Source organism: Equus przewalskii, chromosome 27, assembly GCF_037783145.1.
Source record: "Equus przewalskii isolate Varuska chromosome 27, EquPr2, whole genome shotgun sequence".
Classification (NCBI taxonomy): Eukaryota; Metazoa; Chordata; class Mammalia; order Perissodactyla; family Equidae; genus Equus; species Equus przewalskii.
The window spans coordinates 1,025,084-1,096,755 of record NC_091857.1 but is presented as its reverse complement, the minus strand read 5'-3'; the positions used below and the strand labels follow the sequence as shown (position 1 = coordinate 1,096,755).

General features: G+C 37.2%; 2 long non-coding RNA genes across 4 annotated transcripts; one reads left to right on the top strand and one right to left on the bottom strand.

Moving 5' to 3' along the window:
- Positions 1-15,142: 15,142 nt before the first annotated feature.
- Positions 15,143-23,843, bottom strand: LOC139079856 (uncharacterized). Of its 2 annotated transcripts, none has more exons than XR_011533830.1 (3): positions 23,735-23,843; positions 17,353-17,515; positions 15,143-16,399 (listed from the first exon to the last, which is right to left on the bottom strand). It is a non-coding gene; the product is annotated as an uncharacterized lncRNA (long non-coding RNA). The 2 variants fall into 2 exon arrangements; XR_011533829.1 differs by lacking the exon at positions 23,735-23,843 and adding an exon at positions 21,949-22,202.
- Positions 22,461-36,398, top strand: LOC139079855 (uncharacterized). 2 transcript variants are annotated; one of them, XR_011533828.1, is made up of 5 exons: positions 22,461-22,680; positions 27,288-27,374; positions 27,489-27,545; positions 30,560-30,638; positions 31,400-36,398. It is a non-coding gene; the product is annotated as an uncharacterized lncRNA (long non-coding RNA). The 2 variants fall into 2 exon arrangements; XR_011533827.1 differs by having other exon boundaries at positions 30,560-36,398.
- The last annotated feature ends 35,274 nt before the right edge of the window (positions 36,399-71,672 follow it).

Genomic DNA, 71,672 nt, shown 5'->3' with positions numbered 1-71,672 from the left:
AACAAGTTTGCTCACACGCTGCACATGAGTTATGTTAGGGCATTTTAAGAGAGAAGTTTTGAAGTCTATTTTCCTAGTCAACTAGGTTTGTTACGCAGTCATTCGCTTTAAAAAGTCAGTAGTTAATAAAGCTGTGTAACATTCACCTGTCTTCATGGGGTGTCAGAGCACTTCTCCGCACACTCTTCCACTGGGCAGACGCGCTGCTACAATTAAGTTAGAAGTCTACTTTTGTTTCTCTCCTGGAAGTGTTTGCAAATTTTTTTTTAATATGAGAGTTTTATCCTTCTACTGTAGGTATGAACAAGATTCAAAAGAACCTCCCTTTCGGCTGTAACCGTCCAATGTTACAGACTGAGTTGATTTGACGTGGCGGAAATGCATTCCTATCACATTACTGTTCGCTTTACATAAGACAAGCATCTGCATTTTAACTTCACTAAGCAGTTTGGAGAAAATGTCAGATTTTAATGCTATTTTGAAACCAAAAATATTCACTAAGAACAGAAAATTCTTCAGTGACATTTGATTGGAGTTGATGAAAAGAAAACTTGATCTTATGAGCAGAAATGTTGCAATGCGACGTTGTTATCAGGCTGGCACTGTTATCGGTCTCTTAATTTTGTCCCATGAAAATAGCAAGGTTATTATTTAAACTTTCCTTTGTTGAAAAACAGTTAAATTTGAGAAACAGTTATTTTACAGCGGGTTTTGACATCATCAGTGTTCTGCCCCCATTCTTCCTCTCTTGTTCATATTTGGTAAGAAAGCATCACATCCATTGATAACTGCAAACAGATTCTAACATCACTCTGTGTCTTCTGACTCGAGGGGACCACACTCCACCTGGATGCACCATTTACTTCCCAGCAACTTGAGGGGTCAGGATCTTTATACTCTCTGTTTTTACCCCTATCAAAACCTACTTTCAGAATAAATCTAAAAATTTTATAATGACTTATAGTGCTTCTTCCACTATGGGATTATTTAACCTAAATTAAGAATTGTCAATATAAGTTATAGGGAATGAAGGTCAGTTTTTGCTTGTGGGACCATCCTAACATCCATAAAACCGCTCCATGTTGACCGTTGCTTACTTTACATAGACCACCCAGCAACAGATTCAGAATGAATTTAGCTTTTTATTGAACAAAATGTAACTATATTATATAATACAGCTCCTGATTAAACACTAATAGAAAACTAAGGCAAAGTGGATAGACACAAAAATTCATCCAACAGGTACATATGGATGTACTTTTACTTATTAAAGTAACAACCAAATATTAACCGTAGGTATACTTGAGAAATAAAATATTTTATTGAAAGCCTCTACAGTGTAATTTTTTTTTTTAATTTCATTTTTCTTTTTTCTCCCCAAAGCCCCCCAGTACGTAGTTGTATATTCTTCGTTGTGGGTCCTTCTAGTTTTGGCATGTGGGACGCTGCCTCAGCGTGGTCTGATGAGCAGTACCATGTCCACGCCCAGGATTTGAACCAAGGAAACACTGGGCCGCCTGCAGCGGAGCACGCAAACTTAACCACTCGGCCACGGGGCCAGCCCCTCTACAGTGTAATTTTAAGATGCAATTCTAAATAATAACTAGTATCAATGAAGACATGTTTGCTTAGGCATAAAATATATTTCAACAGTGTCCTAAATATTAATTTTCTTGGATAACACAAAAAGCTCACAACAAGGACACAATTCTGACTATATATTTGAGCAAGGGAGGGAAAAAAGGTTAAAATGATGAAGAATCAGTAAACCTAGTAGTGAAATATCCAATAAGATAGACTGGAGACTACCTATAGCTGCATAATAATATTCTATGTACACGTATAGAATTCATTAACTATTTTCCATACTTATCATTTCTTGCAAAAATCTTTATTCGAGTTAAAAGGCTGTCCTTCTGATTTTACTATAAATTTAAAGCTATTCAGGGCATCAAGAGGATGTGAGAGAAACAGCAAGTTGAATGAGATTTAGTCTTAATCATCCAAATTTAGCATATTTTTCAACTTGGAAAAAAAAATAAAAGTGGCCTAATCCAAAACCTTGCATGCTATCTGCTCTGTACTGCACACAGTGGACTGTTGTTTCTCACAATAGTCTTTCTGTAAAACTTGTGTGGTCCTTCTTAGGAAGCCAAACAGTGAGATAATGACAATAGCGCTTATGGTAAAAAGCACATTTTTGATCACTATGTTTTCTGCCTCCAGTTTGTGGTTTAAGTTTCTCTTTATGGAGAAAAACTGGCTGATGGAAAAATCACATAGTAGCACAGACTCAGCTCCCCTCTCCTCCGGTTTTCCATGGAGCTGTGGGCCACCACACACATTGCTGTCAAGTTGCTCTGCTTCTTGTCAGCTGCACACTGAGCAGAGGACAGGGGACTGTCCGTGCACTAATTAAGAGGGCGGATGATTTTATTTTTAAAGTCCCTTCTGAGAAACATGGGTGCCAAATATTAGCTTATGTAAAGGTATTTAAGGAGAAATGGCAAAAATGGAAGAGTTACCAAATAGAACTCAATGTCTTTGGACTAGGATAATGAGAGAAATTTGCTTTCAAGATGACACCAACATTAAAGAATTCATCCCTGAAACAGGAAAGGGCTGAAATACACATCTATTTAGAATTGACAGCTTTACAAAAAAATACTGAATTAATAAAATTCCTCATGTGGATTTGACTAAATAGCTCTGTTTTTCTGAAATAATTATAGGCTAATAAAGGTGCCAAATTTATAGAAAGACATTAATCTAGTTTGACAGAAATAATAAACACCGTGAACCTGTAGTACCTTGAAAGTTCCCATAGCAAATCGATCTTTCAATATTGTTGGTTACGTATGAAAAGCATAATGAATAGAAGATTTTTCCTATTTGAACAAATTGGCTTGTGCTAAATATTGTTTAACAGGAAGTTAATACATTATGCAAAATGATTGTTCTAACATATTTTATTTATAACTATAGAAGAGTATGAAAGTGAAATAGGATTGAGCATGCAAATGATTAAAAAAGCATATAAACGTTCATTTAGTATATCTATATCACAAGTATATATGAATATATACATGATGAAGAAAGATTATTTGCAAACCCCTTAGAAGCAGTCATCTCTTGAGGATGAAATTGGCAAATTTTATTTCATCTCTATTTTATATGAATCTCTACAGGGAATGATTTATTTATCAATAATTATGATATAATTTTTTAATTTTTAATTTTTGAAATGTTGGAAAACATTTAAAACACTGAGTGAACTAAACTGAGTACTAAAGAATTTATAAATTAACATCAACAGTAAGAAGAAAAGAGGCTTATGAATTCATATTTGAGTTTAAAGTTCTTCAAACTAAATAAGGTTATGACAGAAAAGGAGAAGAGTACTTCTTCCCTCCCTGATGGCAGACCAGGAGCACTGAGAGCATTTAGAGTGGCAAGGAATTTCTAATGTTTGGAACAATATTTCATAACAAAGACGCTAATGTCCAATTAACTTCAGCAAAAAAGCTTAATTTTCTAAGATATTTATCAAAATGGGTCATTTACTAAAACACTGGATGACAACCTTTAGAAATAATTTAACTGATCACTTTTACTGAAGATACAAATTATTCTTCATACAGTTAGTTGTTCCTTGTATTAATCTTAGTTAAAAACTGAGGATGTACAATAATTTAGTGAAGTGAGTATTTGCATTCTTTGTTATTCAACTTGTTACTCAGACAGAATTCTGAATATATGAGTAATTGAGTTATATGTGCTTTAGTCTATCTAAGATTTGAAAATCATGATAGATCAAATAAACTATGAAAAGTAGCAATCCTATTCTTTTTTTTGTCTGTCTGACTGGCAAATACAGGAGGGTTGGTTCACAGGAGCAGAGACTTATAAGTGGAAACCACTTCAAGAACCAGTGCTGGGGTAGGAAAACCTGAACTATAATCGATGAATTGCTGAAGGGTTGGTGTGGACAACTCTGAGAGTTAAAAACTCCACGGGGACCCAGGCTTAGGAGGACCCCATAATATTGTTTTTGTTCTTTTTCTTTCTGCTTTATCTCCCCAAATCCCCCTGGTACATAGTTGTATATCTTAGTTGCAGGTCCTTCTAGTTGTGGCATGTGGGACGCTGCCTCAACATGGCCTGACAAGCGCTGCCATGTCCACGCCCAGGATCCGAACCAGCGAAACCCTGGGCCACTGCAGCAGAGCCCGCCAACTTAACCACTCAGCCATGGGGCTGGACCCTGGAGCTAGAATTTGTAGTTTGTTTTCTTTTGTTGGGAAAATCCATTAAGACAGATAGAATAACAATAAAAGTGCAGATGTTTTCCAAAATAATTGCTGAAATTCAGAATATTTTAAGATGATTGCATTTTTGTGTGTGTGTTTGGGAGTGGAGTCATCACTTCTACTTGTTGTTTGTAGAATGATCAACTTATTAAGTTTAAATAACTATAAGGATGTGTTCTCTGAACATTTTAACAGTATTTACATAATTAGCAAACTAAAAAATCCCAAATAAAATAAACCAAATTTCTTAGACCTTGAAAATTGAGTACAAACAGCCAAATCCTCCTAAATATATTTATAAAATAGTGACTTTACGTCACCTTCCCTATAGTACTTTAAATAATATTAAAAAAGAAACAAAGCACTTGCAATTATCAGATAATTCAAAGCTTTTTGTTATACCTACATAACCTATAAAACAGTACCCAAAGCTCTGGACCCTGGACCCAGTGATTTGTTCCACATGCCCCGTGGTGATTCTGGTAATGCGCATTATTTGACAATCGCTGGTCTCTTCTTTAACCAGTAGCACATCTGTTTTCTCCTCCTTTTGTCCACACCCAAGCTCTACCATATATTTTTGGTTTACAGGAAAATTGAACAGAAAGCACAGAGAGTTCCCATATATCCCTCAACCTTCCATGATTAGTCTTTTGAAGTTGCCAAAATATTTGATAAAGTAGCTTTTTGTTCTGGAACAAATGTATAATAAATGGCATCTATATTATCATGAGAATTAGAGATTTCTAGCATTTTTTTCTTTTGTTATTTTGACTCATTGGTTTTATCAAAGGCTGTGTGGAGTTCAACAGACAGTTTTTCCCCTTTCTGTCATCTAGAAGGGGAAATTGGCCAAATCTATGTTTGTCAAGCATTTGCCCACAATCCCCCTGTTTATGTTTACTTGAGAATATAACTATATTGTTCATTGAAAAGAAAGGTTTCATAGGACATATTTTTACCTACAGCACCTAATACTTGCATTGGCTAATGTAAAAAAGCTAGCACCATTGACTAAATTTAATTGAAACACAACATAATGTTTGTTAGGCTGTATTTCTGTTTTCTTCATTGGGGCTGTTTTTAGAAGTGCCTAATAAGAGTTAATCATGTGCTAATATAAAATGTGGTGGGAACTGAGTAAAATGACATCGCAAAAATTGTCTTCAGATCAAGTGTATCCTTGCGCATCAAATAGATTCCAAGTAAGTAATTCAAACTTATTGCTAAATTATAAATCTGAGTTGCATAATAAATGCAGATGGAAATTGCTTAAGTAAATGTAACTGGAGATTAAGAAGTGTATACTATAGTGAACGGAGATTTTTCATTTCAAATTGAGACTGCAAAATGTTTCCTTCATGTTCACATGTTTGATTTTAAGCACTTGAAATTTTATACACTGTGCAAGTCAACTTATGAAATGAATACCCAGAATTCTATATCTCTATATCTTGAAAATACGTCTGCCTCTTGGCCAATATAAGTAAAAGTATTCAGCTCAAACTGAAGTCGCAAATTGTTAGTAAGTTTAAATCTCTTTCAGGATACATATCCAGATATATACCCAGATATGTATCCAGAAAGATCTTTGAATTTAGTCATATAAGGTATATGTATGGGTGTGTGTACGGACACATACATACAATAATATATATACATATATGGTATATATATATATATATATATTCTTTGTAAAACTTTCATTTAAATAAAGATAATTAAGGGATTTTTTAAATTAGCATTGATTTTTTTAAAATTTTTAGGTCAAAATTGCTTTAATTGTGTTCATGGAATTTTTTGACCATATTTTAATGGAGAATTTAATAATGTAGAGAATTTAGCTATTCTGTACAAGAACTGAAAATTTAAATTTATAATTTTTTAACTATATAAATTTCTATTTCCTACAAATGCTGTATATAATTTTGTATCTCCATTCTTTTCAGCAAATGATGTGTAAGTTTATTTAAACTTTTTGATGGACCAGGTTTGCTATCAATTTTCTGTTAGGACCAAAGTCTACATCTGCTATTTTGTGCTCTTCTCTCTATCACAAAAGACTAGAAGCTAAAAAATTTATTTCCTAGACTTCTTTTTCAACTGGTTTCCATTTAGGTTCTACCAAAAGGATAAACTGGATAGAGATTAGAAGGCAAGATGAAGACAGAAGGTAATTTGTTTCTCATTTTTGCATTGGCTACAAGGAAACTACTATAGGCTACGATGGGCTCCAGGAACATTCGTGGTCCCCACAGTGGTAGCCAGGTCCCTCCTGAGCTGAGGTTGCCAAAGCGCACTCAGCAGTGTGAGTAAGTGATAATGACCCCACAGCACTGGCAGTAGCAGTAGCAGGTGTAAACTCCCACATGTTGGCAGCTACAGACCTTAGAAGTTCTGAAGTTTTATTTTCTTCAGTTAAAACTAATTTCTCTCAGTATCAGAGTAATGCAATGTGGGAAAGTTTTGGCTGGATATTGCTGGCTTTGAAGATGGAAGGGAGCCACAAACTAAGGAATGCAAGTTGCTTCTAGAACCTAGAAAAGGCAACATAATGGCTTCTCCCCTGAAGCCTCCAGAAAGGATGGACATTGATGACAACTTGAGACCCATTTTGAACTTCTCACCACCAGAACTCACTGATGCCACAACTTAGAGGATTGAATTCATCATTGGACACTCTTGGGCCTCTCACCCACGACCCTTACTTACAACTTTAAAGACTTAGTCTTTGCTCAGGACTGATCGGGGAGCCATCGATGACTTCTGATCCAGTGCTCCAACCATTAAGGCATGCAGCCATGTTTAGCAGTTCAAGAAACATGTTGACCTAAACGATTTAAAGGAAGACTTTGGTAGATGGTGGTGTAGGAGGATCCTGAATTTGCCTTCTCTCACACATGCAACAAACCTACAAGCACATGTGGAGCAGTTTTCTCTGAGAGAGATCTGGAAACTGGATGAAGAGAACCTCCACAAGAAGGGACCACACAGACAGGGGTGGAAGAGGAAGAGATACAACCCTGCTGAGGAAAAACTACACCCCAGCTGTGACAGTCCATGACCAGGAATGATCTCAAACATACAAAGCTTTTCCTGGAGAAGTGGAGGATTTGAGCTCCACATTAGGCATGCCAACCCTTAGACCCAGCACAAGGGAGATAAGATCCCATAGTACCTGGCATTGCTGCTTTGAAGTCCAACGGGGAATATGCCCAGGAAAAGAATAGAACTATAGAGAAAGAAAAATCTGCTCTTAAAGGGCCCATATAGACTCTCTCAACTCGAAAATCAGCACAGAAACACCAGACAGAAAAACGCACAGTCCTTTGGCAAAAGAGACCCACTTTCTAAGCTCAGAGTGCATCCTGGAGCAGCAAGAGATGGCTGGGCCTAGCCCACAGGTACTGAGACACTAGCAGCCGCCATTGTGACATACTTCAGACCTGCTAACACAGATGCTGGTAGACACCATTGAATTCCTTCCTTTAGCCTGTTAGCTCAGGGGTGTGCCCCGCTCACTAGGACACTGGAGACAATCAAGCACAACCAGGCAGCAGGCAACACACCCCAGGGCCTGGCCCCATTCTCCAATGAGCTTGTAGCAGACTTATAAGCCCAAAGTTTATTTGCACTGCTGGGCATTGCAAATAGTAACACAGGGAATCTACTCCACCTTCTAGCCCCAGAATTGGGTGTGCTCTGCCATGCCATCAGCACTCCTGAGGCAGTTGTGCACCACAGGGCAGCATAGCCAGGTCTTGCTAGAGGCCTGCCTGGCCTAATAATGAGCTGACAAGAGCCATGCAGCACACAGCTAGCCTCACCTGAAGACTGCCCCACTCACCAATGCAGAGGGAACTGAATGACACAGAAAGCCACGCTCGGGGCCTGCAGCAGTTGTGAGCCCCTAGGCCTACTAACCTTCCACACTGGGAGCCCAACTCACTCACCAGCAAACAGACGTAGTTCTGTGCTACCAGACCTCACAGCCAGCTGTGCTGGGGGCTCGCCACACCCAATAAAGTGCCTGTAGCAGCCACATGCAGCCAAGCCTCACAACCAGATGACAGAGGGCCACCTTAGCCTACCTGTGTGCCTGCAGGAATAGCAACCCTGCCACAACAGAAGGGCATATGCAGCCCATACAGGGGACACCCCTGGAGCATTTTGCACAGGTGATGAGAGAGGAGCATGTTGCTGGGCCCCATAAGCCATCTATTACATAAGGTCACATTTACAAGATTGGGAGAAATAGCTGATCTACATAGAAATAAGTACAGAGAAGTAGGCAAAATGAGGAGACAAAGGAATATGTTCAAGATAGAGGAACAGGAGAAGTCCTCAGAAAAAGAACTAAATGAAGCAAAGATAAACAATCTACTTGATAAAGAGTATAAACTAATGGTCATAAAGATGCTCTTGGAACCATGGAGATCAAGAGATGAACATAGTGAGGACTTCAACAAAGAATTAGAAAACATGAAAAAGAACCAGTCAGAACTGAAGAATACAATAATGGAAATGAAAAATTTACCAGAGGGAATCAACAGCAGAGTAGATGACACAGAAGAATGGGTCAGCAATCTGGATGAAAAAGTAGGGGAATCACTGAACCTGAAGAGAAAAGAGAAAAAGCATTACAAAGAATGAGGACAGTCTAAAGAGACCTCTAGGACAACATAAAGCATACTAATATCTGCATTATACATGTTCCAGAAGGACAAGAGAGAGAAAGAGTGAGAGAACTTATTTTAAGAAATAATACCTGAAAACTTCCCTAACCTGGGGAAGGAAACAGATATCCAGGTACAGGAAGCAGAGAGAGCACCAAACAAGACAAGCCCAATGTGGCCAACATCAAAACGCATTATAATTAAAATGTCGAGAATTAAGGACAAAGAGAGAATCCTAAAGGCTGCAAGAGAAAAGCAACAAGTTATAGGCAAAAGAAACCCTATAGGGCTATCATCTGATTTTTGAGCAGAAGCAGTACAGGCTAGAAGGTAGTGGCACAATATACTCAAAGTGCTGAAAGGAAAAAAACTACAACCAAGAATACTCTACCTGGCAAAGTTATCATTCAGAATGGAGGAAGAGAGAAAGAGTTTTCCAGACAAGCAAAAAGTAAAGGAGTTTATCATCACTAAACTGGCCTGATAAGAAATGTTAAAGGGACTTATTTAAGTGGAAAAGAAAAGCCCACAAATAAGAATAAGAAAAATATCAAAGAAAAAGTATCATTGGTAAAGAAAGGTAGAAGATCAACCAACTATAAAGCCAGTAGAGATGTCAAAAGACAAAAGGACTAAAAGCATCTATAGCTATGATGAGAGTTTAAAGAATACATGAAAATAAAAGAGGTAAAATATGATGTCAAAAACATAAAATGTGTGTGAGGAGAGTAAAAATGTAGCGTTTTTAGTAAGAGGTCAAATTTGAGACCACCAACTTAACTGCTATTTACATATATTTTTATACATGAACCTAATGGTAACCACGAAGCAAAAACCTATAATAAATACACAAAAAAATAGAGAGAAAGGAACCCAAACATAACACTAAAGAAAGCCATCAAATCACAAGGGAAGAGAGAAATAGAAGAAGAAAGGAACAGAGAAGAACTAAAGAAATATACAGAAAAAAGCAACAAAATCACATTATGTACATATTTTCAATGTCAATGGACTAAATGCTCGAATCAATACACACAGGATGGCTGAATGGATTGAAAAAACAAGGCCCATATATATGCTGCATAGAAGGGACATGCTTCAGACCTAAAGACACTCACAAACTGAAAGTGAAGGCATTGAACAAGATACTCCATGCAAATGGCAAAGAAAAGAAAGTTGGGGTAGCAATGCTTATATCAGAAAAAACAGACTTTAAAACAAAAACTGTAACAAGAGGCAAAGAAGGTTACTACATAATGATAAAGGGAACAATACAACAAGAGGATATAACACTTGTAAATATCTATGCACCCAACATAGGAGCAGCTAAATAAATAAAGCAATTACTAACAGACTAAAAAGAGAAATAGTAACACAATAGTAGTAAGGGACTTTAACACTCCAGTTACACCAATGGATAGGATAGATCATCTAAACAGAAGATCAATAAGCAAACACTGGCCTTAAACGAAACATTAGACCAGATGGACTTAGTCAATATATACAAAAAGAGGAGAAATTACAACAGATACCTCAGAAATACGAAAGATTATAAGATAATAGTACGAAAAGCTATTTGCCAACAAATTGGATAATCTAGACAAAATGGATAAATTCTTAGAATCATACAACCTTCCAAAGCTGAATTAAGAAGTAGAGAATTTGAATAGACCAATCACAAAGAGGAAGATTGAAACAGTAATCAAAAACCTCCTCTAAAATAAAAGTCTAGGACCAGATGGCTTTCCTGGTAAATTCTACCAAGCATTCAAAGAAGACTTAATTCCTATCCTTCTCAAACTCGTCCAAAAAATTGAAGAGGAGGGGAAGCTTCCTAACTCATTGTATGAAGCCAACATTACCGTGATACCAAAACCAGACAAGGACAACACAAAAAAAGAAAATTGCATGCCAATATCACTGAAATATCAATGTAAAAATCTTCGTCAACCTATTAGCAAATTGAATACAAGACTACATTAAAACGATCATCCACCATGATCAAGTGAGATTTATTCCGGGGATGTGGGGATGGTTCAACATCTGTAAATCAATCGACATGACACACCACGTTAAGAAAATGAAGAATAAAAATCGCATGATCATCTCAATAGATGCAGAGAAAGCATTTGAGAAGATAAAGCATACATTTATGACAAAAACTCTCAATAAAATGAGTATAGAAGGAAAATAACTCAACATAATACAGGCCATATGTGACAAACCTGCAGCTAATATTATTCTGAATGGAGAAAAACTGAAGGGTATCCCTCTAAGGACAGGAACCAGACAAGGATCCCACTTCCATTACTCTTGTTTAGCATAGTATTGGAAGTCTTAGCCAGGGCAATCAGGCAAGAAAAAGGAATAAAAGGGATCCAAATAACTGAAGAAGTGAAACTGTCACTATTCGCAGATGACATGATTTTATATATAGAAACCCCTAAAGAATCCATTTAAAATCTATTAGAAATAATAAATGAATACAGTAAAGTTGCAAGATACAAAATCAGCATACAAAAATCAGTTGCATTTCTATACACTAACAATGAAGTAGCAGAAAGAGAAATTAAGAGTACAATCCTATATACAATTGCAACAAAAATAATAAAATGTCTAGGAATAAACTTAACCAAAGAGGTGAAAGATCTGTACACTGAAAACTATAAAACATGGTTGAAAGAAATCAAAGAAGACACAAAGAAATGGAAAGACATTCCATGCTCTTGGATTGGAAGAATTAACATGGTTAAAATGTCCATACTTCCTAAAGCAATCTACAGATTGGATGCAATCCCTGTCAAAGTTCCACAACTTTTTTCACAGAAATATAACAAAGATTCCTAAAATTTCGTGGAACAACAAAAGACCCCGAATAGCCAAAGGAATCCTGAGAAAAAAGGATAAAGCTGAAAGCATCACACTCCCTGATTTCAAAATATCCTACAAAGCCATAGTAACCAAAACAGCATGGTACTGGTACAAAAACAGACACACAGATCAATGGAACAGAATCGAGGAAACAGAAAGAAACCTACACATTTATGGGCAGCTAATATTTGACAAGGGAGTCAAGAACATGCAATGTAGAAAGGAGTCCCTTCAATAAATTATGTTGGGCAAACTGGACAGCCACATGTAAAAGAATGAAACTAGATCATTATCTTATCCCATACACAAAAATAAACTCAAAATGGATTAGACTTGAATGTAAGACCTGGAATCATTACACTGCTAGAAGAAAACATAAGTACTGCACTCTTGACATCACTCTTAGCAGCATATTTTCAAGTACCACGTCTGACTGGGCAAGGGAAACAATAGAAAAAATGAACAAATGGGATTACATCAAACTAAAAACTTCTGCACAGCCAAGGAAATCATCAACAAAATGAAAAGACAACCTAACAATTAGGAGAACATATTTGCAAACCATATATCTGATAAGGGGTTGATATCCAAAATATATAAAGAACTCATATATTTCAACAACAGGAAAACTGGACAAAAGATCTGAACAGACATTTCTGTTAACTCAGTTAAAAAAAATGGGCAAAAGATCTGAACAGAGTTTTCTCCAAAGAAGATAGACAGGTGGCCAACAGGCACACAAAAAGATGTTCAACATCACTATCAGGGAAATGCAAATCAAAACTACGATGAGATATCACCTCACTCCTGCCAGAATGGCTATAATTAACAATACAGGAAACAATAAGTGTTGAAGTGAACTTTCATACACTGCTGGTGGGAGTGCAAACTGGTGCAGCCATTATGGAAAACAGTATTGAGTTTCCTCAAAAACTTAAAAATAGACCTACCATATGATCCAGCTATTCCACTGCTGAGTATTTATCCAAAGAACATGAAAACATGAATGTGTAAAGATACATGCACCACTATGTTATTGCAGCATTATTCACAACAGCCAAGATGTGTAAGCAACCTAGGTGCCCATCAAGGAATGAATACATAAAGATGTGGCATATACACAATGGAACACTACCGAGCCATAAGAAATGATGAAATCCGGCCATTTGTGACAACATAGATGGACCTTGAGAGTGTTATGCTAAGTGAAATAAGTCAGAGGGAGAAAGTCAAATACCATATGATCTCACTCGTAAATAGAAGATAAAAACAATGGCAAACAAACACAGAAACAGAAATTGGATTGATGGTTACCATAGGGGAAGGGGGGATGAAGGAGTGCAAAAAGGGGTGATTAGGCACATGTGTGGTGATGGATTGTAATTAGTCTTTGGGTTGTGAACATGTTGTAATCTACACAGAAATCAAAATATATAACGAGGTACACCTGAAATTTATATAATGTTATAAACCATTGTTACCACAATAAAAAAATAACCAAAAAGGAGAATTTTATTGCAAAATAGCCATCTTATAATGTGTGTGTGGGTGTGTAGTGTGTGTCTTACATCTACTCTAAGGAGGGTCTTAATGGATTATCCGTTTAGTCTGTTAAACATGAATAAACAGTTAAGCTGTAGACCTGGGGCCAGAATATTTTTATTTAAGCCCGGGCTTCTCTTCAACCAACTATAACCATATCAGAGTTTCCCATTCTTCATCTGGAAAATAACATAATCTACACCTACTTTGCAGAGCATTTCTCAGGATCAAATGGGATAATATATATGAGGGTGTTTTTTAAGAATCTAAGTTCTACATACATGTCAGGTGTTATTAGAAAAGATTTGTTAACAGCTGGGAATGGAATGGCTCTGACGCCAGAAATTACAGCAGAGGAAGCAGTTCCTGAATCAAACGGTGCTGTGTTCACAGCCTCTATAAACGCGTTGACTATTTTTCTCTTGATGTGGAGCTGTGAAGTCAGCAAGGGCTCAGGAAATGCATGAGAGATTCCGTGAAACTTACAATGGGAAAGTGTAGAAAACAGAGTTGAGAGACGTGTGTTGGCAGTTGCTGCATGTTCACAACATCATTGTCCCACTCACAATCATGCTGGCTCAGAGACACTGCTCCTTGCTTCTCTGCCCTGTGCATTGAGTATCATGAATGTTTATGAATTCATGCAACAGAAACCAGAAATATGTTTTTCTGAAATTTTATTGCACACCAGAATCGACTGGAAATCTTATTAAAATACAGATTCAAGTACATCATCTTCAGATTTGTTTTCATTAGATTAGGATGTCACCCAAGATTCTGCATTTCTCAACTGTCCCAGGGGTTCTGATGTATGGGTCTGCACTAAGCAGCTTTTCACAGAATAGCTTCTGGATCAATTTAATTGGAAGTAACTTTTTCACTTGTTTAAAATTCCTATTTCTGACCCCAAGCCCAGATCATTAAATCAGTGTCTCTAAATGGTGGAACCTGGAGTCTGCCCTTCAGCAAGTAATCCAAGTGCTTGTTAGTCATACTTAATTTTGGCATCCAGGACTAGTGGGCAAGGTTGGTTCAAGGGCAAGTTCTCTACCTGCTGTCTTAACCCTGACACTCTTACCCAATTTGTATCCAATTTCATTGCATTCCTAAAATAATTTGTAACTCTATTTGAAGCTAAAATTAAAGACAATTAAATTTAATGTGCAAATACCTAGTAAAGTTCACTGATAAGTAAGTTATAACTTTGATTTTTCAAAGCTTTATTGAGCTCAATCTTGCTCCTTCTGGCTTCCTCTGTAGCCACTTCTAAGGTTGGTGTTAATCTTCTGTACTCCAGGGGGCACTTTTCAGTGTTCATTTTACTGGATAGCATTTGTCACTTTTGAGTTGTAGGCGTGTACAGTTTCCTCAACTTAGAAAGCTCTCACTGACTCATTTATCTGGTTAAGACCCACTCATTCTTCTAAGCTTATCTTAAACATCACCATCTCTGGGAAATGTTTTCTGATCTCTCAAGTCCAGGTTATTTACTGCCCTCTATAAAGTATCCCGGACCCTTTCTATTATACATACCACACGCTATTCTAAGTGTCCACTTATTTGCCTTCATCTCCTGCTAGATCAGCGTTGTCAACTTTTTTCTGTAAAGTGTCAGGTGCTAACTATTTTAGGCTGTGCAGTCATGAGGCCCTGTCACAATTACTCAACTCTGTCACTGTAGCATGAAAGTAGCAACAGACAATAAGAATGACTGTGTTCCAATAAAATTTTATTTACCAAAACAGTCAGTGGGGAGATTTGGCCATGGGTAGTAATTTGTTGACCCCTACACTAGACTGTTAGCTAAACATGTCCATTCTTAATCACCACTGTAGCTTCAAACAGCAGAACAGCCTCTGACCAATGGCAAGAATGACGTACAGACTAGTTTAGTTTAGTCTGTATTCTGTATAGAATTCGGTTCAACGGCCAATAAATAAACAAACAAACAATCAGTGATTTAAATAAGAGAGAAGCTTATTTCTCTATAGCATAAGAGAATTCTGGAGGTAGGCAATTCAAAGTTGGGATGGCAGCTTCACTGTTCTCAGTGTTTTAAGTCACTGGCTCCCATCTATATACTCTACCATCAACATGTGGCTTCCATTCTCAAAGGTACTTGACTTATGCATGAATGAAGAAAGGAGGAAGTTCATGGAAGGAGACTTGCTGGAACTCTGATATATGTTCACTTATATAAAATGGTCCAGAACTTAGTCACATTTAGCTAGAAGAAATGATGAGAAATGTGGTTCTTTAGCAAGGAGTGCTATGATCAGCTAAAAATTGGAGTCCAGTTACAAAAGTAAAAATGGAAAATGGATATTGGCATTTAACATGCACATTAACACCTGTTATTGGGGGTTGCCTGGTATTTTGTTCCAATGCTCTATCTATATGTCAGGAAAGGAAGCCCAAATATCATCTACCTGGAATGGCTGAAATGTGGCGGCAGGAAGGAGAAAATGCCCTCCATAATGTTCCTTCCCATCTTATGATTATATTAGTTCATAAACACAGGAATTGATTCACGCAGTTTCAAAACTTTCAGTTATGAGTGATACTAGAAGTTCACAAATAAGTGACCTCCTAAAAAATTTTATTTCATGATTAATGTGCTTGCATATATGCTAATCTCCCATTCTACACTTCAGAAAGACAAATAATGTTTGTGTCAGGTCAGCCCCACCCACAATTTCTAAAGCAACTGTTTTTCTGTCTGAAAGGCAGCCTGAAACATGTGTAATTACAGACGTTTACATCTGTTTCCAATCTCCAGGCCGGAGCACAGAATTACTCTTGTGCTGGGGCTTACACAGTGGTCCCATTTGTTTATTTAGGTTTTGGTTCTTGAGTTGAATGTAAACATTCACAATATCAGCAATGTTCTGCTATCTGACATCTGTCAGATGCTGAGGTCAGCACACAGGAAGACACTTCGGTCTTCTTCATGTGGAATGGATATTTGATCTTCACCAGAAGAGTCCTGGGGTTGAAGACCTAAAAAATGGAAACTTGTTATATATAGCTGATTTTCATTAATGAGACCCTTTTCTTTTCCTATAACATTTTTGTGTTTTCCCCCATTTTTATTGTATTTGTAAAAATGGACGATCTCTTTTCTTCTCTCTCTCTCTTAAGATGTCTACCTATCTACCTCCCTGTGTGTGTCGATGTAGACCTTGCTCAATAATAATGAACCTGCTTTTCTTTTGAGGTTATTTCAATACTCAAAATTTATATCATTCCTTTATTTGAAAATAGAAACATTTAAACCTTCCATTTCTTAGCTCACCAGTTTTACCACTGTGACTTTGCCTAATTTTAGGAAGTTAAGACCTTAAGTGTTGATTTTATCCTCAGTTCAGTAATGCTTTTCTGATAGTATGTTGGAAGCAAAATACCTCTTCTATAATCCATATCATTGGAATTACTTTTATTCCTCTTCCACTCTCCAACATTTTACATTTATAAGTAAACCACTGACCTTTGTTTTGGGAAGATATTACAGAAATAGAGTGGTCCTCTAACTTTAATGTACAGAATAATTACACATGTAGCATATAAAAATACAGATTCTTAGTCTTTGTTTCTAGCGATTCTGATGCAGCAGATCTGGGGTTTGGATAAGAACTCCTCATTGCTACATGGGCAGTCGTCTGCGGCTCACGCTTTCAGAACACTGAGTCAAATAGGATTTAGTATGCTTACCTACCGTGTCCATATCATGTTCTTCATGTGAAGTGTGGTTTGGGGATGTGTGTGTTTCTGTTGTAGTGGTTTTTGGGTGTTTTTTGGTCTTCTTTCTAGATTAGAATCTTTGATTTCTTGGGCTACTGTTCTAAAACATCTCCTCCCCACTCTCTGCCTCCCCCTAACCTGAGTCTATTCAATTAATGCTGGGCACATTTGGAACTAAAGTTCCGTAAGCAAGGCTGTGCTACATTTACCACCTGGAAGTATACAGTCCACTTGGGAGAACGGCAGAACTTAGTGAGGCTGACTTCTTTTCATTAGGTTCCAGCTTTGTACTGTTATCTTCCATTTATCCCGTTGTATATTTTTCCTTCCTGTTTAGCATGTATATATGTTCTTGTCCAATCTGACAATTAAAGCCTGTGAAAGAACAAATATTTATTTGGGATTTAGTAGATTTTGAGGCACTTTGTTATAAAAATGAGCTTAAAAATATTTCTTCAGCCATGAAATGTTTCCCTTTTTCTTTTTTAAAATTACATGGTTTTTTTTAAGTATTAAAATTTCAAGAGCAGGCCTATTGGGGGTATTAGATTGTTAGCCACTACAAAATTATTGGCAGTTGGGGAGTGTTTGGAATTTCTTCTGTGCATGCAATTAAAGCTGGATAAATGTTCAGAGATAGGTCTACCTGGTAGTATATTTTTATCAGGATAGGTAATTTCAGAGAATTTTAGGGAACGGCACTTGTCAACTTTAAAAATCTATTCACGGAAATGGCACAATAAACAGTGATGAGCTTTCTCAGTGGATGGGCAAATAATGGTAAAGCAAGTTGCCATTGTCTTCTCATGTAAGTGTCAGGGTACAAGAGTAAGCTGTGCTCCAATTCTTGTAGGAGATGAAACATGTAGTACAAAGCCCATACTGCAGGTATTCAACCAACAACTTGGAATGAAGACAAAGCAGTAATCCTCCCTATTGGCATCAAAGGAGAGAGTCTGAGACTTCTTAAGTCAATTGCCGGAATATTATTTTTAGGACTGGACTATCAAATGAGGTTTCCAGATATTGTCAACAAAAATAGCAGGCATATTAAATAAAAATTTCCCTATGCCTGTGTGAATGTGTGTGGGGGTGTGTGTGTTTGTGTGTGTGTATAATCAATATGAGATGTTTATTGATGACTGGTCATTAGTTAGCATGATATTTAATATTACACTCTATATATCTATTTTAAGAAATCATCTGAAAAAGGAATAGAAACAAGATAATTGTACTTTTAATAAATTTGAGAAAAAATTCCGTTTATCAAGGGATGCTGTTTGCTCAAGGGAAATGACATGCTGCCTGCATTAATGTCTTCAGCATAAGGTAAATACAAAAGGAACTAATATTCCAGAAGACCAAATTCCAGAATTGAATTAACTCTTAAAGAAAATTGTGCTACAGTCAGCCAAATAAACGTGCTCAGAATGATTTTGTAGTATTCTAAAGTAAATTACTTCTGTAGATATAGGAAAAACATGCTCTATGCTTTAAAGGTAAGCATAAATGCTACAAAAACGATGAAACTAGATGCCAGTGACATGAAAGGAAATCATTCAATAGAAGATAAACTTTCAGGTAAGATATGTCCTATCAGGTATCGTCCCCTCCTGTGGAAAAAAATAAATTAAAAAAGAAGCTTATGTTATCCTCTTCAAAGGAAACCAGTCCATTTTTTACACTTACTCACTCCTTCATGCCCATTCTTCACAATTAATTGTTCTTTGCCTTGGTTCTTTTCTTTCCTTCTTCATTAAACCAACCTTATTTAGGGACAAAACTTAGCCTTTACACACTTAAACATATTTTCTGTATATCTTGTTTATTATCTTCAAGTTAATAAAGAATAATTTATGCTTAGTTTCCATTGTTACATATTCTTTATTCTACTTATCACTTGTGTGTTGTCTCCAACAGTTTGCTGAAACTTCTTAAAAAAATCAGTCACTCAATTTCTAAATTCAATAACTTTCTCTGAGTCCTCACTCTCCTTGATTTTTGCGTCGTCCCAATAGCGATGCCACTCCATTCTCCTGAAATATTTATTTTGTTTGGCTTCACAGTGTACAGTCCTCCCCTAGTTCTCTCTATGTATCTCTGTAACTCTCACTTCTCAGGTTTATATTACTGTCTTCATTCTGCAAATATAGCTGATCTCTTACTACCTTACATGGCTCTTACATCTTCTCCTTTCCAAATTCATGGTGGCAACTAACACCTCTTTGTGGTTGAACCACAAATCTGTACAGGCGGTTCCAATCTAAGTGAGCCATATTCTCATATTTTCATCTGTGTGCTAGGCATCTTCTCTCAGAGTCTATGTAAGATAGCAAATTCAAGATGTCCAGAATTGAACCATGCATACTTCTTGTAAATTCACCACATACATTACCATATTAAAGGCTCAGAAAAGTCCTATAGAAAAAAACCCAGCAGATCTGGGGTTTGGCTTCCCTGTATTTACATATATGTTTTATTTCCATTATCAAATTGAAAGCTCATGAGGAAAGTCAATTTTTGTTTCTTCTAGTTCTCCTACTCCAAAAGCTCACACGTTTTGATATTTGCCACTATTTGGGTAGTAAATAAATTCTTATTTTAACAGAAAAGAGATACTTATAATTTATATTTGGAATCAAAAAAAGCCACTTCCTTCTTCTCTCTGCAGCTTAAAACTAAGAAAAAGCTTCATAAAGATTCTAACTTCTTGTTACAATGGTTACAGTCATCTCAAATTTCCTCTTTATGTAACAAGAATATTGGCCTTGAAGAAACCTATGGCTATCTTTTTATTGCTGACTGACAGTGGAGCAGCATGAAAGAGTTTGGAGGCACCACAAGGTGTATCAAAATGATCAGTTAGAAATGCATATTTCATTTTTATTATGGGTTTAGATTATTCTGTTTCAGAAAAACTATGTTCCCAACACATTGGAAAGAAAGTAAATAGACATGTTTTAAAACTCACCCTGTTGGGTATATAGCAGTAGAGACATGATTTGGAAAGCCCAGGCTCTCCCTTAAGTTGCTCTCCCTGGACTACTCTGAAAGAAGTGAATCAGCAACCAGTACTAATTACCCTGCTGAAGACTTTCTGGGTGTTACTTGAGACCAAATGACTTAGACTTGGGGAAATGTTCTTAACGGTATATGCAAGCAAAAAAGAGTCATGTTAGAAATTAGGAGTCTGTCCATGAGGAGATTCCTATCTGAAAATTTAACTTCCTATGTGCTTTCCTCCCCTTGGAGGAAGAAATTCAAGCAACTGGCATGAGTATTTTCCTTTAAACTACTTTATTTTCCTTTATACTAAAATCTCACTTATTTCTTATAACAATTCCAACCAAAGGAGTAAGAACTACATTTATGTCTCTCAAAAACATGCTTTATTCACATTTCTGGAGTCTAAATTCTCATCTGCTAAGTATCCCCCAGAGCAAAGTCTCTAGTTATAGCAATTGACAACTAGGCTAGTCATAACAGCAGACAAGTGTTATTAGCCTTCTCTTGATGTTTGGATACTGTGCTGAACTGCTTTTCACTTTGAGAACATGAATAAGCTTTAATGGATTTGGTCAGCCATGGGCACATCTTGACATCTGATGTCTGTCATTGTGATAAAACTTGAGAAATTTTCGTTAATCAACATGCAAACTGTTTTTCAGTAATATAGACATTTCTTCCCTAGAAACACTCTCAATTTCTTATGTCACCCTCTTGATCATAGGTAGACTACCTTCCATGGTTTTTCCCAACTTTGTAGCCCGTTTCCCAGACCTGGTGCCCTAGGGACGTTCTGGTGATCTGAGAAATTGGAGAGCCATACCGTTATGTGTTCCCTCTTCTGGAAGAGTTTCAATATTTTTAAACAATGAGATTTGAGATATAGTTCTTAAAAGCCATTCATATCTTTCGCTTTAGTCATCTAAATACTGCAGAAAAATTAATATCTTCAGCTACTTGCTGACCATGCTATATGTTCCAGGGTTTTATAGAATTCTAATAACTTACTTGATTCCATCTTTAAACGTTGTAATTTGTTTGGTATTCGTGTGTGCTATGTGAGTTCTTAGCCATCACCTCATGAGAATTCTCATTAGTTTTGAATGTCTCCAAATATAACCAGTATAAATTTACCCAAAACACTAGGATGTAAAAAACTTAACTCAAGATAAGGAGAGAGTTTTTAAATCAGAGTAAATATTCCCTAATCTTCCACTTTGACTAAGGGAACATAAAATGCTGGCTACTTAGGGGAATCTTCTCTGCTTACTATGTCCAAGAACATCCTGGCGACTCAAAGGTGCTTCCAGGACTGTAACGCCCACACTGCTGTTTCTCCTTGTCTTGGACTAAAGGAGAAGCTGCTAGCTTATTGAGAAGTTGTGCTCGAATTTCAAGCTGGTACCTCCCTGCTGGCGTAGGTGGCCACAACACAAGGCAGAGTTAGAAGGAAGGAGAAGGGTACATGATGTTGGGAATATATACTGCAACCTAGGAAAGCTGGGTACGATAAGAATATAGAGAATGTCTATGCCTATAAGTGTAGAAAAGGAATTGAGCCCTGGGGTCTTACTACAGGCATTTCTGTAATAGAAACAGCAACATGTACTCTAAAACTGTTAAAACTAATAGCATAAAAAAATATTACCTTGAAGGATATCACCCTTCACCAGAACTACCACCTAGAGACCTGGAAAAATCTCTCCTAGAAATCAGCTAAGAGGTTGACCTCAATATGTGTATTGTCAGGACTTTATGATGCTCCAAACAAAGAGTTAAAATAAAAACCAATAAATATTTACCGTCAGGTAAGCAAACATTTGAAAACCGTAGAGGCATTGCTCAAGGACACAATCTCCATTGAGAAATGAATGTTTTATATTCCCTTTCAGGTTGGTATGAACTCTTTAGCTAAGACTTCTATCTGCTTCTTAGGATCCTGTCTGGTGGAGGTGCCTGGAGATGTCTACAGTAACACTCTCAGCAACAACATCATGTGAGTCCCACACACTGAGTCTTGCAAAGGTAGCCCAGAACTCTCTGTCTCGAGTCTGTATCTGCATCAGATGTCTCCTGTATCTGAAGAGTCCAGCTCTAGGCTAGAATCCTCCCTGTGATCTTTCATGCCAGGCCATATGCAATTACAAGGCTTTGCCAGCAGCCCTCAGGGTGCAGGGAAGCTGCCTTTCCCACACAAGACTTGGTGCTTGGCCAACGCATTGTGGTTTTCTGGAGGGAGTGGCAGTCAAGGACTCATGCTCACAGGCAGAGCCTGCATTCCTCAGCCAGTACCTCCATTCAGAGGCCTCTTTATTGAGAGAACTTGACTAAGACTTTTCTCCACTCATCACTCTACTCCTAGCACTTTCCCTTCCTTCTTCCCCTCCCCCAGCCCTATGGGTTCATAAAACAACAGGAGACTTTTCTTCAGGGATGTCAGTGATCCACCTGACCCGTGCCTGGGGCCATTCTGTGGGAAAAAATGGAGCATTAGAAAGCTGTGCCTATTTTTGCCTGTTCCTTACACAATCACAGTAAGTGAACAGAGTCTTGCTTGTTACTTTCAGTTTGGCTTGTTGTCGTAACTGACCACCAGAAACCTGGCAGCTTGACAGTAGTGTGAAGCACATGGGTCTCTTCCCCAGGCACTGTGGGGGTCAGCAGGCCCGCTGGGGAGAGGGCTCAGGAGGGATGCTTCCCCTCTTTCTCCAGTTAGTGATTAACATATCCAATCAAGTTCTTATCTATTCTGAGGCTGGCTAACTGCCCACAATATAATTACTTCAGAATGTGAGATTTATACTTAAAAGCGAAAAAATATGAGTAGCATGTGTCTATACAAACACAAACTAAATATTCCTCTGATCCATATTCTGCTTGCTTGAGAATTATCAGACTACTCTCACTGAATGCCTTGATGAAACTAAGCCAGTGCTTCAGATGATGGCTTGCACGGTACAAGCAAGAGTGAGAGAATGCACACAATGTCCTCTATCTAGCATAAGAAACTGCAGCAATTGTTCCTCCAAGGCTGTGACTGAAACCTTGAAGGTCAGACCAGCAGATGGAACCCAGAGAAGAGTATATTGGGGAAAAGAGAGGGGAAACAAACAAGAGAGAAAAATGGATTCTTTGGGGTTTCTGTCTATTAGCTACCCAGACACCTCAACCTAGTTCTGCATCTTGCTCATCTACAGAAGACCCTTTAACAAGCTGGATTTTCACAGACAGATGCATACTACTAGGCAGTTTGGGCACTTTCCAACCCCAGGACATTATTCACATAGACATGTCTCAGATGTAACAGGTATAAAAATCACCTGGGATCTGGTTAAAATGCAGATTTTGAGTCAGGAGGTCTAGGATGGGATCTGAAACTCTGTATTTCTTAGAAGCTCCCAGAAGCGATGTCACTGCTGTCAAAGTCTATAGACTATCATGGAAAGGCACCCCTGGACTTGTACCCTATACAACCTGCATAGATATTCACATTGGCCCAGTCTTCAGTACTCAGGATACTGCAAACCCTGTTACGTACTATACTTTTCATAAACTACTTTTAACCACCAAAGGGAAAAAATGTCTTACCTTTCACCTACCACATTCTTCTTACCGCTCTTCCATATCTCTGTTCTTTGCTAGCCTAATTTACTACTATTAAGGGAGAAATCAAAAGAGTTTTGTTTCTGTTTCTCTTTTTTAATTGTATGCAATGGCTAAATGATTTTATCTTTGCACTAGAGTCCACATCTACCATTTACTTAACTAATGTCTGTCCTCAAAAGACCTAGATAGTTACTCACCATCCCTGAAATAGTATTAGATGTCTTTACTCTGAATAGTCTATTATTTTGGATCTTATTCAGTGTTTTCCACTCTACTCTCTATGGGCAAAGGAACCAGACATATTTCCTGGAACTAACAAGATCCCAAAGTTCAACTCTGACTCTCCTACATAAGGTGAAATTTCAAAGTCTTTGTCAAGTAGACGTGTGCTGAGGAATGCTCTCACTTCTCACAGAGACGAAGTGACTTACACTTGAAGACATGAGGTTATATATCTATTATTAAGACCTGCTTCAGGTCCTCTGGTGGCTACCAGCTTAGCTCTTCATTCTTGCCTGGCATAAAGTGTAGTTTTGTAGTGTCCCAACCCTCATATTCTACAACTGATAATCAGGGAAAGTTCAAGACACAAAGAATACTTCCAAAGCCAGGGAAGACTCAGTTTAACTGAGCTACAGAGCAGACTTTTCCTTCTAGCCATGATAGAGTAAGAAGAATCACATTTGTTATCCAGCCTTATACAATTAAAAACATGGACAATACATAGTAAACAATGATTTTCAGATATTAGCCAACAAGTAGCACAGGGCAGTCATCCTGGAAGCAAGGAAAATAAGCCATGTGAGCCCTATGATTGCCCAAGTAGCAGAGACAGAGTTAAGCATTTGAGGAGGCAAAACATTAATAATTCAAAATATAGAGTCCAGAAGAGGAGATAGTTGCACAGACAGAAAACTCTGGAGATGTGGAGCAGATTCTCCTTGAATCATCAGCTGAGGACTGATCAACAAATGGACGTGAGAAAACTACTTGAGGTAGAGAAAGGATGAGGCAGGACAACTACCAAGGCTCACAGAAGATTGTAATAGATCATGTTTTCAAGAGGGAAAGAGAAGACAAGGGGCATCAGGCCCCTCAGAAAGTCATTGTCTCTGTAATGGGGCCTAAGCAACTTAGATTAAATGTTACTCTGATCCTGCCTAAAACAGTTTAAACAACCAACCTCAGAAGAATAAAACTGTTTTCAAGTAACTTAATTGTGTCTTAGAACAAAGACAAAAAATATTTAAAGAAATACCAAAGAAAACATCTAGCATGTACAAACAAAATTTCACAATTCCTGGCCTCCTATAGAAACAATTACCAATAATACGAAGAATCAGAAGTTACCTATATGACAAAAAAACCTTCAATCTATAGAAATGAACTCAGAGTGTTATCAGATGATAGAACTACTGGTCAAGGACGTTAAAATAGCTACTATAAATATACAGTGTATGTTCAAGAGTGAAAGGGTAGCATGATTTTGTTAATGAGATATGGGAGAGATTTAAAAACAGCCAAATCAAACTTCTAGAGATAAAAACTATAATGTCTCAGATGAAAAATAGACTGAATGATATCAAAAACAGATTAGATGCTATAGAACAAAATATTAGAGAACTTGAAAATGTAGCAATGAAAGCTACCTAACAGAACATAGAAAAAGACTGAAAAATAATATAAAGAATATCAGTGAACTATGCGGACACATTCAAGAAGCCTAATCTATTGGATTTCCCCTCCCCTATAAGGAGGGGTGGGGGAAAAATATTTGAAAAAAAAATCGCTGAAAATTTCCAAATTTGGTAAAACTTTAAACCTACAATTCCAAGAATTTCATGAAACTCAAGCAGAAGACATTAAAAATTATACAAAGGCATAGCTAATCAAATTCCTTACACCAGTAGAAAAGGTGACTTAAGCTGTAATTGTTTGTAAAATGGAACAGTATAAGATGACCTCCTCACTCACATTTACTTTCCACAGGTTGTGTGAAAAGGAAATGTGATGTAATTCTATTGCAGGAGATTAATTATGAAGAACTTTTTATTTTGTCAAATAAATTCTTATATTAGAACAAAAGCCCAAGCTTAATATTGAGAAGGGCTTCACAATCATCACTTCCAGTTCTACTACAGACCCCTGGATTATGTTTGGATTACATTTTCAGATTAACCAGTTTATTGTGGTGGTTCCTCAAAAATTTAAAGAAAGAAAACAAAAACAAATAGAAAAATCTCTGTTGTGTTGTTAGATCATCAAAAACTTCTATTCTCATCCTTTCTGGGGTACCTTCTAATAAGGAATTTGACATTACTTATAATGTACTTTTATGTGGGGAGGGGGAATAAGATTTCTGTGTTTCCTTTGATATTTGTGTATTGTTCTTGTTAGATTTGATTATACTGTTTCCATTTTTTATATTCTGCTCCATATGGAGCAAGAAATACTGAATACATGCAATGCAATACTGTTATAGATTCTTGAGAAATTCTAATAAATGGAACAAAAACATTCCTCCCCAACATGTATTCTATAATTTTACACATTTTTTCTTGAATATTTTAAACAAGTAGATCTAACATTAACTATTGTGATATCATTATTATAAGGAAAAACTAAAGTAAGCTAGCTTTATTTTAATTAAAAGTGCTCTTTTTTCTGCCTCATGTCTGTTAAAGTATAATTTTCAGACTTATAACTTTGTGACTCTCATACTAATATGAAACAAACACTTGTCAGAGATTTTATTTAACCCACTAGAAAACAGAAAACTAGAAAAGCAGTCAACTGTTAAAATCAATTCAGATGAGAATTCTAGAGATTTACATTCTGTACAAAATTTGCATGCATTGCCGTGCGTAGTACTTATTTACATTGCTGTGGAATCCAATTCCAGGAAATAGTTGGATTACTTCAGTTTTCTCCAAGTTAACTGCTGTCTATCGCCGGTGGACACCCCTATAGAATCAGACCATCCCAGACAGTCGGTTACATAACGCCTGGCATTCCAGTCAAAGGACGTCCAGTGATCTCTTTGCACATTCCAAAGTCTTGCACAAATCTCTAACTTAGCACATTTGCTATTATACTAATGCTGTTAAGATTTTACTAAAACTCATTAAAGCATCACATTTAATTAATTATAAAAAATTTATATTTCATTATGATTTTTAAATTAATTTATCATGAAATTACATCTAAGTGAAAAGTAAAAGAAGTGAATCCTAGACAGAAAGGCTTTAACATTTTCTTTAAACTATAATTAACTTGTAAAAATTACAGCATACAGTTTTTCAAACAATATGTGGAATGTGACTCCATTTGAAATAAATATTGATGTCTGAGAGGTAAAGATATTAACTATTCTTCCCAGATTGGAATAGTATCAGCTAATCTGAAAGAAGGCAAGGAAAAAATTTCTTCGCTAAAGTTTAATCATTTTATAAGTTTCAAGGTGATATATTAAAAAGTAACCATAACCACTTATCTCTTATTTTGCCTCAACGGTTTTTCCATTTTTTTTTTACAGGTCAATAACTAAAGCATTAAATGTGATCCTTCAACTTCCTGAGGGTTTTTAAAAAAATCAAAACCAAGTGATTTAAGTAGCATAAAGGTAGCTGTATTTTGAAATTTATATTTACTCTTTAAATGTATAGATGTAAATACTTAAGATGAAAAACACCTGCTTTCTTTTTTTTCTAACAATTTCCTTTGTTTTTCTTGGTAGCTCTTGGATACATATTGCCAATCTTATGTCAACATCTAAATGAAAGAAAACTCCTAGGTTTGATTTTTTATTACTCTTATTTCTGAGTATTTTAAACCTAACAGCAGTCTGTAGTTTGCATGATTTCATGATTATTTATGTTCACTTTGTTTCTGTGCCCTTCAGTGAATGCGTCCGAGTAGAGAAATGAATGTTCATGCTGTAATGTGTTGTTCTAATGTACACACAAAGAATCTGGTGCTATCGCTTATCCACATCACCCCCAGATAAAGCGTCTGTAGACCTGGCCATTTCTTTTCCCCACTACAAGACAGAGTCCATCCATCTTGTCCACTAACACAAAGTACATGGAAACTTTTCCAGGCAATTAAGTGACAAATATTTAACTTTTGCCTCACGCTCTGTGGGTTGTACCTTGAGAGCTGCTTCCTCTGGCATCTCTGCCAACTTTCTTTCTCTGCTCAGCAACTGCGAGGTAGTTTCATTTCAAGTCACGGATTCTGGATACCGACCAAGCTGGCAAATGAAAAACAACTCAGCCGGGGCCATTTCACCCACCAGTGATCTCTGTCTGTGAGATAATTCCTCCCTGAGGTTTCTTTCTCTCCACTACTGTGTTATTAAAGGCCTAACAGAGGCAGCGGGCTGGTGCTACTGTCTTAGGTTTCAATTAAGACATGTGGAGATATCAAAGCAGTAATAATCAGGCCCCCACAACGATGCCTCATGTCTTGCTCTCAGTTCTTTTTCAGAGATGGCAAGATGCTTGAAAAAGTAGTTCATTAATCCCCACAGCAGACCCAGGAGATTGAGGACAGAGAGGGAGCCAGCAACAGGGTCAGGCTTGAATCGTTTCTCTGTTGCTTGTGTGCATTTGGAGCTGACTGTGAAATCTTTGTGGACATACTGAACTCTCTGGTTAACCTCATGGTGCAAATGCGTTGATCAAAGGCACTCTGTCAGTATCTGATTAAGAGCCATGTAAGAGCACTGAAGACATTTCCGTCTGGTTAACAACTCTGATTACAGGAGCTCCTGGAGTGAGTTTTCCTGTAAGCAGTCAAGCAGGTCCCCTGGCTCCAGCTGGAGCCCCAGGGTTTCCCAATGGCAGAGCTTCCTGAAGCTGAAGGCTTCAATTCATTCACAGCTCGTAAATCAGTAGCCTGTAAATCAACAGATTGAGCTACTACTGTTTAAAACACAGTTTCCTCAACAAGCTTCCTTCTGGTTTTATTTTCATATATCAAGGGCATGTAAAAAAAGTGTCCAATTTTTAACACCTGGACCGATGGGGACTCAGCAGGAGAGGTATGTTACACCAAAGTCTGCAGTTTTGTTTCTGTTTCAGTGGAGCAAGGATTTAGTGGCCAAAGTCAAGATAGCATTTACTTAGAGAAATGATAGAGGCCTATTTTGGGGAAATGGAAAATTACAATTGCTGCTCAGTGATTTTTAATATCTGATTAGAAATACAAAGCTAAAACTGGAATGAAAATCAAGGCAAGTTCTTACTTGTTTATTCTCCTGTATTAAACATACAGATAATATTTTGAAATTGATATGAGGTGCTTGATCCAACTATTTGGAACATTCAGTATGACAATGCCTGTTGAAACAGGATCAACAGCAGGAGGACGAGGCAATCACAGAAAATCTTCTGTTGTTAATGATAAGTTACATCAAGGAAGGTATCAAGATGGCAATAACAAGAAATGTGTCATTTTGGTAAGGAAGGGTAAGACAGCTGCACAGATGGTCACACAGAACTGGTACACAGCATTGCCCTTGGGGGACTTGATCCAACTTCCTAGGCAGAGAAGTATAATTCCCTGGGAGGAGACCACAGAGAGAAAGTCAAAATAGATAAAGTCACTTAGAGACCATATCTTCCTTGCAAGTAAAAGCATTTTCTTTTAACGTGAAGAAGAAGAGACCTTCAAGAGTTGGATGAGCTCAGTGGCAATGGTGGAGGAGAGTGTCAAATAAACCACTCCAGACCTTCAGGGCAAGAAAAGTACAGATTATGGGAACTATCCCTCCCTAATGAGAAAGAAGTGAGAGCTACAATTAGCACCCAGGGATTACTCCCCTAGAGAAGGGGAGGAGAATTCAAAATTCCAGGAATAAATTTAGATGGGACTTTTGTTCAGTGCATCCATGATGGAAGCTGAACCATCTCTTTTGAGACTGTGTCTTTTGGCTGATGATGCCTGGTGATCGTATACCCATATGATTAAGTTTGTAAATTATAATGCTTATAAATTTTTCACCCATTGGTTTGTCCATGCTAATCTTTATCTGATTGTTCCGTCCCTCCTCAAACATTTTTTACATGTCTACTCGTCACTTCAGCCACTTAACAGTATTTTTCAGAACTCTCACTCTTTCAAGAACAATTTGCTTTTCTTCTTTTTTTTTTTTTTAAGGAAGATTAGCCCTGAGCTAACTGCTGCCAATCCTCCTTTTTGCTGAGGAAGACTGGCCCTGAGCTAACATCCATGCCCATCTTCCTCTACTTTATATGTGGGATGCCTACCACAGAATGGCTTGCCAAGTGGTGCCATGTCTGCACCTGGGATCCAAACCGGCAAACCCCAGGGTGCCAAAACAGAATGTGCACACTTAACCGCTGCGCCACCAGGCCGGCCCCGAAGAACAATTTGTCTTAAAGGCTCAAGTTTTTATTCATTATTCAGTCCCCATGTAAACCTTAAAAGAAAAATAGATTTCCTCTTCATTAATCTCACCCATGAAAACAAGTTATTGCTGCTTTTCACGCTCAGTCTCCAAATACCTAAGATATAGGGTTGCTCCCTGTTTATTTTTGTTCACTATAGATGGTTCAAAGCTATTGTCATGTTAATGTCACTTAGTAATCTCTCTTTTATGACATCCTTTGCATCCATCTATAGCAATGACATCTCTGACTCATAATAGTCAGCAGCAAGAATACTCTTCATAATTGATTAGAGATCTTCCAGTCTTCCTTGTCATAATTTATGTTTTTGACTACCCATATTCATCAATCTTAAACCCCAAAATCAACCATTAAAAATATTCCTATCTCCTAGACACTCAATATCTCCTGGAATGTCACATTTCTCTCATCATAATTGATCTGGTTAACCGATCTGTCGATGTATGTCCTGGGTAAGTCCCACTTCCACTCTTTTCATTGGAGACTTTCTGGAATAAAAAAAGGCAGGAAGAAATCAGTAACTAGAATTAAAAATTCATTCTATCTATTATAAAAATTATACCATCAGTAACCAATTTATCTCCATTTTTGGTGAGACACATTACAATAATTTAACCAAAACAGTAGCATAGGAGCTAGTCGAATGTCTTTGGGTAGCAAAGAAAACAGCTAAGGGAAAACACTGACAACCTATCTCGATTTTTCTGTAACCTAGCCAGGTTCAAGAAATAATACTTCATACCAGACTAATATTTGGGACAATATTTCCAAATGATGCAAGGCTACATTAAAAAAATATAAAAGTATGTATCCTTTCTGTCCAAACCCACCACTGGAAACCTGTAAAAACAGAACAAAAGAAAATATGTATGAGTATCAAGCTAGAGCTTGAGACACTGCTTGAGTTCGAAGAAGCACAATGGGTTATAGGGAATGTTACTTTTCCTTTTGAGAGAGAAAAATTTTTTTCCAAATGCAAAGTTGAAAAGGGGGCTGTCTGTGAGCGAGAGGGGGCTCTAAGTGAGATAAAGTTAGTACGGGGAGAAAGAGCAGCCGTGGGCACACCTGCTGTGTGAGTGATTAGGTGTCCTTTCTAACTGACGTAAGGGAATGACTGACTTTACTACCATCTCAACCTTTACTTAAGCCACAAGAAAATGTCTGTCTTTAAATTGCATAAGTTTTTTAAAAAACGCAATGTGTATATTTACAGGATAACCTGGCATGACTGTATTGGTAGAAGCTGATGAAGTAAACTTGGTTCATGGAGGATGACAATCTGATTTACCCAGCAATTTCCTGAACAGCTCAGCTAAAACAGATGGGAGAATCAATCAAGCACATCTTGTGTAGACTCCTCTATTGAGTCATCCTGGTTTATAGGTAGTAGCAAAATGATCCAAAAATTCTAGGAAGTGCCTAAGAAGATTCAAGATCTTGGAGAAATAAGATCAAACTTTCTGATTGCCACTTTATAGGATAGGAAGTTTGACTCATGGAAGTAAAAAATGTGGATAAGATCATGGCCACACCTCGATTAACTCATCTGTCTCTGTATTTATCTTTTTTTGCCTCTTTATTGAATTTCCTGCTGTTGCTGTTACAACTTCCTTTAGTCTCTTCAAGACTCTTGAAAACTTGCCTCCAGTTGACACTTTCCTCATCCTGTACTCTCAGGGGATTACCCATCAGGCTATACTGCAAATATTAGGGCAATTTAACAGACCTCGTTCAAATTTCCTTCTTTCTACCACAAAAAAAAATTTGATATCACCACTTGTACTACTTTATATGCAGAAAAGGAGTCTTTATGATCAAGGACAAATCCTCAAACTGCATTTTGATTTCACTATATCCCCCTCTTTCCAGGACCCTACTGTAACCACTATCAACTTTTCAATCGATTTCCAACACTATAAGTTTTGCTGACTCCTACCTACCTGCCTGAGAATACAGTTACATCTTCCCTTTGGGAAAGAGAAAACATAACCAAGTTTTAATTGAAGCATTAAGATTTCTCTTTGTTACTTGTTACTATTATACAATTGATCCCATGTTTTTCTCACTCTTCTTATAATGAACATAACATAAACATTCTTTTCATGTTGTCAGAATTTCTGCAAGTCTCACCTTTTAGAGATTTGACCTCAAAAACATTTTTCTTGGAGTTTCACGTCACTATCTCACAGATAGCGTTTCCTAACCTAACAGTCACAGCCTTAATCTCTATGAAGTGGGTAATATTATCTTATCTTATAATTGAATATGTCAAAGATAAGTAATTGTCTAACATAGCTCCACAGACAAGTGGAGCAAAGATTTAATTCTGATTTGTCTTATTATAGATCCCACACACACAGTTAGTTCAAAAAGTTGACCAAGAAGTCAACAATCTGTGAATTATAATTTTCTGCCAAATAAATATGAGCTAACAATGTATGAAAATGATAAGAATATTTATTTAATCTTAAATTACAGTAATAAAACTGTAGTGTCATTATCAAGGGACCAAAAATATATCAACCTGTGTACTTTTAATTAGCCAACAATTTTGGCAGATTTTTAGGAGGGCACTAGTAAATAATGAGCTAAATTAGTGAAAGTGAGAATGATGTAAGATCTAAAAAGCATATCACATGAAGAATGTCTTGAGGGACTGCGAAAGTACACTTAAGAAGTATAAACTTAGCAAGATAGAGAGGCATTTTGCAAATCTCAAGGGAGAGAGGTTAAATTTGATTTAAATAGCTTCAGGAGGGAGAACAAGGACCAAGAATTAGTCGACATAGAAAAGGAAATTTTCTCAAAACAAAACAATATTAGAGTTATTAAATTTATGAAGATCTAAATCATCATTAGTTCATTCCTATTATTGGAAGCATGTAACAAAAGTTGGGTGGCCAATTACAGCATAATGTAGAATAAAAGCCTCTCCTAAAATGAAAGCTTGCCGTGTGATTTAAAATAATTTGCTTCTAATAGGTAAAGCATGACTACCGTAACAAATTATATCAGCTACGAAAAGATGTATGCTGCATAGAGCTCTCCTTTCCGCTCTATCTGTTCCCAGGCCCCAGGTCCAGTCCCTGAAGGGTTACCTCTGTCACTAGTTCCTTTTCTATTGCTCCAGAGATATTCCTCCTATAGACAAGCATTTTACATCGTTGGTAGTACACTCCAAAGACTTTTCTGAACCTTCTCTTTCCCCTTACAAATAATTTCATACCAGTACTTAGGATGTGTCTTGTTCCTTTTAGTGGCTACAAAGAATTCCCTTTAATATATGAAGAATAATGTATTGGACTGCTACCCCATTGTATTCATATGGGTATTTTCAGTCTTGTTCACTTTTACCTTAGCGTATGTTAGAATATCTGTATTTATAAATTCCTAAACATGAAAATTAAGGATAGATCTACCATATGATCCAGCTATTCCACTGCTGGGTATTTATCCAAAGAACTTGAAAACACAAAGGCATAAAGATACTTGCACCCCTATGTTCATTGCGGCATTCTACACAATAGCCAAGACGCAGAAGCAACCTAGGTGCCCCTCAAGGGATGAATGGATAAAGAAGATGTGGCATTTATACACGATGGACTACTACTCAGCCATGAGAAATGACGAAATCTGGCCATTTGTGACAACATCGATGGACCTTGAGGGTATTATGCTGAGTGAAATAAGTCAGAGGGAGAAAGTCAAATACCATATGATCTCACTCATAAGTAGAAGATAAAAACGACAAAAAAAAAACAAAACACATAGCATTGGAGATTGGACTGGTGGTTACCATTGGGGAAGGGGGGAGGGGGAAGGGCCATAGGGGTGATTAAGCTCACATGTGAGGCGATGCACTATAATTAGTGTTCGAGTGGTGAACATGATGTAATGTATACAGAATTTGAAATATGATGTACATCCGAAAAAAATAAAAATTAAAAAAAAAGAAATTTCCAGTTAAAGGGATAATGCATTTTAATTTTGATTTAGAATTAAATCCCACACAGAGATTTACATTGTTTCACACACAAAAAGTGCAATTTTGGCGTTCATAAAAATGTAATTTTTGTTTCATTTCTCTTTACATTAAATTGAGCATCTTTTCATATTTTGAAAATTCATTTGTATTTTGTTTTACCATAACTTCTGTTTTCATGCCCTGTACCATTTTGTTAATGAGTTGTTGATTTTTCTCCTATCAATTTGCAGGAGTACTTTATATGTTAAGTCAATAATAAGAATTGTACTCTCGTAATTGTTGCAAATGTGTTTCCAAAATTTTCCTTTGCCTTTTGAGTCTGTTCACGCCATTTATATAGTTTATTAAGTTAAATTCATCAATCATTTCTCATGATTTCTGGCTTTGACATCATGTTAAGCAATTCTACCTTCACACCCTATTTGCAAATGTCACTCACCCATGTTTTCTTTGAGCCCATTTAGGTTTATTTGTGTTTAACTATTAGTCCATGAGATATTTTTTGTTATAAGAAGCCAGATATAGACCAAAATACTTCTCAGATAGCTGCTCAGATGTTAAAATGTCATCAGTTAATTTATCTTTTCCTCACAGGTACACAGTGACGCCTCTACTAGGCAACATATTCCCTGGTATATGTTGGTCTATCCGTTCACGTGTCAGTATCTACCATGGCATCTTGAATATACTTACATAATTATTTGGGCTGGTTTTGCCCAATTACTTTTATTTTTCAGATTTCTTATAACTGTGATTACATATTTTTCCCATATAACCTATAGAATCAACTTAGATTAAAAATAAAGCTAGTTGTGTATTTGCTTGAATTGTATTAAAGTTTTAAATTAGACATCAGGAAATTCCAACCTATTTGCCAAATCTGTCCCTTCACCTGTCTTTGTAAATAAAATTTTATTGGGATGCAGCCACATCCATTTGTTTAGGTATTACTGACAGTTTCTTTTGTGCCAGAGAGAAGAGATAAGCAGTTGTGACCAAGACTACATAAACCATAAAACCAACAATATTTAATATCTGGACACACACAGAAAAAGTTTGGTGATCTCTGTTGCAGATTAATGTTCCATAGTTTAATATATTTTCAAATTTCTGAGGTAATCACCAAATCTCACTGGCTTAAGACAATAAAATTGTATTTCTTGTGCCTACATTCATTCATAGCAATTCAGTGGTGGGGGGTTAGTCAGTTCTTATAATAGCTACTCAGGAACCTAGGCTAACAGACGCTTCATCCTGAAATTTGCTACCATAAATCCTGTGGGAAAGTGTAGTAATAGAAACATGTTAAATCGTGTACTGGCATTTAAAGCTCCGCCTGGAAGTGACACATGTAACTTCTCATATTTTATTGGCCAAAGCATGTCACGTGGCCATATTTAGCTCCAAGGGAGCAGGAGAATCAATTCTTCATGCCCAGAAGAAAAAACAGACAACTAATTTTTTGGTGGACAGTGTTAGGACTACCATAATTAATGAATGGAGAACTGTCATTTCTTGAATACTGAGTCATCCTATTCAAAAATATTATATGCCTGAAAAAGTCATTAAAATTTTATCAGACCTTTTTATAGTATATTCATTTATTCCCATAAAACAACTCTTGAATAATTTTTGATATGTTTACTGCTGAGTATTGCTATTTCTGTTACTAATATAAATGGGATTTATAATTGTTGTTTTCATATGAAAACTATTGATTTATGTATTATTTTTTATTCCTAGACATATTATTGAAGACTATTATTGTTCTTAGTGACCTTTTAGGTGTTCCTTTTGCATTTTGTAGATATGCAATAATTTCTTTAGAAAACAATGATTTTTGTCTTTGACTTAGCTTATATTTAAGATACTTTCCAAGTTCAAATTTTCATGACATGCTTGACATAAATTGATATCCTACAGTTCCTTGCTTCTTTCATCCATTCATTCATTTAACATCCAATTAGTATTTAACAAAAAAAGAGTATTGTATTATGCACTACAGATTGAAAGGTGAATAAAGCAGAGAAAGTACCTGCTGTGAGGAACTAATTTATATAGGCAGATATATTAATAAGTAATCATACTATATAAAAATCCTATATGTAGGATAAAAATAACATCATATGGAAAAACCTAGTAAAGTGTGTCATATTTAGTCCTGAAATATAGCAATGACTAAGTGTGTAAGTATGATAATGTACCAATGTCAATTAGTGTCACTTTAAAACTGTTACTTGAAAATCATTGAAAATAAACATATTCGTATCTTAAAATGGTTGTGTCATTTTTAAATCTGCACGTTTACCATTTGTAAACTGTTATTTTCAAACTATCAGAGCAGTGTAACATCCTTTTGAGTTTCTTGTAGCACTCCCTCGTAGTAGTATTGTACCTTCACTGAACTCTCATTTAATTGTGACTAAATTTGTTGTTAGCAGCCTGTTTGTACTTGACTGAGCTCAAGCTATCTCTAAGACAAAAGAGAGATTACTGAGGGCTGACAAGCATAAAAAGAATAAGTCTCACCAGGTATGACTAAGTTTTCAAGTTATCGATATTATGGTCAGAGACAATAAACATTATAATGATCAGACTGGAGATCATTTCATTGTGAATCCACTGTGTAAGCCTCTTACATTGTGAATTTTGTTGTTTTAGATTCATGACTGAAGCAAGTGGCCCGACAAAGCAGAAGGACATTTAGAAATATTTATTTTCCCGGGACCAGTTTTGAAATATCTTCGCTAGGGAGGAAGTGGCCTCTGCCAGTTAGAAGGGACTCACAGTTCTCCTGCTTCTGTTTCAGAGGCCTGAGGGTGATTTGATGACTGGTTCCATTTCAGTTCCCTAGAGACTCTAGTTAAACTGAGAAGAAAACAATCATCATAAATCATACACGATGTCTTCAGCCTTAACATTTTTCATATAACTCAGAGGCTACTCCAGCCATGACACTCAGATGACACAATAGCAAGGTGCATGGACCTCCAATCATCCGATCAGGGTGCTCTCAGAAGAGGGCAGGGATTTTAAACGCAATATAGCACTAACAAATGGTGACTAAACGCTAGGTCAAGTTAGCAGAGAAACTACCATCTTGGTCACTATCCATTTCATTAAGTTCAGATTCCAGCAAAGTGTAACAGCAATATAGACGAAACCAAAGAAACTGTTCAATGAATGGAAAGTACACCGTGGATCAGATCTCTGCTCCAAGTTTTTTCTCCATTATTTGCAGTTTCTTTATGGAGACACAAACTATTACAGAGGAGCTGGTGGTACATTAAAAATAATAGCTTAGGGGCTGGCCCCATGGCCGAGTGGTTAAGTTCGTGTGCTCCGCTGCAGGTGGCCCAGTGTTTGGTTGGTTCAAATCCTGGGCACGGACACGGCACTGCTCATCAAACCACGCTGAGGCAGCGTCCCACATGCCACAACTAGAAGGACCCACAACGAAGAACATACAACTATGTACTGGGGGGATTTGGGGAGAAAAAGGAAAAAATAAATAAATAAATAAAATCTTTAAAAAATAATAGCTTAAATATACACACAGTAATTTTTAGTTATTTAGTTCTTGGAGACAAAATATTTTCTTTAACTGTCAAAGATTTATGCATGCTGAAGCTATATACATATATGCATTCCAAAAACTTTATTCTTACATTTTGTCTACATTCTTACAACTAGATTTTTAGTGAAAGATGTCATTAAAAAATCAAAATATTCCTTCAACTCTTTGTTTCTATTAAAATTAAGAGGGGCAGCATCAATTGATAAATATGATTTTATGGTCATTTTCTGATAATTCGTGAAGGAAATGGAACTCAAAAACCAGAGATGAACTCTCCAATGCCCCCTATTATCTACTCTTCCCTGTCATTCATGGGTTTCCCAAAGCTTCCCTCAACCTACTGTCCAAATGTATCTCCTGCTGCCCCCTTATATTAACATCTTCACTAAAACCAGACTGATGTACTCATTATTTCCTGCACATGCCTTATGCTTTATCACTTCTTTTTTCCAAGAGAACTAAAATACTCATGTAAACCCTATTTACATTTTACGATCTCTTTTAAAAGTCTTTTTATTTATGTTGTTTCACAAATTCCTCCCCATCCACTGTGATCTCTCTTAGTCTAAATTCATAAAACTTAGTGAAGAATGTTTCCCAAACTTTTCATGCCATGATAACATAGAAAATCAATACAACTGTACACTACACTGCAGTAAACCAGCATGCCTTTTTACATGCTGAAAACTGAAACTTCGTGTTCCTCCCCCTCCCCAGTCTCTGAGACCCACCACTCTAATTTCTGTCTCTATGAATTTGACTGCTCTAGGGATCTCATATAAATGGAATCATAGAGTATTTTCCTTTTGTGGCTGGCCATTTCAATTAGCATAATGTCTTCAAGGTTCGAGAAACAAATATATATTATTTGTTTATTGCTCATGCTCCTCTCTAAGAAGCTTACATTTAGTTGCAACAACTGTGTATTAGAAGAGTTAGTTTTTGAATCACCTTTAAGCTTTATTCCATTTGAAATCTTTGATTTCCTATTAAACTCTTTTCATGAGAATCAATACAGTAATTTGTTTGAAGGGAGTTATGACTGATTTGGCTACTAATTGACTTTGATGTATGGATTATAGTTTATCACACAAAATCACATAGTCTTTAATTAACCCTAATAATTCAATTATTTTAAATTAGATTACAGTGTCATGGTCATTAATAAGATTATGTCTCGGTATTTCTTGTTCTTTGGGAGGTTTCTGATAAACTTGCTAAAATGATGGTTTGAAATTTTATTATTTTTCTCTAAATAATTGTTAGTGATTTATTGTTTACATAAGCTTTATATAAGCAAGTTTAGTTACAATAAATTTCTTTGTTATTGGTTACGGTCTTTGAACTAGTGGACTCATTCCCTTTGAGAAAATTCTGTCTATAATTCATGACATATTGACAAAACCACCCAACAAAAAATTTATTAATATTAAAATAAAATATTTTTGCAAACAAAATAGGCTGTTAAAGCTAATACTAATAGACAATTCTAAATTTAAGCTGTTGTCTACATTGTCCCATATTTTTTTTGCTCTATTTAATTTTATAACTCAATAATTTTCTTGAAAAAATTATAAATAAGTTTGCTTATGCAGTCCTGCAAGCAATCTAGCTGGTGTATATTCATGTAGAATGCTTTTTCATCCTGAAGTCTTTATTCTCTTCTTTTATATTTATTTTAAATACTTGTTGGCCATTACACCCAAGCATCATAACTTTCAAAACTGTGATCTGATTTCTAAATGTGTATTGACGTTAATCAAATAAACTAGTTTACATTGTATACTAATAATTATATAAAATAATAATAAGACATTTAATTAAAAACATATGTTTAATAGCGAGTAGCAGTGATGGTAACTGAGAAAATGCACATATTTTCCTATTTCACATTGTTAACTCCCATTATGTGCTAAAAAGTGAATCAATTTCTCTGCCTAAATTTCCCAAATTTAGTTCCATAATAGTTAAGGGGGACTGTGCAAAAAGTAAGTTATTAAAATAAAAGAAAAATTTAATAACAGTTTTGGAAAAATATTATGGTGACAGTTTTAAAAACAAAGAGAAAATCTCACATTAATCTTGCTTATCCACTGCATAGAATGGAAAGCTTCAAATTTATGTTCAGAAACAACTTCTCTAACAACAATTATATGGATAACAGCATTCTCTTCTTGGGAAACTTCAGGGAATTTTTCATAAGTCATAATACAAAAAATAACTGCCTTTGACTCAAACGTTCTAAATATAGTTCTCAAATGGGCAACAAAATAAAGTATGATTAACTTGTAATTCATCAGCTACTATCGATGCTCTAAGCCATCAATGAAATCAACAATACAGTTTATATAAGTGAAAATCCGTATTTTTTTAATGCCCTATTTCACTGGTTCAAGACTTAATCACTGTATCATTCAGAATATGGTCAGGAAAACAGAAGCCGTGCTATACAAACAAAACATAAATGGCTTAATATGGATTTAGATGATTGCTATAAGAACTGCTAGAGTGGAAGTTGATGAAAAGTCCATTAAAAGTCAGGTAAGTTGTTGCGCAAGTTAGGAAAACATACTTTGGAAAGCTCAGTTTAAAGCATCAAAGTCTGTTGTTCTCAAAGTCTTGATAAAAAGCTGCTGTAATTTTCAAGAACCTCTGTGAAGTTTGCACCTATTGTCTCAGTCATTAGCGACAAACACAGGGTCCTCAATGGGAAGTGGTAATCTACTGAGAATTTCACATCTCTCAGGTATTTGGCTGTCTTTGATTTCTCCTTCTTTCTCTCTTTCATATCTTGGACTTAGCCTCTCTCATTAGCAAACTAGCCTTGGACCAAATGAGGAAAACACTTATGAGAAGTGTCATTCTCAGCAATATAGAGGAGATCTAGACGAGAATAATGGAAATGTCAAGTTGAAAACTGATAATTTGACATTTCATCTTTGGTGTACATTTCTTCTTCCATATTTAAGTTTTGAATAAGCTTCAGGTTAACATGATTCAACTACCCACATGACTGAAGACATGCTTGCCTTCCCCTTGAAAGCACAGACACAAATTTTGATACATCACTTCATATAGCTCAGAATGGAGTTCATTTGTCTTCTGATCAGTCACAAACTATCCATATATCCACATATGACTGTGGATATCCAGATAGCCATATCTGGAACACTGAAGTATAGGGCTAAAAAATACCAATGCATTTGTACACAAGTTAAGGAGAGAGAGAAAGGGAGACAAGCCAAAAAATAGTTAATAAATGCAAATAAGTAAATATACTAAGGAAGTTTATTTATACAACTGGATATGTGGTCATGGATGATACTTAAAAGTTCCTTCTTCCATTGACCATTTCATGTTCACTTTGCTTTCAGCCAGCATCTCAGCATGTCATGATGCTTTTACCTGGCAGGATGAGCCAAGACTTTATTCCTGAAGGATCTGTGTTATTAGTGGTCCTTCCTGGTGTCATTTGCATTAACTTTTACTACTGAATGTGAGAACCTCTATCTTGACCCCTATTATGTATTTCTAGCTCTATGTTTTTGGTCATCTCAGTCAGAATAGTAAGCCTTTCTTTCGTCTATTGATTTATACCAATGGCACGAAAAGACTAATGCGACTAAGACAGATGACTATCTCAACTTCCTATTCAATTATACCTTTGTTATTTCCACTGGTGAAAACATTCTTAGGTGGAGCAAGGCTTGGGACGGCTAGATAAGGCTCAGATCCTCAATCAGATAAGGAACGCTGCTACTTCAGGCAAAGTAGGCTTACTGGGTTTGAGGATGGCATTTGTATTAGTTTGTGAGGGCTGCCATAACTAATTACCATAACTGACTGAGTTAAACAATAGAAATTTATTGTCTCACACTTCTGGAGATGAGAAGTCTGAGATCAAGGAGTCAGCAGGGTTGGCTCCTTCTAAAGGCTATGAGGGAGAATCTGTTCCATGCCCCTCTCCTAGCCTCTGATGGTTTGCTGGAAGTATTTGGTATTCCTTGGCTTGTAGATGTATCACCCTGATTTCTGCCTTCGTCCTCACATGGCATTCTCTGCACGTGTAAGTCTTTCTCTGTGTCCACATTCTTCTTTTTATGTGGACATCAGTCATCTTGGGTTAGGGCCCGTCATAATGACCTCATTCTAATGAATGACGTCTGCAATGAACCTCTTTCCAAATAAGGTCATGTTCTTAGGGACTGGGGTTTAGGACTTCCATATAGGAATTTTGAGAAAACACAATTCAACCCCTAATGACATTCAGCATACTCAGATTTATCAATGTCTACCCAAATGCCCCATTCTTATTCTCAGGGTTTTGCTTATTCCAAATCAATGCCCTAACTTTAACAAGAGAAAATTGACGAGACTGTAAATTTATTTGGTTTTTAAATAATTCAGCTATCCACAGGAAGGTCAACTTTGAGTTTGCTTTTCACAAATGTTGGCCCTGAGACTATAATAAATAAGAAATTATTTCAGAGTCTTGGCCTTAAACTAGAAATTTAAAGCAGTGAGTCTATTTTCTTTCTTCAAGTTTTCCAGTACATTCAGAAGATGCCAGCCCACCCACAGCTCTGGCACTCTTTGTTTCCTCCATTCTATTGTGTTTCTACAGCTCCTTGGTCTCCCAAAGTCCTCCTTATTTAGGCATTTGATTGCCTGTAATGATTCAGCTAATTGTTTCACAACTGTATGCTCAGGTATATTTCATTTTCCATTTTCCACTGCAATGAGATTATTACTAAATTCAAATCTGATCAGATTAGAGAACCAGTTCCAGATACCCATCTTTTAGGTTCTTGTTACCTTAGACTTCAATCAGCATTAATTCAGGAAAGTAGAAGCTACTCAAAGTATTTTGAGTACAAGGGCTTAACACATAGCTAGGGGTTTACACGATTTTTGGGAAATGTTTGTGGAGTGAAGATGCAGGAAGCCAATGCAAAAGGTAAAGCTGCTGCCACTGAAGGTCAGAGAAGAAGACACTGAAGATCCCAGCCTGAAGCACTAAAGCGATTCCCAACAGCTTGGAAGGAAGGTGACACACTTTCAAGAATCTCTGAAAAATTAGCACCATCTTGTTCTGCCCCAGAGAAGTGAGTGGTCACAAAGAGAATCTTAGTAACCTGCTGTGAATTTCAAGCCTTCCCGTTCTGGCTGGAACTCTCTCTTGAGGAAACTAGCTTTCTCTTCTCTTCTGCCTTTCAAATCACGTTCAAGGTCTACTAATGCACAAAAATCTGGAACTATATATAAAAAGTGTTCTGGTGAATGAATTTTCCAGCTTCTCTGTGCAATGTATTCTTCAAGAGGTGGTAATTATGCTGGGTTAAAAACACATAATCCATGAAAATCTTTTTTTTCTTTAAACTATTACATATATGAACCCCTAATCTCCTTCGTTATATCTCTTTACTCCAAAAATTATTATTCTAAAATATAACTCAAATAGTATCACTTTTCCATTGCCCCATTCCCCCCCAGAAAACTGGATTAACAGTAAAGATTTTCTATTATCTACCTACAATGTCCTTAGTCTAACCTGCAAGGCTTTCAGTAAATTTGCTTCTCCAACTCGTTTTATAACCATTACTTTTCTTATGTCTAATTATAGCAATATGTACACATCAAAGTTCTGTGCCTTTGTGCTCTTCTCGTATCAGGAAATGCTGCTTTGTTCCAGTTCAATCCTAGTCAACTCAGTTCTCTAAACAAATTCAAATGCTATGTGGTCCTTGAAGCCTTTCCCTTAGGTCCCATCAGGGCAGCTATTCCTCTTTGCGCGGAGCCATACGTGTGCCTCTGGGCAGCAGTCCTTTGATCCGCCTGATGTTCTCCTCAAGACTGTGGTTCTCCTGTCCACAGCCTGGTTAGCATATTGTGCTTTCAGAGTTCCAATTTGAAACGCCCACTTCCCAGTCCCAGATCTTTCCCATTAAACATCCAGAAATTTTTACCTGTCATCTCTGGAAAAAGAGAGCCATTTGGCAAAATTTGGTATTCTCTGGGTGCTGAGGCTCAGAGTGATCTGAAATAGGCCACGTCCAAAGGACTTTAAAGAAGTTGATGACTTCAGCTTCAATATCTGCCTCAGATACTAATATAACTTTTGCCCTGGAGGAAGTGAACTTCAGAAAGCGATTCCCTCTGGGTCCATCCCATTATTCAGTGGTATCTGAAATCTAGAGTATCCAGAGTCACAGTGCTGGGCCCAGGTCCTCCAATTCTGACTGCAGCCACCTTCGCAGGAGCTCTTTTCCAGTCACACCTGTGTATCCGTCATTCATTAATTTTTATTACTCAGTAATATTTCATCGTCTCAATATACTACAATTATTTTATGAAAATATGTAAATATAGTTATGACATCTGTATCTATTACATGTATAATTATGTATAAGCATGTAGTATACTTGAACAAAACCGGGAACTAATTTGACCCAATTTGCATCTATAGAACAGTCCACCCAACAACAGCAAACAACAATTCCCAATAAAGCGAAAAGAATTGAAATCATGCAGATCATGTTTTCTGATCTCAACAGAATTAAATTAGAAATCAACAACAGAAAGACATTTGGAAAATCCACAAATATTTAGAAATTAAACAATACACTTTAAAAAAAATCTACAGGTCAAAGAAGAAATCACAAGGCAATTGGAGATCAAGTTGAACTGAACGTGAATGAAAATACAACATACGAAAATTTTATAGGATAGAGCTAATGCATGATGAGAGGGAAATTTATAGCTGTAATCATGTTAGAAAAGAAAGATTTCAAATCAATAATGTAAACTCCCACCTTAGAAAACTAGAAAATGAAGATCAAACTAAACCCCAAGGAAGAAGGAAAGAAATAATAAGTATTAGAGTGGAAATCAATGAAATAGAAAAGAGAAAAATAAAGAAAAGAAATTAATGAACCAAAAGTTGCTTCTTTGCAATAGGTCAACACAATTGTCAAAACTTGATTGGTGGAGAAAAAGAGAGAGAAGACAAAAATTAATAAAATCAGGAGTGGGGATGAAATTACTGATTTTACAGTGATTAAAGGATTAAAATGGAATACCAAAAAACTCTGAGTATTCAATTCAGTATGCAGTACAATGTGAATGCAAACGAAAAGTTTTTTCTTCTGAGGAAAATTAGCCCTGAGCTAATATCTGCCACCCATCCTCCTCTTTTTGCTGAGGAGGACTGGCCCTAAGTTGACATCTGTGCCCATCTTCCTCTACTTTATACGTGGGCTGCCTACCACAACATGGCTTGACAAGTGGTGTGTAGGTCCACACCCAGGATCTGAAACGACAAACCCTGGGCCACTGAAGCTGAATGTGTGAACTTGACTGCTGTGCCGCCAGGCTGGCCTGCAAACTAAAATATTTTTAATGGAAATGTACTGGATATATAAAAGGCAACACTGCAGAATTTATATATATACGACTTTATTTTTTAGGGCAGTTTTAGGTTTACAACAAAGTTGAGAGGAAGGTACAGAGATTTCCCAAATACTCCCTACCCCCAGGCATGCATACCCTCTCCCACTATCAACATCACTCACCGGAATGGCACATCTTTTGACGAGAATGAACCTACATTGACACACCATAATCAGTCCAAGTCCATAGTTTACCTTAGGGTTCATTCTTGGTGTTGTACATTCTATGGGTTTGGAAAAAATCTGTGTGACAAATACCAATCATTATAATATACAGAAGATTTTCACTGCCCTAAAAATCCTCAGTACTAGAATATATATATATATATATATATATATATATATATATATATATATATAAAATACATATTTTGAAGATTGGCCCTGAGCTACCATGTGTTGCCAATTTTCCTCTTTGTTTTTTATTCTCCCCAAAGCCTCAGCATACAGTTGTATATCCGAGTTGCAATTCCTTCTAGTTCTTCTATGTGGGATGCAGCCACAGCATGGCTTGATGAATTGTATGTAGGTCCACACCCAGGATCTGAACCGGTGAACCCCCGGCTGCTGGAGTGGAGTGTACAAATTTAACCACTGTGCTACTGGGGAAGCCCCAAAATATAATTTTAAAACTTCAAAATTACTTTTTAAAATATATTTCCTCTCCATTGACAAATAGTAACATGAGGGAAATAGCCTGTCATTTATAAAACAGGATGCAGGCTATATTTGAATCAAGTTACCTACATTCAATCTCTGCCCAATCCCTTTTTAGAAATGGGTTACTGAAAATGTTTAGTTTTCCTGAGTCTCAATTTCTTTATTAGTAAAAAGAAATAATATCAACATATGAAATGAATATTAAGATTAAGAAGTAATATATATAAAGTGCTTAGCTTAGTGCCTGGGACTTAAATGTTCAATAAACAATTTTGGTATTATTATATGTTGTTTTGAAGGTAAAAATTATCTATAACAAAACTTAAATATCCAAGAAATTCCAGTTACAATAAAATCCTATGTTATTACATCATTAGAATGATCAATAAATATAGTTTATATATGGATAAGAAAACTATTATTCATTTTTACAATAGGATGGTTTTTCTAGGCAAAAAGCATTAATTTAGAAAAATACTGCAAGTTGACTGTAACAACTATAGGTGAAACAGGAAGCAAATATGCAAAGACATTATTATAACTTCTGTAATTCTTTCGTGAAAAGGTGCCAATGAGAATTCAAATAAACCTGGAGAATGAGAATGAGTTGGTGCTTGATGGACGATATTACCTATTCAAAAGATCGTCCTGCCCTCAATTAGTCCTTCCGTGCTTAAGAATTTTCTGAAAAGAAATGTCAATATTCTGAAAAGCTGAGAGAAGGGTGAGTGCCAATTATAGTCCCAGTTGAGACACAAATGATTCCACTCATCAGTAAGCAAGAAGGTGAACGGTTCGAGGAGCCCTTTATATTGACGCCGCAGTAAATGTGGCGAGGCCGTCACGGAATATTGCAATACATCGTGCGTGTCATTCGGATTTACAAGCGACCCGCTGAGAATGCGGAGACGTACTTTCTTCTGCTGTGATTTCATTGCATCTTAAGACACATCTCTAAATGTCGCCCCTGTCCCAAAATGCTTGTTTCTGTAGTACTCTTCTGAGTTAACAGGAAGAATTCTTTCTTCCCCTAATCTAAAGAAAGGCATGCATTTCCTGAAGACACAAACAGCTTAGAGCCAAAATCTGCTGATTTTGCATTAAAAAAAATCCTGTAGTCTTCTACAACAAACAAACAAGAACAGAAGAAAAGAGAGGCAATCATATATATAATTTAACATCCAAAAAATGAAAAAATAAATAAGCGTTAAATACAACACTTAGTACAACTGATAGATTTATTTTTTTCATTGAGGCAGTCAAACTATGATCTACTCCCTTATGGATTTATGCTACCAATACAGCTACGTATTATTTCACAAATAATGTAACAGTATTTTTGGAGGAAATATTAAATGCCACTTGAGGAGTTAATAGCCTGTTACACTCAAATCCCCCTAAAATATGTACCTGTTATATGTATTAATGATTTTTAATAATTTAAAATTATATAGCATAGCTCTGAGCTGAAATGGAACTTTGATTGATTCTTTGTGGAAAATTAAACTTGTGAAACAACCTAATAGAGTTTTCCTTGGGAAAGAAAATACACAAACAGTTCTTTAAAATGATGGACAATTTTTGAAGAGAAGATCCTTTTGTGACCCATTTTAGACTGAATCTGTCAAATGTGTTCATGGCTTTCCAGCGGCAGGTCTGCTGGAAGTGCACGCTGCTTTCATGGGAAGGCACCCAGAGGGGAAGACCAGCACAGTTTATTTCAGAGGGTAATAGGCATAGATCAAATACAAGGAGAGAACATCTTCAACTCGGCTCACTTTGCAGACAGCAGCACATGGGCCTGTGCTTTGCCTGCAGTACACTAGCATTATTCAAAATAGCAGCTTATTTCATGCTTTGAGAGTTAACATAGCATCATGGTCAAGAGCATGGTCAGGGCAGTCAAATTACATGGAGTCAAACACTGATAGACAAAGTCAGTTGTGGAGTATAAGATTTGGGGCAACTTACTCTGATTTATATTCATTATCTATAAAATAGAGATTCTCCATCCTAGAGACTTGTTTGGGGGCTAAATATGCTATCCATATAAAGTTCTTATTACTGTCTCTGACCCATAATAAATGGTCAAAAAGAATTCATTCTTATTACTATCTTTAAGAACAAAAATTTTAAAATGCATTTTTAGTTATTTTATGCCTATTATTATCTATTTTTCTGTTCACTCTGTGTGTTACTGCATTTGTAGGAAAGGTATAGACTATTGACTTTTAAAAATACTTATTAATCAACGTATTAAAAACTTCAACAAATACTTATGGAACATCTATTATTTAAGCACTGTTGGTTACTAGTAAAATAACACAAAATAGATTTGGTCTTTGTGAGAATCTCATTGTACATTATGGAAGGATTTAGGTAAACATAAGAGAGGGATTTTCTATTTTATTGTATTAAGAAAACTATCATCCCATTTTTAATTGAAAAAGGATATATACCTCTCCTTTTAGTCCACCTTCAGACTAATTATTTAATACAAAGCTAAAAATGAATCAGATATAGAAGTTGCCAGTTTCTGTCTAGCAACTAAAAGCTGCCTCACACATAAGCCCTACATTTATTCTTAGGGTCATTCATCCATTGAATCAAATAGTTGCTGAGTCCTTCTCTGTGCCAGCTCTGAGAGGTACTTCGAACCAGAAATTCTCATCCTTAGTAATGGGAAAGCAGATATGTAAAGAGAATGTGAGGTTATTTATAGTTACGGGTGTGAGCAAAGTGTTGTGGAAAAAAAGAGAAGTAAGCGGAAAGGAAGAAATAACATTTTAGATTTTAAATTAAAAAATTGAAAAATGTAGATATACGTACAAAAAAACAGAGTCCAAAAAAACAGAAGTTATAAGTACAAAGAGTCTATGAAAGAATGTTATAGTTCTTAATATATAAGCAATAGTAATTAAGTGATATATTACTTAGTATATAAGTAATAGAAGATATATTTGATTGAAAGTAGAATTGGATTGCAAAGATAAAAGAGAAAATCATAAGAAATAACTGACTTCTGGCTTAGAAAAGACTGTTAGGAGTAAACAACGAGTAGTAATTTTGTTTTTACTGAAGATAGTGCCAGAGGAACCCAGCCTGAGGCTCCAGGTTCAGAAGACCGCCCTCAGGCACTGAGATGTGTTTCAGGAAGGTTACCGAGTTGCTGTTAGTGAATACTCACCAGTTACGATATAGAGATTGTTTCTTGAAGAGAGAAGGCAAACATACGAGACATTCACATGAAGAAAGTTAAATCTCACAGTTTAAGATGACCATCTGCAGGACGCCTCCAAAGCTGAGCACTAACACACAATTTCACTTTTACCAGTGGCCACATACAGCAGTCCGTGAGCTTAAAGAAAAACACACCAAGTGTGACATTTGACATTCTGATTCACAAGACAGCAAAGCCACCCTCAGGTTGCTGACATCAAGATGTCTTGTTAATCAGGGAAAAGGCCTTGATTATTACTCAAAAGAGATGATAGGAAGTTGTTACAACAACAGTTAAAAGACAGCCAGCCTGTTCTGATGACCAATGTAATCTCATTCTCTCTTTCTGATGGTGCTTACCTCACAAACCAAGGCCACAATGACAGCATCTGAGACTTTCAGCTAAGAGTTACTTATGTAATCTACTCTTTGTTAGATATTGATTGAAAGAACATCACATATTTGGACTGAGATATGGTCATTTGAGTTATGGCCAGGTTTCCAGTTTTATAGATACCTAAGAAATGACCCACAGAGTAAGTTATCTCTATACATCATCTTAACAATAGGGCATGAGCTCTGAATTCTGTCTCTTGACTGACATATTTAGGTTGGGATCTGGACTCTCAAGGACTTGCAAAACAATAGAAGTGGAAGTGCTTATGGAGGCCTTTCGGGTACATTCAGGAACTGGTAGGAATTTGGCCTTGGTTGAGGGATGTACATTCCTGTTTTAACAGTTTTTCCACCTGGTTAAAAGTAATAAATCTTATATTTATGTGAGTTGGTTGGGATTATTATCCTTGCTTTCTACAAGTGCTTACTGAATAAAAGTGAAATTACATTAAGAAACAAGGAGCAAGTCAAATACTTGGCCTGAGATCTAGTCCCTCAGCAGTTTGACAGATGTCAGGAAATGAGCCCTTAAAGTCAGAATTCCGTGTAACGCCTCAGCATTCTACACCCCTTGCTTCTTTGACCTCAGATGCAGCTGTTCCTTTCCCCCTGCTCTACTTAGTATCAAACAAACACTGACCTATCCAGACTACATTTTCCAGACTCGTGTCAAGTGACTTCTGGCTGAATTTGGCCAAAGAGAGGTCCTTGCAGGGTTAGATATCATCTCTGACAACTGCTTCTGTGATATTGGCCACTTGTGCTTCCACATTCTAGAGAGTGATCCAGGCTCCCAGACTCTGGAAACAATACTTCCTTCTTCTGTCCCTCCATCCTAGCAGTGCTGAAAGGTTCTTGCTGTTGTTGACCTTGGGTTCTCTTTCACAGTCCCATATTGGTTTCTTGGCTTTTCCATTATTTATGTAACTGATTCTCTGAATTAATTATACTTGTTTTAAATATTTAGAGTAGCATTTCACAACTGGTTTGAGTTAATCAATATTATTCTTGGGACTAGAGGTAGTCCCATAGAAATCCTCAAGTTGACCTTCTGAGATCACTCACCTGTTTGAGTGGGATATTGTTAAGCGCTGATTTCCTGGAGTATTATGATTATCTAAATTATTGCCTGTGGTTGCTTGGAATAAAGTGCCAGTCAAAAGCAAGACTTTAGGAAATCAAGGAGTTGCTTCACTTGACCATTCATCCTGTCAATAATGATGCTTACTCAGACTGCAAGGTGAAATCACCACTTCTGCTGGTGCCAGAGAACTTACCGGAAAAACAAGCACTGAGCTTTGAAGTCTTCACTCAAGACACAAGGAGAGCTTCAAATCTGCCATTTCAAAGAATCTTCTACTTCCTGAAGCTGCAGGGCAACACAGTCGTTAATCAGGGCTGAATCTAATTGTACAGGTGGCAGAATCATAAGTCAAGATGAACACACAATTGTTCTGATCTGTTACGTAAAAGTGAGGGTACTGGTGAAGCAGCGGCGGGACTGTAAGACTTGGGGTGAGTATATCTGGGAGTTCCCAAGTGAGCCTAAGAACCATTGAGCCTCAAATTGCCCTAAACACCTTTGCGAGCAGAAGCAGTTTATTCTTCCTTCTCTGAGGAAACTAGCTATATTAGCCACAGTCCACCTAAAACAGAAGGCATACTCACATAGGATTTTGAAGTTAATTTAATGAATAAACTTCTAAAGAGTGTGCCCAGTGTTGAGGAAAAAATTAATATTGAGGCACCCAGGTACTTGCAACAATGGTAATCTTTACCACCACATTCCTGAAAGAGCAAGAAGAAATGGTGAGAACCCAGTCCGGGTTACATTCAACAGGAACTCTACTTGTAGAGAGATTCAACCACTACCAGAAGTGCAACCCAACCTCACACTCCATCAACCCTCCAGTGTCACCCGTTTGTGTCTCCACTGGCCAAAGCCAACTAAAAGCCAGAAGTTAAGGAGGTGTGGCTGACCTGTAAGGAAGAGCCTTTAATGATGTACAGTTGACAGCAGAGTGTGGACAGTGGACCTGAGGGTGGAGGAGAGCAAACGAGATTACAAAATATATCCCACCCTTTGCCAATCTTCATCCATTCCAGATATTTGCTCAGATGGAAAAATTCTCAGCCCAGGATAGACACACAGTCATGGAAGGATAATCTCAATTCACTTATACTCCCTCATGGAGCCAAAATTATAACATTAGCCATCTCCTTTACTTTTCAGATGAGGTAGCAGAGAATGATTAACTTAAGTTATGCCTGCCACAGTGCCCAACTATGTGGTGATCATTAGGCCTAAAAACGGATAATTATAGCTTTCTTCTTAGACCAACCATTCCATGTTCTTTTTCCTCTCTGACACCACCTCTTACCCTTTGACAGCATCTCTCCTTGGTAGAGTGATTCAAATATTTATTGTTATAGGATCCAAGCCCTCATTGGACCTGTCTTTATTGGATTGATGCCATTTCCCATTGATAAGTATGACTGGACTTGGGAAGAATGAGAGGTACTCCAGTGAATCATCCGGATTAGTCCTTCTTTGCCCCTGTGGTGGAATAGCAGACTAATTCTCCCTTCATAAATGGGAATAAGCACTGTGACCAGTGGACTGACCTTATTCTCTACTCCTGTTTGTGCAGCACGAGGCGCCACAAAAGACCAGTGAGTAGTCTCAGCTACCTAATTAACAGAGCCATGATTATGTTCTCAGTATATGCACACCTCCTTTAGCTTCTAGTACCTCCAAACCCACCAAGACCAAGGCTGTGGAGCTGAGCAGCAAATATTCGCCAAATGAGTTATTAAATATATCAATGAAAGGGGCTAATCTTTACCTTGGTTCGCAAACCTATACATTCTAGCTGAAGAGAAATTGGAATCATACCTGGTAACTGAAGGACGTTAGTGAATCTTCAATAGGCCATAGCACTACTTTATCAAATTGTATTTTTCTGGGTGAGGAGTTCATGGTGAGACCAACGAATCCTTGCACGTGAACTCATTGCTACATTTCTTTCACTGTAAAATGAGCTCTTGTTTGGAGTCAATGATGTGTGAGATAACAAGGCCATAAATATGGCATTCTGTACATTCACTAATGGATGTTCTGGCAGAAGTATTTCAGACAGGAAAGGTAAGTTCATATTTGGAATATGTACTTATTCCCATGGAAACAAATCATCACTTCACACCTGAGGGAAGGGGTTAGAGAAGTCTAACTGTAACACCTCGTCACCGGTTGGGCAGGTGGTCCCCAGACTAGCCTTAATGAGGGAAAGTCCATGACTCTGGAGCCCATGCCTAGCCCACATCTCTACCTTATCTTTTCTGTGCATGGTCCACTGAGGCGACAGTGGGGTATTTGGAGAATGAGATTGACTGATATTGACAGGACGGCTCATCTTGTCCACCTAAGTATCAAAAGTCTCTTCTGCAATGGATGCTTCTGGAAGGTATCTATTTGATACATGAATTCATTCTCTTTTTGCTCATTCAATGATGTCCATCCATATCTTCACAATCCTTCTTGCTGTAAATGTTCCAATTTTATTCTTTATTTTTTTAGCAAGACAAGACAGCCACTACCCATGAATCAATATAGATCCATACCATACAGCATCTTTCTTTAAATGTATAATATATATATTGGGGCTGGCCCTGTGGCCGAGTGGTTAAAGTTCGGCACACTCTGCTTTGGTGGACCATGTTCTGGGTTTCAGATTCTGGGAGCTGACCTATTCCACTCACCAGCTGTGTTATGGAGGCATCCCTCACACAAAATAGAGGAAGATTGGCACAAATGTTAGCTGAGGGCGAAAAAAGAGAAATATATATATATATATTTTTCTATTATATATATGTTATATATATATATTATATCTATTCTATATATATATATATAGACAACTAAATACACTGCTTGACATTTGATCAAGAAAAGATTTCTCTTCACCGTCGTCTTCTGCAGCCTCCTCAAGTTGGGCTGTAATGCAGCAACTATGCACTTCCAGATGGAACGCCCTACTGCGCACACCCATCTGTAAACCAGTCCTAGGCTCTCCCCCTTCAGTTAGTGGTCCTAAGGAATGCCCCATGAGTCCCTATGTGCAGACTGAGTAAGAAATAGTGAAGCGGTAAGAGCAGGCATTTATGAGTTTGAGACAGCTGCTTATGCTAATTACCTGTTCATTATAGACCATTTAGAGCTTGGTCTCACATATATCCACTTCCATTTTACAATGAAATGCTTTTGCTAATACTCAACGTTATGTTTGTATGGTTAAGATAGGCCTGGTATATGACGGGAAGAAAAGGCATGGACTCTGCTCTTGATTATTCCATTGTGGCTTGACAGGGGCGTCAGTGGAATAGTCTAGCATCCCTCTGTGACACACAGATTTTATTATTTATTAACTGTGCTGTGTCATTAGTTACAAGCTGCAGAACAGCTTGCATCTAAAGCTAGGTCTGCTGAAGAGTCTTCTCTTGCTGCAGGTTCCACTCAAAACTGATAGCATTATGGATTTCCCAGGAAATGAGACAGAGCAGAAAAATCTAAAATTCAGCAATACTCCAAAGCAATAAAATGTGGCTTCTTTTTTTTTTCTGGATGGCAATATAAGGTATATTAAGTTGTCTTTCACTTTAAAGGAATAGCCCCAATATTCCTCAAACACTAGGAGAAATCTCTAATGTAGCAGCCCCTGAACCTTTTCAGGGCTTACTGCCTACTCTCTAGTGTAAATGTATCTCAGTAAAGAATATAAAGAGCTCACTAATTCCTCTTCACCACGTCAGTTAGTACAATGTTCATATGGTTAGTGATGGCTAGTAAAGGTGAACACAATACCAACATTTCTATTTCCTAACTTTTTGGACCCCTTTCTCTGTATAACATGCCAGGAAAGTTCTGGCATCTTAACCTCATTGACCCTAGGCCATTATTGTGTCCAGAATTTCCTTAACCAACAAAACAAACCGTTGAGGCCCATCCTAGAGACTGGAGCTAACACTTTAAATCCTGAATTCTGAGTAATTGCACACATATCAATACATTTAGCCTAAAACAACTTTATATTCCATCCTCCTTTTTCAAGCACAAGCAAAATCCGTCCCCTTAAAGGATGAAAGGAGATCCCCTGTAAGGTTAAGTAACTAAAAGGTTTTTTTTTTTTAATTAATATCTAGTTTCTTCAGATTCGGGGAAGGTCTGATTTTGTGGCTAACGGAGGTTCAGGAGAAATTGAAGGCTCAAGTTTCTCAGCTCTTTTTAATCTTTACCTGACATTCTTCAATTTAATCTAATTTGGCTTCAGTCCTCACAAGGTCATTCATACATTCAGCAAATATTTACTGATACCCTACATCTATAAATACATCAGTGAATAAAACAAACAAAAATCTCTGTCTTCACAGTTGCATTATGGTAGGAGAAGTAAATAGCATGATAAATGAAGTATAAAAGTAAGTCAGGGATTAATTCTAAGAAGAAAAATAATGCAAGACGGGCCCTGGATGGAACACGTCAGTGATAGAGGAGTTGTAGTGCAGGTATGTGTCCAGGTTGGGCTCTCGCTAAGTAGATGACGTGAAGGGGAAGGGCTGAGGCGTGAAGGTGCAATCCGTTTGGGTTTCAAGTACTGAGCATTCCAGAGCATTTCCAGAAGAAACCTCAAGGACAAAGGCTCCGAAGCAGAAGTGTACTGACTGCCTCAGTGAACGGTGAGAGGCCAGGACAGTCGGAGTGGAGTGAACCAGGGGAGAGCAGCTGGAGATGAGGTAATAAGGGCAGAGGTCTAAAAAGCCTTGTAGGTTATTTTAAGCACTTCCGGTTTTAATCTCAGCCATTTGCAATAGGTTGAACCAGGGAGGTGGAGGGTTGTGGCAGCAGGAAGTCAGGAGGCTATGGCAGTAAGTAGAATAGCCAGGTGGGTAAGTAGGTTGTTGAGGATGAAAACATTGCACCCAGAACAGGATCAAGAAACAGGTTCCAGTGAGGAAATTTTCAATCTAAGGAATAACTAAATTCTGGGTTCCCTCTAATCCCACCTAATCAGATTTTGGCCCCAGACTCCACCTACACTGCTCTTGTCAAGTCAGTAGTTACCTCCAGGTTCTCCATGCCCTGCCCTCTACTCTTCTCTCTTTTTAGATTTCAAACATTAGAACAATCTTGTGTGCAGGGAACAGTCATGACTCAGAGATCAGTTTGAGTTTAGAAGCTGGATGTGAAAAGGCTTATCTGAGATCACCAGGTGCTAGAAAGCAGAGCCCTTTGGGAATGAGACACAGGCTTCATCGAAAGCAGAGCCCAGGTCCCTAAAAAGTTGTGTTCAGGCAAACCCCCTTCTGATGGGGGAGGACAAGCACTCCCACTCCCAGGCTTCTTGACTGGTTGCTCAGCCAAACCTTTAGCATCATTCACTAAACAATTCTGCTTTGTCTTTCATGCCAACAAGAAGTAACATTGGCTTGGACTAGGATGGTAATAGTTGGAGATAATGGAAATTCTCAAATTCTGATCTTTAAGGTTGAAACAGTAGGATTTTCTGGAACGTCTTATATGAAAAAGAGAGAACTCAAGGGTGCCTCTTGTGTTTTTGACTGAGAAACTAGAGAATAGGGTTGCCACTTAGACATGCTAGGTGTGAAGTGCCTGTTAGTATCCAGGAAATGTCTGGCATTTTGGAGAGAAGTCTAAGCTAAAGATGCAAATTAAGATATAGACATGGGCACAGTCAGCATAGAGTTGGGGCGTAAAGCTCCATGATCAGTTGAGGTCATCAAAAATGTGACCATAGATATAAAAGAGTAGAGGTCCATACAAGGATTGAACTCTGGGATCTCTGAAGCTTAGAGATAAGAAAGGTGAGGAAAATCATCAAATGACACTGAGAAGGAAAGGAAAAATTTAGTAGAAAACCAGGAAAGTGCCAACTTATAAGTCAATAGAAGAAAATGTTTGAAGAGAAGAAAGTGATCAGCTGGGAAAAAATGCTACTGAGAGATCAAGATGAAAAAGGAGCTGACCATCAGCTTTAGAACATGGAGGTAATATGATTTGACAAGATTAGTTTAGATGTGGTTGTGGGGACAAAAATCAGGTAGGAGTGTGTTCAAGACCAACTGGGAGGAAACCAGTTGGAGAAGACTCATTCTAATAGTTTTGCTGTAGAGAGAAGGCTAGAAATATGGCAGAAGTAGAAATTGGTGGCAAAGTGGAGTAAAGAAAGTTTTTTGTTTTAAGATGAAAGAACTCATAGCATTTTTGTATGTTAGTAGAAATTTAAAGAAAAGAAAATTAATAGTGCAGGAAAGAAAGGGAAAAATGGTGGGGCAATGTCCTGAAATAAGTGATAGGAGATGTAATTCAGAGCACAGATGAAAAAATTGGACCAGGCTAAAAGTGCACATTCATTTATTGTAATAGAAGATAGCAGGCACTCTGATGAGGGTGAATGTGGTCATGGGAGCCTGTGAAATTTATTCCTAGATTGCTTGTATTTTCTTAGTGAAATAGGAAGCAAGATCATCATCTATTCATGAGAATGAGGAAGGTTTTGGAGATTTAAGGGTAGAAAAGAAGGTATGAAATAGTCACACAAGAGGGTTCAGTTTTACTGCTCTCACCAAAAATTACCAATACATTCTTTGCTTGTAGAAGGCAAGGTGACCCAGGGCAAGACCTAAGCAACATCAAAAATTAAGCTATAGGCAGAAGAAAAAATCTTTCAAAAAGGTCATTGGGAATGAGTAAACCAGAGAATTTGGGGGAAAAAATTCAGGAAGCAGTGATGTCACCAAAGTCAAGGGGCAAGAATATTGCAGAGAACAACCATGTTAACATGTTAAAGCCTAGGAAGTTTCTATCACATTTGGAAAAAAGAAAATCGTTAGTCACTTAGGCAATACCCGGTTTTTGGAAAGTGAGGGGCATAATACCAATAATAATTGACACTTACTAAAAACTTACTATAGCCCAGGAAATGTGTATGAGACTTTATATGTATTATTTTATTTAATACTCAAACAACTTATAAATTAGGCACAATCAGATTTTCGTTTAACAGATGAAGCAATTGAGGCACAAAGAGATAAGTAAGTATGTCACAGATATTGAGAACGAAGAGAGATTTTTGAACCAGATCTGCTGCTACAAAACATTTGACCTTAACTGCTACATTAAACTGTTTTCCAAAAGTCAGATTTCCATGGATTATGACTTTGTGGAAGTCAGGAAACACAGGAAGGGAGAGGAGACAAGTTTATCAAGAAATTTACTATGATGGAAAGAAGAAAGACAGTTTGCTAATTGGAGAAGATGGTAGTAAGAGAAGTTTTTTAGTGTTTCCCTATGGTTTTGTTTTCACTTTGCAAGTTAGGAGAGTCTTGAATATGTTTAAATATTGATGGGTAAGAGTTGCTGGTGGAGGAGATGTTGAAACTACAGGGAAGGGAGGCAGAGACAGAGAGACAGAGACACTGATTCCAAGTGAAGTCTCTCAGCAGACAGAGGAGCAGAGAATTCAGAGCACAGGCTGAAAGTTTTGAATAATATATGGGACACTTTATTGTAAGAGAAGGAAGGCATTAAAAAACAGATGAAAATGCAGGTCTATTTGTAAGTTTAGTGGCAGGAATTTGAGGGGGAGCCTTTCAGATGAATCATAATAGCAGAAGGTAAGATATCTGATAAAGAACTGGGTAAAGGGAAACGATGAGGTCAAAGACTTGACGGAGTGGTGGACGTACGTGTTAGCCTTTCTAGGAAAAGGCAGAGAGGGCTGGCTTGTGAATTACAGTGAGATTGACAGGTTGTGTTGAACACAGAGTTGACATTAAAGACCAATCATTTTTATTATACCAATAACAGTATTAATAGGTAACACTTACACAGCATTAATATGGGCTAGGACCTGTTTCAGCCATGTTGCTATATTAACTCATTTAATTCTCTCTGCAACTCTGTGGAGTTAGTACTTTATTCTCCCCATTTTATAGAAGAACTTGAGAACAAGGAAGTTAAGTAAATTTGGCCACCTTTATAGGCTAATAAATACTAAGCTAGAATTTGACCCTAATGTGGCTGTTAACCACTGTCTTATACCTCCTGTGAAGTTCCATGGTTTACCTCTAGCAAGGACAAAGAACTCAAGTATAGGCACAAGAGAATGGGGCAGTAAGATGTAGTCAAGTGTGTTGAGGTATTGGCAAGAGACTGCTTGAAGTGGGAACTCTACCATATAAACTAGACACTAAAAGCAAGTAGGAGCTGCCGTGTCAGGTATGTCATAGTGGGTGTGAGAGTACAGAAGCAGAAAAGCTGTCAGAAAAAACGTTAGAGAGCTGTTTGAAAGGCCCCAGATATCAATATTCCCTCTAAGCTAATTATTCTATAGCTGACTTGTATAATAAGTTTTTTTATTCTGGACTTAGTGAATTTGTGACTTTATTTTATTTTTTAAATAAAAATTGTATATATTTAAGGTGTATAAAATGATGGTTTGAGATACACATACATAGTGAAATGACTACTACAGTCAACTATGCAGCATATATCTCCCTCACATAGCTGCTTTGTGTGAGTGTGTGATGAGAGAACCTGAAATCTACTCTCTGAGCAAATTTCCAGTATTCAATACAGTATTATTAACCATAGTCATCATTCTGTACATTACATCTCTAGACTTATTCCTCCTACATAACTGCAACTTTGCACTCTTTGATCAACATCTTCCATTTTTCCCCCACCTCCATGCCCCTGGTAAACACCATCCTACTCTCTGCTTCTTTCTATTAGACTCTTTGAGATTCCACATATAAGTGAGATCATGCAGTTTTATTTCTTTCTGCATCTGACTTATTTCACATAGCAAAATGTCTTACAGATTCATCCACGCTGAAAATGGTAGGATCTCTTTCTTTATTATGGCTGTACAATATTCCATTGTGTGTGTGTATATATATTACAATTTCTTTATCCATTTATCTTTCCGGTCACATAGGTTATTTCCACATCCAGGTTATTATGAATAATGCTTCAGTGAGCATGAGAGCATAGATGTTCCTTTGAGGTACTGATTTCATTTCGTTTTGGTATACACAGAAAGAGAATTGCTGGATCATATGGTAGCTCTACTTTTAATTTTTTGAGAAACTTCCATACTGTTTTCTATACTGGTTTTACCAATTTACATTCCTACCAACAATGTACAAGGGTTCCCTTTTCTCCACATCCTTGTTGACGCTTGTTACCTTTTTTTTTCATAATAGCCATTTTAATACAAGTCATGTGATATTTCATTGTGGCTTTGATCAATATTTCCCTGATAATTTGTGATTCTGAGCACCTTTCCATGTAGATATTGGCCATTTGTATGCCTTCTTTTGAAAAATGTCAATTCAAATCATTTGGGCATTATTTGAGTTCTTTACTTTTTTGCTATTGAGTTATTTGAGTTTCTTATGTATTTTGGATATTCACCTCTTATCAGATATATGGTTTCCAAATATTGTCTCCTGATCTGTTTATTTATTCAAAAGGTTTAGAATTTCAAGTGCAGTCATCTTTTCTTTGAGTAAATAATGTAAACAAACTAACAAGTATCCAATTTGTGCATAATTTCACTTGGCCATTTTAGTTTTATTTGATTTTCCTTTTCATGCTTGACAAGAAATGCTGTAGTATTCTATAATATACTATTTCTTCATTTTGCCAGAATGAATAAAGTTACATTAATTACTAATCATTTTGTTTCAAATTTAGTGAAAAAGCTGGAGTTAAATACTGTGTGGTAAGAGGAAGGAATTTGAATCAAAGTCTGCAATGATTGGTTTTGTAATATTAGAGAACTCACTGGTGCTTCCATTTTTGCCTTAGTACAGTGGGGTTAAACTGATTTCGCTACTGTCAGGTTATACTCACAGTTTAAATTAGAGAAAGTTCTGGAAAAATTTCTAAAACAGCATTTTTTTTTTACCGGTTATTATTATATTTCAGCCAATGTGAGTTAATGAACACACTTTGATACCTTCTAGAGAGGCACGGGCCTGGCTAAGTGTGCATACCTGAAGATAACATAGATTCTGGCTCCTTCTTGGAGCATGTTTGTACTTATTCTTCATAAAATTTTAAAGAAACATTAATAAAATGTAGAAAAGACTTTCTGTAATAGTTTTCTAGGGCTGCCATAACAAAGTACCACAAACTGCATGCCTTGAAACAACAGAAATTTATTGTCTCATGGTTCTGGAGGCTAGAAGTTCAAAATCAATATGTCAGCCCAGTTGCTTCTTTCCAAGGTCTCTGAGAACAATCCGTTCTGTGGCTTTTTCCTAACTTCTGGTGACAGCCAGCAATCTTTGCATTCCTTGGCTTGTCGATATGTCACTCCAGTGTTTGCCTCCATCTCTTCACATACACTTCTCCAGGTATTTCTGTCTTCACATGGCTCTCTCCTTATAAAGACAGCAGTCACATTTGATTAAGGGCCTACCCTACTCCATTATGACCTTATCTTAACTACTTATATCTGCAAAGACCCTGCTTACAAATAAGATCATATTTGGAGGTACTTGGGGTTAGGACTTCAACATATCTTTTTCAGGAGGTACACTTCAATGCATAATACTGTCCTATTAAAATGCATTTATTGACAAACTTAAAGGTAAAGATTTTTCTGGGGAACCAAATTGGATTGGAATTTGTTCTTTTCCCATAGAACAGCTGATATTGTCTGTCTATGATTTTTAACTATTCTGCTCTTATCACCAGAGATCAACAAGAAGCAGAAGGCTTAAGCAAATATTTTGGTTACAGGCTTAGGGGCATATTCTTTGAGGCTAATAACACTGTATTTAATGTAATCCAGGGTTCCTCCATGGCACTCCTTTATTATAGGTAAATAAAGATAATTCAGTGATTGTAAAGATATATCATTTGTCCTCGCACATAACATCAAAAGCTTAATGGTGTACCAAGTGCCCACTCATCTCCCTATCACGGGATTTCCCACCAGAAGTCTGTTTTAAATCCAACTCACTAATGTTAAGTAGCTTAAAACAGGTGGATTTCTTGTGTTTCTTGTGGGATAGATAGAGAGAGGCTGCAGGATTCTATATGCATAAAATTATCACCCTATGAGGAAGCATGGTTTAATGGTAAAAGTGTGGACTCTGAAGTCAACACATCTAAGGGTTTGAATCCCAGTGTCCCTCAGTTCTTAATTTTGTCATCATGTATAAAATGGCGACACACTCACATGCCTTAAAGAATTCTAGAAAAGATAAGGTAAAATCTGCAAAGCCGCAAACACAGTGTCATTATATGTTAGGCAATGGTAAATATTAATTTCCATTTTCTTGCTTTCTGACTAGATGTGGTTATCTTTTCACTGAATTGCACCTCTTCATCAGGATCCTGTCCATTGGTCTCCGTAACACTGTGGAGGAAGTGCAACACACCTTGTTACAGGATCAATAGGTAGTGGCTAAGAATCTCATGAAGCATCCTGCTGTGGAGATCTAGAAAATGTACATACATAAATATAGGTATGTTGTGCTGACAGAATGGAGGGGCATTATGGGACCCAGAAATGTGGACTAGTAAGGATAGCACAGGTCATGGAGCCATCACTCAAGTGTAGAGATTCAGAGATCCCAAATGACCGCGGTCTCCTCTATTTCACTGGGAGCCCTGAAACAGATTTTGAGAATACCTCTGACTCTCATTTTGAATACAGGTGCATGATCAAAGTAGAGATGTTCACCTAGTTGTGACCCTACGTAAAACTGTGCTTCCGGAAAGGTAGGTGATACTTAAATAGAAGGATCACCTTTGTTGTGTATTCAAATATTTCTACACAAACGTTCCTTGGGCATCAGTGAAGGCTTCCTGGAAGATGTGGGGTCTCAGATAAATACTAAGGGAAAAGGAGTATTGCTTAACCTAGTAAACTGAGATTGAGATTGAAGAGAAGATAAGCTTTATAAATGAAATATCTAAAGCTAGTCCAGAGAGAGAGTAACAGATTGACTCAAGGCATAGCATGTAGTTAGTTAGAATTAGATTGTGGGATGCAAGTAACTCACACTTAAGAAATAAAGCAACGGGACAAGGAGGAGCCCATACGTAGGCTCCTACAAAATGTAACAATATGGATTTTGTTCTGAAAGAAATGAAAAGGCACTAAGGGGTTTTAAGTTGGGAAATTACTGATATGTTCAGTTTTGTGCCTTAGAACAATTTGAGAATGGATTGCAGGGGGTCCACCCTGGAAGCTGGGAGACCTGTTAGGATATTGACTCAGCAAACAGAGTAAAGACTGGAAATGGATTAACTATGGCATGGTAGCGTGAAGAAAGTTAAAAAAACTAAAGATCCTCTAACATTAAATAGGAAGTTAAAAAACATAAGACCTAGGAACCAATTTTATATGAGAGCAAAGAAAGAGCAGTATTTAGGATGATCCAAGGAATTCTGGATGGGGCAGAAGAACAGCGACGTGGCCATCTTCAGTTCAGAGAGCACAGGAGGAGGAGTGGTATGATTACTGCTCATTCTGCACTGCGTTTATGCCTGAGGGTAATCATGATACTTCACTACAAAAACTTAGAACTTCATCCACTTCTACGTCTCTGCTAGTGTCTCAAAGTCACAAAGAAGGTCGCTACCTTTTGTACCGATGTATCCCTGATGCTATCATGGAGCTAACATTTAAAGGGCAGTCGATAAACATCTTACTTATGTATTTATTCACTTATTCACAAATATTTATTGAACATCCACTATGTCCAGGCACTAATCTAGGTCAGTCTTTATCAATCACGGCTGCACATCAAAGCAGCTGGGGATGTTAAAAACTACCAAGGCCCAGGCCCCTACCTGGACCCCTCATACCAAAATATCAGGGCCCAGAAAGCAGGTGATTCTAAATGGCAGCCGAGTGGCATCCTGCAAAGTCCATTCAGCATCCAGGGTTGGGAACAACTACTTTAGGATCTGGGGATATATCAAAGAACAAGAGAGAGAGAGTCTCTCATCATTTGGGTCTTACATGTAAAAATTTCTCGAGGGCAGAAAGAAATAAAGGCAAGAAGTCAGAAATAGGTGCTGTGCTAATCCAAATTATTCTAATATTTAAGTAAATAGCAAATTGTAAAAGTAAAAAAAATTGTAAAAATAGTAAATAGCAAATTTTGAAATAATTGTAAACAATGCAATCAATTTATATAATAAGAAATCACATCTCTTATCTGTCAGTCATTACTTGAGGCAACATCATCTTGGAAGAGCCTTAATTTTGCACACAAATGACTAGATCAGAAGCTCACCTCGTCCAAATGAAAAATCTTTGTCCTCAGCTCTCTATGTCATCTGTGCCACAGAATGTATTTAACTCATTTTAAAACAATCTTCTGGTTTCTATCTTTTCCTGGTTGGAAAGTATACACTGGAATCTGTAGAGAGTAGTGATGGGTGAAGGGATGCATACTGACTGCTGCAAAGAGCAACCTCAGGACCACAAGGAGGACTGCAGACAAGGGCTGCAAACATGAAGACAAAAGGACCCGGGGCCCATTTTGAGTTAAAACAGGGTTACATATTCCAGGTTTTTCTCTGTTATTGGATAAAGAAGACAGAACAGCAAAATTAGCTATGAGAAAATGAATAAGGGCAATGTTAAATCCAATTTGCCTCAAAGGCTTGTGCGTGTATCATGGGGTTAGAACATGGTACAGGCCCTATATTCCTAATGAGACTTAACCATTTTGAAAAATTGAAATAAAAAAATTAAAAGGTAAGAAATTATATGTCTCAGAGTGTTTTACAAAGCAATAAGGAAGAGTAAATATTTTATTTCAGGGATTAAGCATTAATTAACTGGAAAATTTTACTTATCCTGCACATCTAATTTCCTTGAGGGTACAGTATAAATGAAACATTACTAGACTATTACAAAGGTGATCCATTATTGCCTACTACATACAGCAAACTACCATTAATTTCATTTACCATTTGCCTTCAAGTAAAGCATGAGAGTCATTTCTCAAGGGATAATTAAAATATGGCTTCAGCTTATTCATACAGAATCAATAAGCAAAAGATACTACATAGCTATTACATATACATGTGCTGCCTTAGGGAAGAATTATATACACAAGCAATTTAATTCAAGAATAATAACTAAAAATATGCATTTATCATTACTTTAGAATATTACATATTACAGCCTTTTATACATTTCCACTGGTTTTTTATTATTTACAGCTCAATTAATTTAATTGATTACTTAGAACATATTGGGATAAAAACAAGTACTATGTATTTATATTTACCAAGTACCAAACAATATACAGGGGTTTTACTCATGCAATTTCACAATAACGTCTACAAAGCTATTCAAGATAAACACAAACATCCTCATTTTTTAAAAAATTAGATGAATTATTCTATATTGATGAATTTTAATACATGAATAAATAAATCTGATCAGAGAAGTTGGGAGAATTACTCATGGCTCCAAGCGACTACAAAGAAGTGTCAGGATTCAAAACCTGGTTATTCTGATTCCATAGTTCAGTAATTCTCAAATTTGGTCCCCAAGAGCATTGGTGATATCTAAGAATTTGTTAGAAATGCATATTCTTGGGCACCCCCAAGACCCCAGTAGGTCTGGAACCTACTGACCAGAAACTGTGGAAGGGGGCCCAGTAATCCCAGTGAACTATACCTTTAGTCTTCTAGCTAGTTCTGATTCAAGCTAAAGACTGAGAATCACTCTAAGAGTCAATGCTTCCTTCTCTGTGCCATACAACTCCTGTGATTTAGTAAAATTTCAGTCACAAAAGCTTCATGGCTTTAGTTTTTCCATGTGTTGTTCCAGATCCTTGCTCACTCTTTTGCACCAGCTCTACACCCAAAAAAGATGACCCATATAAACCACCACAAAAATTTCCCTTGATCTTAGACTTCTAGTTGGACTCTGTCAATAGATGGCAATGGTGGGAGATTTGAGGAAGGGAAGAGAGGGCTTTCAGTGTATTTATTACCCCAATTCCTTCCCTTTCATGTTGCTGTGGCCTGGGTTCGTCCTCTGATTACTGCTTTTTTTATTGAGGTAAAATTGGTAAAACATTGGATAAGGTTCAGATGTACAACATTAAAATTCAACATCTGTATACTCTACAAAGTGATCACCACCAAAAGTATAGTTACCATCCACCACCATACAAGATTAATTCTAACTGTTTTATTTGGACAACACTTTCCAGACAATTCCCTCTCTAGTCTAGGATAACTGTCTCATCCCCTTGTGCCCTCATTAACAGAGGGAGAAATGAGGCCCTGCTTTCACTATCCCAGGCTACTACCCATTGTGGTTTTCCTACATCTTAACCATACCTTCTTATTGCAGGTATACCTCTTTTTATTGCACTTTGTTTTATTGTACTTATTGCAACTTATTACAAATTGAAGTTTTGTGGCAACCTTGCGTCAAGCAAGTCTATTTGTGCCATTTTTTGAACAAGATTTGCTCACTTTGTGTGTCTGTATCAGATTTTGGTAATTCTTGAACTATTCCAAAGTTTTTCATTGTTATATTTGTTACGGTGATTTGTGATCAGTGATCTTTGATGTTACTCTAGTAATGGTTTTGGGGTGCCATGAGCCATGCCCATATAAAATAGTGAGCTTAATCAATAAATGTGTGTGCTCTGACTGCTCCACCAACTGGCTATTCCTCCCTCTCTCTCCCTCTCCTCGGGCCTCCTTCTTCCCTGAGATACAACAATATTGAAATTGGGCCAACTAATAACTACAATGGCCTCTAAGTTTTCCAGTGAAAGGAAGAGTCACAAGTTAAATCAAAAGCTAGAAATAATTAAGCTTAGTGAGGAAGGTGTATTGAAAGCCAAGATATAGGGCAAAAGCTGGGCCTCTTGCACCAAACAATTAGCTAACTTGTGAATGCAAAGAAAACGTTCTTGAAGGAAATTAAAAGTGCTACTCCAGTGAACACAAGAATGATAAGAAACCAAAAACCTTATTGCTAATGTGGAGAGAGTTTTAGTGGTCTCAATAGAAGATGAAACCAGCCACAACATTCCCTTAAGCCAAAGGTTAATCCAGAGCTAGGCCTAAACTCTGTTCAATCCTGTGAATGCTGAGAGAGGTGAGGAAGCTGCAGAAGAAAAGTTTGAAGCTGGCAGAGGTCAGTTCATGAGGTTTAAGGAAAGAAGCCATCTCCATTGCATAAAAGAGCAAGGAGAAGCAGCAAGTGCAGATGCAGAAGCTGCAGCAGGTTAACCGGAAGATCTAGCTAAGATCATTAATGACGGGGTTACACCAAACAACAGATTTTCAGTGAAGATGAAACAGCCTTATATTGGAAGAATATGTCATTTAGGACTTTCATAGCTAAAGAGGAGAAGTCTTTGCCTGGCTTCAAAGCTTCAAAGGACAGCTGACTTTCTTGTTAGGGGCTAATGCAGCTGGTGACTCCAAGTTGAAGCCAGTGTCTATTTACCATTCCAAAAGTCCTAGGGCCCTTAAAAATTACACTATATCTACTCTGCCTGTGCTCTATAAATGGAACAACAAAGCCTGGATGACAGCACATCTTTTTACAACATGGTTTACTGAATATTTTAAGCCCACTTGAGATCCAATTCTCAGGAAAACAGATTCCTTTCAAAATATTACTGCTCTCTGACAATGCACTTGGTCACCCAAGAGCTCTGATGGAGATGTACGATGAGTTTAATGTTGTCATACCTGCTAACACAACATTCATTCTGCAGCCCATGGATCAAGGGGTGATTTTGACTTTCAAGTCTTATTATTTCAGAAATACATCTTATAAGGTTATAGTTGCCATAGACAGTGATTCCTCTGATGGAGCTAGGAAGAGTAAATTGAATTGAAAACCTTCTGAAAAGGATTCACCATTCTAGACGCCATTAAGAACATTCATAATTCATAGGAAGAGGTCATACATATACATACACATAGGTTTGCTCTGGAGATGGGTGTCAGCACAGTGGCCTGCTTCCCTCAGAATGACACCGCTGGTTTTCAAGATAGGAACTCAGCAGGAATAGTCGCCTCTGGTCTTCTTGGCTTGCTTTTTCTGGCATGGAACCCTCACTCTATGAGGAAAATAAGGTGAAAGTAATAACAGCCCCCAGATTCTTGGCCCACCATGCGTGGGTTATGGCCTCTGTACTACAAGTTGGCAGGGTAGAGGAAGGGAAACCAAATGCACTCTTCTGGAATGAGCCTCTGCAACGCAGAGCTGGAAGGTGGTGAGAAATGCTGGCAGCCTGCCCTTCCTATGGAGATACCTCAGCCTTCGACTGGGAGCTGGAGGGAGAGGTACCCAACTTCTTGGCAACAGCCACTAGGAATGAAGCTTCTGTCATTCTGAGCTGAGAAGTGGGAGAGAGGAAGCAGGTCCTTTCTGAAATGCCACAGAATCTCCTCTCATTCATACTTCATTGAGTAATTTTCTTGAATAATGTGTCTTTATGTATTGTTTGCTCTTGCAAAAAAACTATGAAGACTTTAACTTATTGTGTTTTATAGTTTTTGTCCATTTATTGCTGTTTTGCTGGAGAGTGGGTCAATGGAACTCCTCATATAGCCATTCTGGAAGTGTCTAAGGGTTCTTTACATTTCTTTTACTTCCAATTAATTTCTCAAGAACTCACATTTATAATTAGTCCAAAGACCAAGGTTTCTCTCGTACTTCATTATTTCATTAAACCCAGGAGTTTACTTAGTATGGAGGACCATTTTTATTGCCAAGTTCAGATGGAGAAACAGGCAAAATCTGATAGGTTCCTGTTTGCTATAGACTGAATTATGTCCATCTCAAAATACACATATTGAAACCCTAACCTCCAATATGATAATATTTGGAGGCAGTTCCTTTGGGAGATAACTAGGTTTAGATGAGGTCACCAAGGTAGAGCCCTCATGATGGAATTAGTGTCCATGTCCTCATGATGGAAATAGTGTTCTTATAAGAAGAGACACCAGAGAGTTCGTAGTCTCTCTGTCATGTGATGATACAGCAAGAAGGTGGCCATCTGTAAGCAGGTGGCCATCTGCAAGCCAGGAAGTGTTCTCATCAGAACCCAACCATGGTGGCACCCTGATCTCAGACCTCCAGCAACCAGAATGGGGAGAAAATAAATTTCTTTTGCTTAAACCACCCTGTCTATGCTATTTTGTTATGGCAGCCCAAGCTGACTAGACACCCATACTTTTGCTTTTGGTCTTAGCATATAATATTGCTACTGGACACTACTCCCACATATTCTAATGACTATCTGTTCACAGCAAGGTTCTATCCTTGGTGACCCAGATCTCTACACAAATCCTGGCATTGGATTCCAATGTTACAACTCTTTCTGTTCACTCTCAAATGCCCAGCTCATAGTCTCATATCAGTGAGATTGATTCTAGAGAAACTGCCAGCTGAGACCATATATTTTTTGGAACCAGATCCTCGATGTAAAACACCCAGCCCTGGTGTTAAGCCTGGGTTGGCAATGCAGATTTCCTCTTCCTCATGGTGAGTTTTCATGGTGTCATTATCAAGTTTCCTTCCAGTTAACATCAGTTAGGTCAATGACATTTCATCTGAGAACTTTTAATAATATTAAACTTCAAAAGAAAATGGTCATGGGGGCTGGCCCGGTGGCATAGCGGTTAAGTTCGTGTGCTCCACTTTGGTGGCCCAGGGTTCACAGGTTCAGATCCTGGGCGCAGACCTAGCACTGCTCATCAAGCCACTCTGTGGCAGACGTCCCACATAAAATAGAGGAAGATTGGCACAGATGTTAGCTCAGCAACAATGTTCCTTAAGCAAAAGGAGGAAGATTGTTAACAGATGTTAGCTCAGGGCCCATCTCCCTCACAAAAAAAAGAAAGAGAAAGAAAGAAAATGCTTATGGTCTCAATCCCTTTCGTGTCAGGTTCATTTGTCCAAATTCAAATATGTCCACCTTCTACCTACTGATCAGCTCTGCATTCCAAGTAGCTTTGCTAGACTATTCCACTGAGGCCCCTGTCAAGCCGCAATGGAATAATCAAGAGCAGAGTCCATGCCTCTACCTCCCGTCATATACCAGGCCTATCTTAACCCCAAAAGCATAACGTTGAGTATTAGCAAAAGCATTTCGTTGTAAAATGGAAGCGGATATATGTGAGACCAAGCTCTAAATGGTCTATAATGAACAGGTAATTAGCATAAGCAGCTGTCTCAAACTCATAAATACCTGCTCTTACCGCTTCCCTATTTCTTACTCAGTCTGCACATAGGGACTCACGGGGCGTTCCTTTGGACCACTAACTGAAGGGGGAGAGCCTAGGACTGGTTTACAGATGGGTGTGCACAGTAGGGTGTTCCATCTGGAAGTGCATAGTTGCTGCATTACAGCCCAACTTGAGGAGGCTGCAGAAGACAATGGTGAAGAGAAATCTTTCTTTATCAAATGTCAAGCAGTGTATCTAGTTGTCTTATATATATATATATATATATATATATATATATATATATATTTCTCTTTTTTCACCCTGAGCGAACATTTGTGCCAATCTTCCTCTATTTTGCATGAGGGATGCCTCCATAACACAGCTGGTGAGTAGAGTAGGTCAGCTCCCAGGATCCAAACCCCCAAACCTAGTCGCCAAAGCAGAGTGTGCTGAACTTTAACCACTCGGCCACAGGGCTGACCCCAATATATATATATATATATATATATATTTAAAGAAGGATGCTGTATGGTATGGATCTATATTGATTCATGGGTAGTGGCTGTCCTGTTTGCTAAAAAAATAAAGAATAAATTTGGAACATTTATAGCAAGAAGGATTGTGAAGATATGGATGGACATCATAGAACAAGCAAAAAGAGAATGAATTCATGTATCAAATAGATACCTTCCAGAAGCATCCACTGCAGAAGAGACTTTTGATACTTAGGTGGACAAGATGAGCCGTCCTGTCAATATCAGTCAATCTCATTCTCCAAATACCCCACTGTCGCTTCAATGGACCATGCACAGAAAAGATTAGGTAGAGATGTGGGCTAGGCATGGGGCTCAAGAATCAAGGTCACAGCTGTCTTGTTTCACCATTCTCCAGGCACAGTATCTTCCTATTTGATTTTTATTTACATATGTAAATAGGTAGGCTCCATCCCAGTGAATCTTCCCTGAATGAACAACCTCTCTTCTAAGGTGACTCACTCTGTCCACCAATAAAGTGAGCTGAGAGTGTCATTTTTATAAGATTTTAAAGGCTTTTTTAATTTGCTGAGAAGTCCAATTACACACTTGAGAACATTTTAATTGAAAGATTAGTAAACCTAGTAACTGACAAATCACTGAATTCTCTCTTAAAATATAGTGCATTCACATTTCTACTACATTTTATTTATTATCTCTATCAGTTCTGCAAAATAAGCAATGCATATTGGTTCTTGCCCTCATGGGTACACGTGCATTTTACAAGGACAGTGGTGATATATTTTTCCTATACAAATCACAAGATATAGTTTACACACAGAGCTCAGGTTTTTATACATTTCTCCCCAAAGGGTATTCATATTTGATAAATCACTGATTGAAATCTGAGGCAATTAAGTTGTGATGACCTTGGCATACTAGTGGATGTATTTTCCATTAAGACAATGTCAGTGCTTTATTACAGTCTGCCTGAGTAGAAAAGAACCAAGTTAGGCCCACATCACATTTAATTTCTTATCCCTTAAACACACACAATATTTTAATTCACATTGATCAAATCTACCTGGCAGCTTCTTGCTTTATGAGGCCAAGCTGAATGCCTTGCTTAGAATTTCTGCTTTTCAATTGAAGTAAAAACCACTAATCTCCCAAAAGGCAAAAAATGTGTTGATCATTGCATTGATTTTTATCTATTCTCTCTTTTTGAAATCATGAATAGAAAATTCTGCGATATTTCATATTGTTATAATAAAGTATTTGAAAATATTTGATTATGAAATATTTCAACAATATCCTCATTTATAGAGTAAACTATGGCAATTCATCTTTACATTTTATTCCCACTCTCTCTTTTCTCCTCAGAGGTAACCTTTCTCACTAGCTGTTATGTTTTTCTGCAAGCCCTTTTTCCATTCATTTCTATTCACAACTA